The sequence below is a fragment of the Ixodes scapularis genome, unplaced genomic scaffold, assembly GCF_016920785.2.
Source record: "Ixodes scapularis isolate PalLabHiFi unplaced genomic scaffold, ASM1692078v2 PGA_scaffold3__209_contigs__length_174095766, whole genome shotgun sequence".
Classification (NCBI taxonomy): domain Eukaryota; kingdom Metazoa; phylum Arthropoda; class Arachnida; order Ixodida; family Ixodidae; genus Ixodes; species Ixodes scapularis.
This window is the reverse complement of record NW_024609868.1, coordinates 64,553,955-64,625,572: the sequence shown is the minus strand read 5'-3', so window position 1 is coordinate 64,625,572 and position 71,618 is coordinate 64,553,955. Positions and strand designations below refer to the sequence as shown.

General features: G+C 46.2%; 2 protein-coding genes across 2 annotated transcripts; one reads left to right on the top strand and one right to left on the bottom strand.

Annotated features, from left to right (window-relative positions):
* Positions 1-1,482: 1,482 nt before the first annotated feature.
* Positions 1,483-25,743, top strand: LOC120847788. The gene is made up of 11 exons (XM_040504284.2): positions 1,483-1,797; positions 1,877-1,973; positions 7,207-7,349; positions 9,276-9,433; positions 13,066-13,217; positions 15,107-15,262; positions 17,753-17,866; positions 20,671-20,849; positions 22,028-22,314; positions 24,175-24,268; positions 25,269-25,743. The coding sequence occupies exons 1-10, from the start codon at positions 1,783-1,785 to the stop codon at positions 24,215-24,217; spliced, it is 1,344 nt and encodes a 447-aa protein (XP_040360218.1). The 5' UTR covers positions 1,483-1,782; the 3' UTR covers positions 24,218-24,268; positions 25,269-25,743.
* A 31,719-nt stretch (positions 25,744-57,462) lies between these two features.
* On the bottom strand, positions 57,463-71,372 carry LOC120847798 (PH and SEC7 domain-containing protein-like). Its single transcript, XM_040219675.1, has 9 exons — positions 71,254-71,372; positions 69,740-69,839; positions 67,647-67,728; positions 67,194-67,264; positions 63,065-63,222; positions 59,290-59,434; positions 59,005-59,148; positions 57,991-58,117; positions 57,463-57,467 (listed from the first exon to the last, which is right to left on the bottom strand). Exons 1-9 carry the CDS (start codon positions 71,370-71,372, stop codon positions 57,463-57,465), a joined length of 951 nt encoding a protein of 316 aa, XP_040075609.1.
* Positions 71,373-71,618: the final 246 nt, after the last annotated feature.

Here is a 71,618-nt window from a genome sequence, read left to right as displayed (position 1 = left end):
ATGGACTTGAGAGTCACGTTACTGTAGGCATCGATGAAGGACCCCTAGATGATGTCCGAGTCTACTGAGGACTCGCTCCGGATGGTGGACCGAAGTCTTGAGCCGTTGGTGGCACTCAGGAGAAACACTACCCTGGTGGCCGGATGTCCTTGCCCGTGCAGGAACTCTTGACGTCACTGGCGCGATATGCATGGCTCTTCTCACCGGCCGACTTTGAAGCGAGAGCTGGAGGGTTCGGGGTCACGTAATTTCGTTTCCGTACCCCTTTAAAAGACTGAGCTCAAGAATGAACCAAATCGGCTTTCTCACAATTCATCTTTTTAGGAAATCGCCGGTTCAAGATGTGTGGGCAGAAAACGCCTGTGCTCAACACGGACGGTGGCACGAACTTCTCGCTTGAACGCCTCTCACTGTAGCTTGTGAATCTATAGAACGTGAACATGCGTTTTTATATCAAAAACGCTGGTACTATGATTTCAGAAAAGACGGATTACCTTGTGCCAGTTACGTAGCGCTGTTCAAGAAGCTTAGTAGGGGAATGGAGAAGATAATTAGAGGTTGAACGAGCAAGCTGAAAACAGATGTACTCAAAATATTATCGAGGGCGTGCGATTACCGGCTCGAATTGAATAAAGGCTCGTTCACACACTCGCAACCGAGTAGGACCGGCTGAGACGAGACCGGTTTTTAAGCCTCTTGCGACGGATTAGGAGCTGCCCCGCAGCAGCGCATCTGGTCCTGCGAGGCTTAAAAACCGGTCTTGTCTCACTCGGTCGTACTCGGTTGCAAGTGCGTCCTTCACAACCTTCTCAGTAGAAAGGAAAGCCACGACAAGTGCTTTTCTTAGCAGTGTTAAAGCTAGGGATGACACTGCGCTATTCAAATCGAGCTGTTATTCGCACACACCTAACTATCGATCACCAAAACTAGAATTTATAGAAGCGCACTCACATGCCCCTGTTTCCAGAAAACCGCACTGACCGCACAGTCCCTGACGGACTTCTTCAAGCATGCCTAAGTGAGTGAGAAGATGTTTACTAACCCTTCAAATTAAGAAAAAAAAAGAAAAACTGGAGTCAATTTGAATAATACCCCTGTCAGACGGGAAAGTAAATGTCATTTTGACCGAATGTCATTCACCGCTCGGAGAATCAGCTCGTGATCCTGGTTCTGCACGTGGCGCATGCACGCGCAGCGTGGCGTATGAAACACGCGGATTTGCCGAGCTGTAATGTCATTTTGCCTAAATGTCATTTAACGTGCCCGTCTGACAGGGGTATAAAAATACTTCGTCAACGTCCATGGCTTTATCTAATAGAAAAAGACGACGCAGTTTACACTTTTTCACGCCGGCACAGATACAGCATACGGCCAGAGCCATATAGTAGGGTTCGCCGTGACGGCACCACATTGTAAATCAATGAGATCAACAAAAAAAAAAACAAAAAAAAAACAACAACAAGAGATAAGTATTAAGAAAGTCTGGGTCATAGTCTTAGACAAGGGTATTTCATTTTCAATCCAGGTTTCACGTGACTTGGCTCTCTTTCGCGCGCATTCTGGCAACGTCCAATCATCTGCAACTTCTGATAAATTTTTGTTCGAACTGCGATAGTGCTGCCAAGCTGACTACTCTTTCGTTTTGTGACTTCGCAACGCTTCACCGGCTTGACCATCTCACGTGCTTTCGAACACGATCGCTATAACCCAGCAGGCACTCTTGGTCTGCAGTGTTCGCCCATTCTCTTTCAGCAGGTCGCCACGTCAGTGGAGCATTCAAAGATGCCACTACAAAAGGTAACTTTTGTTGGTATAAAAACACGGGGTTCTTTCAATAGCAACCTGCATTTTTGTTCCTCATTTACGGCATTTCTAGGTGACCCAAAGGAAAGGTCGGGCGGTTTTGAACACGAAAAAGGCAGTGTTCAACAAGAGTCACGGCAGTTCTTATCTCTCGCAGTCATTTATTCTGAGTAAGTACCTATTTTGTCGAATTCTTGAAGAATTGCGTGTTGATTAACGTTACATGGAAAGCGTCTCGCCAAATGCGCGTTTCTTGAGCAGTAACATCAGCTCAGGACGCTTTTTTGCTTAGTATCTGTCGAAATAGGACCCCCTTTCCGAATAGAACATGAACACTTTATTTTATATTATGGGTCGAGACGTCTGTAGGGGGTATTCCCTGGACGCCATATTCGAGGGCGAAATGTAGACCACATGCTCAGAACGAGGCTGCTAAGACCGGCAGTCTTGATGGTGCGGGATGCACGTAGCAAAAAGACTGTGGGAGCCCGCCGTCAGCACGCGCTCAGCAGCCGAGCTCACAGCTATGGTCGCAAGCTAATACTCGCCATATTGTTGGGCGTTGTCCACAGTGCATGCTCAGAACTAGCTCCTATTTATCGTCTTTCAAGAGCAACGATCATGATTTTGTGGAATAGACGTTCAACATGCATCCTGGTGCTTTCCTCGCAGGCAGCGAAGTCAAAGCTGTGGGTATACCGGTGCGCACGTAGACCTTGAGCACCGATCAACGCTGTGATTTCGCGGTGTTCGCTTTTTTTTTTTGTTATGCCAGAAAAAGTTGTTCTCGAGCATCGTTCTGAGCATGCGCTGCGAACAACTCCCAACAAAATGACGTCGCGCGAATACCCCCTATAGGCCGTTCCACCTACCGATGGACAGCAGCGGTTCAGCGTTAGGTTTGAGGCAGTGTGCGCGTGTGACCTTGCGCTTTAGTATCTGTGCCCTTGTTTGTATGTCTTCAATTCGCGCTATTATTTATGGTGAAACGAAGTACTAGAAAGCGCTTTTCGCGCATCCTAAGATTCGTAACTGCAATGCCACATTTTTTTTCCTTCTATGCCGACTGGCTCGACAGTGGATGTTTGCAAATTAAAATTTTGCGTAGCAGCAGTATAAACTGGAAGAGAGCGTGCTCTTTACACAAAATGCGCTCCCCTAGCTTACATGCTGGTTGCCGTTATCTATGAAAGCGTGGACACACCGTCGAGACTAATGGCGCGTTCACACTGGAAGCGGATCCGCGTTCGCGAAGCGGATCCGCGCGTTCTCAACCGCAAAGCGGCTAGGATCGAGCGGTTGGAGCGCGTTTTTGCCAACCGCTTCGGGACCGATTTCTCCCAACCGCTTTCACGAACCCCAAAGCGGCAACCAATCACAACGAGACGCTGACGTGACGTCAGTGACTTTCGAAACAAGATGGCACCTGTCGCTGGTGAGGCGTCCAAGGCGCTGTAGTCCTAGCGATGTAGTCTTAGCTTTCGACAAATCAACGGAGAAACTTCATATTCACGTCTGTCACTTGAATCCGCCGCGAAAAGAATTGACTCGTAAATTTAACGCGCTTCGCACCGGTGATTTGGTTCGGGTAAGAGTTTGTTTATTATTCCGGGTGCCAAAAGTCCAAGCTCGCTGCCTTGTTAATCTCTGCCCGTAGAACGTCGGAACCCGCCCCTGATCGACCGAAATGTCAGCTTTTCTACACACTAGTATAGTCGCATGAACTATTGAAAGCTTTCGACACCGTGCATGACTACCACGAAGGCCGATAGAGACGTCGTGAGCTTGATTGCGTAGCCAACGCACTACCGCGGAGGGGGCAGGGTACCTGCGCTAGCTCGACCTGTAACGTTTGCTACTAATAAAATAAATAAAGGGAACCTACTCAAGGAATAAAGTGTACGTACCAGACAATGCAAAGGTAATCCATACGGCGTTTATTTGAGCTTAATGTCGAACAAACAGTAGACTCGATCGACGAGCAAGTGACGAGAGGTGAGTCCGCCACCAACGAAGCCACGACCGGCTAGCACCGAACACATTAGCGAGTTTTAGTAGACCGTGTTTCCCGCTCCGCTCAGCCCCTCCGCTACCCGGAACTCTACAGTCAAGGCCATCGGCGCGCAGGCGCAGTGGTGGTTTCTTCGTAGCGGAGGGGGAAATACGGTCTACTAAAACTCCCTATTCCCCCGCACCACGGTCCAGCCCACCGCCCACAACTTCGAAAATGATAAGAGGGAACAACAACGAGGGGGAAAACTGGCCCTCCATCCCGAAAACAAGGTCAGCTATTCATGCGGGAAGGGTCCACTTCGAAGAAAAGGTCGGGGGCATCCTGTTCTGAGTCAGCAAGGCGCGCCTAGCTGGGCTTTGCTTGTGGGCGGAGTCGAGAGAATCACAGGCGAGTTTGGCGGGTCCATGCTTTTTTTTTTCGCTTCCTGAACTCGTGATGCGCGCGAACATCCCGGAGAAAAATACTCCGAGTGCCAAAATTAGGGGTGTCGCGAACCGGCCGAGGTTCGAGTTCGACCAGGTTCGATTTTTGCGAACCTTTTGTGAAAATTACGACGAACCTTGTATTGAGGTTCGACACGTGTGCGCATGCGCAACAGGCTGGCAATTTGGATTCAGATTGGATGGTAATGGCTAAAGGATGAATTAAGGGCACCGCTAATTGGTTATTTCAGTTAATACAGTACAAAAAAATTATGTTATTAACGTCTTCAGTGATTAGAATTGGTTTCTTCTAATTGCAAGTGTTCATAAAATAAAATAACCCTCTGCATAAAAATAAATTCTCCAAACCTAGACATGCGTGTATTAACGTCTGGCCACACTGTCCGCAAAGTCGAACCGGTCGAATCTGGTAAAAAGGTCGAAGGTTCGTCGAACCGGTTTGACTCAGTCGAACCCTTAAAGGTCGACCTAAAAATCCGGTTCGACAAAAGTTCGCGACACCCCTAGCCAAAATAGCAAAAGTTTGGCTTTGGATCTTGAATTAAAGTGGATTTTGGATTGTAAAACAGGGTTGCCAAACGCAAGTCTCAAAAGATCACGCGTGATCGCCGAGAAACCGCCAACCGCCTCTCGGTGTGTCTGAACGGGGTCGCTCGCGAACCGCATCCGCGACCGCTTCGCGAACGCGGATCCGCTTCCAGTGTGAATGCGCCATAAAGGCCCTTACGCACATTCCCGTTTGAGCGCGGTGCGTTCCGTAGCGGCAAGCGGACGCGTTGCGTTGCGAAGACCGCTTGCGCTAAACTTGTACGCACAGGTGCGTTGACACGCAGTCAACCGCAGTCAAGGGCCGGTAAGAACGCGCTATCGTCGCTAGTGGCTCACCAATAGTAAGCGAAATCCCAGGCAACATGGCGGCGCACGGTGACAGCGTCGAAATGTTCGATCTTGGGATAATCTCGCCGGCTTCCCCGACGTTTTGTCAAGCTTGAACCATCGCAGCCTTGGAAAATACAGTCCCCACCGCTCCCCAAAACGAAAAAAGCAAGCACTGCGACCGGCGAACCGGATACGTCTAGGGAGCCTTCATGTGCGCTTTGCTAGGGTGATGCCACCCTTTGTAATACCACTCGCCGACAAACCAGCAGCCATTTTCTTCCTCGGCGATAATCCGTGGGGCTTATAACCCTCCCGGAAACAAGCACCTTATCTCAGAAGTTCGGAGCAACGTTGTGGAACCCACGGAGGGAGGATTAACATTTTCTCCCTCCGATGAGATTACTGATGGACACAAAGGCCACTTTCCGGCGCACGGGGAAACAATGAGAGAAACAAAATGTCGGTGGAAGAGGGTGTGGGAAAGGGAAACAGGCAGTTGGCATCACTCTATGCGAAGCGCACATGAAGGCACTCTAGATACGTCTCGTCGAGTCGGCAGGGTGGGGCGAGCGAACACGTCACCCCCTCTCCTCTTTCGGCTCCTGATTGGTCGAACGCACCCGAACGCAACACAACGCTTCGGAAAGTTGAGCGAGTCTCTACTCGCTTGCGTCGCGCTACCGAGCGTTGCAGGAAGCAAGGACTCCGCAACGCACTCAAACGCGTTCAAACGCGAATGTGCGTATGGACCTTTACGCAAGGTTGCGAACTCATCACTCCATGTGGCAGTTTCTTTACTCAAGAAACTTTTTTTTTTTTTACTAACTCATATTTCGTCGGCTGTACTACATGCAGGGGCCACCTTCACTTCGTAAAAAGTGTTGAAACTTCTTTAAAGGGGTCATAAAGAGATATCGGGTTGGAATGTTCATGACTTTGCAGAGGCGTACTGTTCCTAGTCTGGCCCGACTAAACTTATACAGACCACCACTGATCCAGAAGCTTCTTTGTCGCGGTGAAATTGTGATGATGAAAAGGGACTATTTCCCTCAGTAATTGTTAGATCGACACCACCCGCCTGACGACAGTCGAGCGCCAGCTCATAGATTGAACACGAGAACGGCGTGAGCACTCGACTTCAGCTCGTAACGATCAATGCCCCGGTGGGCACTCGGGTAGGGGCTTGTGTTCAACCACTGCGGTGATAAAAATAGCCGAACTCTAATAACAATGCCTGGAGCTCAGCACGCGTTTTTTGCCAACCCCAGCGCGTGGGCATGATTAATGCCCCTCTTCCCGAGAATTCCTTTTGTGTGTCCCAGAAGTCGCTATTGCCGCTCTTTACGATTATAGAAGATTAACCAGTCAGTCAAAATTTGTACAAAAGCAGCCGCTTCGGTGGCTGGAACGACTAGGCCATCCTCTCGACGTCAGCCTCGCCTTAGCTTTGCTCGTCCCGAGACAAACTACGCGTCACTATTGCATTGAATGTCACGTGCTCTCCGCTGGCTATTCTCCGAGCGCTTGCTATAGTGGGCCGTTTATAACGAAAAATACAGCCACCAGGCTCAAAATACAAACGTGCGATTGTCATTTGCGGATTTGTGGATCATATTCAACCTATTTTTGAACACGACGGGTATATTTCAAATTTCGTTGAGGTATCCCTTTAAGAGGGCCAAGTCAGCGAAGCCCAAATCGTCCAAGCCCAAAAAATCCAAAGGCAGAGAAGGCCGCCGCACCCAAGAGCCCCCAAAAAGCCCAAGACGGCGAAAAAGGTTTCTGCTAAGAAGACTGCTGCAAATAAGGCTTCTTCCAAGAAGTAGATGTTCTCTCGAATATCCACTACAGAAAAAAAGTGCTTGTTTGTGTTTTTGTTTGTTGTGTGTTTGTTCTTTCTTGTTGTTGCTGACGTTACCAATGCGCTCGTTAAGTATTTATGCTTGTTCTGGTTTTTTTATCCTGCAACATCCTTCGTTTTTTTTTTTTGCTTGTCAAAAAAATTTTTTTTTGTGTGTGTGTGGTTTTTATGTTTTTTTGTGTGTGTGTTTTTTTACGTCTCCCCAGCCAAGCTGAAGAAGCGGTTGCGAACTGTGATCGAGCAGAACAAGGTGCTGGCCTTTGTCCTCGCTGAAGCCAAAAACCAGAATAGCAGGCTCAAGACTTCAGCAGTACGCCAAGGAAAGATCGAGCGTCTCTTACTTCCACAGGTACTCAGTTTATTTTCACTCTGCGTTCTTTGAAAACACACCATTCTGATGTCCACAAAGTGTAATGAAACCGTGCATACTGTTTTATTTTTTCTCGAGCCCCTAGTTATGTTGTGCCTTTCACGGCGTCAGTGAGAAATGAGAGCGAATCTTCGACACACTTGTTTCATGGCGATGTGATAAGGCGAGGGATGTTTTAACCTAAGCAGTGTGATCGTTAACATTGAGCTTTAACTTTGATTAAATGCACACCGTTACGATGCCAGTGTGTTGCATCCATTAGGATGACGTATAATCGTATCATTTACGATAGGGTACAAATGTTGGCGTCAGGGACAGAAGATACAAACTTGGGACAATGTATCTGGCATATGCGTTGTTTGCCGAGAAATGTTATATCGGGCGTACGTTCGGTATTTCACCCGAGAATAATTGTGCTTTTAATCTGGCTTAAAAAAATAAAAGACGTGTACAAATCTCTGTAATGCGAAATAAAAGCGCAGCTCAAGCGAAGGAAGAGGGGGGGGGGGGGGGGGGGGTACACGGAGGGGAGGATATGCCGCTCCGTACCCTCCCCTCTTGCTTCTTAATCCGCTAAAGTTAGCGGGTAATATTTCTCTGCAAAATATAAAGCGGGAAAATTTTCCCGCTATGTTTAGCGGGAAAATTTCTTTGCTAAATTTAGCGGGAAAATTACCCCTGCTAAATTTAGCAACAAATTTCCCGGCTAAATTTAGCGGGTTAAGTTTCTCCGCTAACTTTAGCGGGGAAATTGACGTCACGTGTCCTCAACATCAATTCAGATTCTCCGCTAAATTTAGCGGGGAAAATGACGTTACATGTTTTTGTGTCACGTTACCCATAAACACATTCAGTTTCTCCGTTAGATTCACCGGGAAAATTGACGTCACGTTACCTCAACAATTATATTTTCCGCTAAATTTAGCGGGGCGGTTACGCCGACGGCGACGCCGCGAAACGCGGAAACGGGCGCCTAAGAGCTGCGCTCTCAAAAATAAAAGACGTTTTCAAATCTCCCTAATGCGAAATTAGAGCGCAGCTCTTGAGGAGGAGGAGGGGAGGGTACGGAGGGGAGAGTATGCCCCTCCTACTTCTCCGTACCCTCCTGTCCTCCATTCTCTCCTCTCCCTCTTCCTCCAATTCAGTCTCCCTGCTAAATTTAGCGGGGAAAATGACGTCGTGTAACCTCAATACCAGTTCGATTCCCCGCTAACTTTAGCGGGGAATTAAATTGGTGTGGACGTCACGTGACGTCAATTTTCCCGCTAAATCTAGCGGAGAAACAAATTTTTCCGTTAAATTTAGCGGGGAATTGAAGTAGTGTGAGGTCACGTGACGTCAATTTTGCCGCTAAATTTAACGCAGTTACGACGACGCCGCAAAACACGGAAACGGGTGCCTAAAAGCTGCGCTCCTAAAAAAAAATATATGGTGTGTGTGCGTGTGTGCGTGCGTGCGTGCGTGTGTGCGTGTGTGCGTACGTGTGTGCGCGTGCGCGTGCGCGAGTGCGTGCGTGCGTGTGTGTGTGTGTGTGTGTGTGTGTGTGTGCGTGCGTGTGTGTGTGTGTTTGTGTGTTCCCCGCTGTTGCTTCTTTGCCGTCATGTGGGTGAGCGCAGTGTCTGTGGGGCCGTGTAACATCTCTGCTCCTTAGAGAATGGGAAATCGTAAAATCGTAAAAAATTAAATAAATTCGTTTTGAGCTTTTCTATGTTAGGTGAACTGGCCCTTTATATTTCAATTCACATTAAGGTTGACGACTTATTGACTTCTACTTCAAATAATCACTGGGCGATGGGGCGTTTTCCGATTTTAACCGATTCTTTGGTTTATGGGTGCCTTTGGGTTGTAACCATCAATCCTGCAGCCACCAGTTGTCGAGCGTCGTTGTGCCTGTGCCTGTTTCAGCTGAAAGTATGGATGGAGGAGAGCTTGAGTCACATGCAAGAGATCACCCGAGTCCACGGGCGAGCGATTCTGTCTATCCATAACATCCTCATGTACGGCCATGACGTCAGCCTGGCCCCTGATTGCGGAGATGTCTTCCAGGAGGCGCCGCCACCGAGGTAAGTTCAGGGTAAGATGCGAAATAAGCGGCCTGAGAAACGGTGCTTGAATCTGTATAGGAAACATATGGCAGCGGGTGCTTTACTTTCTAAAAAGAAATGATGCAGAAGGCAGAGTTCCGGGCCCCTTTCTGCTGATCTAGTTTTGCGAACGGTAGATACTCTTAGGCGCAAACGAAAAGAATAGAAACTGTCAAGTAGATGAATGGATAGATCAACAGTAGAGATATATCCATTCATTGCACCGCATTGGCTCAATTTTGCCATTGCAGGGCAAGGAAAAGATTCAAGATGATCGTTTGAAAAATGACGAACGATGCCATTTTGTTATCTTCCTTCGCAATAATAAAATCTACACAAAGGTCGTAGCCGCTAGTAGGAAGCAATAAAAAGTTTCTTAAAGGTCGTGGCGGCAACGTTTCGCTAAGAGATTTGCGAAACGTCGGCCGCCACTCTCAGGCCATCAGCAGACTTTCGTACCGGGCGGCATATTGCACAACCTAGTTTGGACCTCTGTCTCGGTTGCACCAGATGAGCCCCTTCTGGCTTTTCTGAACATTCTAAACAGTCATAGGCTTTGTGGCCTTTTTGAGCCTTTGGCCCCTTTGAAGAACTGCGCAACTCTCACGGTATAAACGGTGCACAACACCGAATCCGAGGTGCTTTATTGTAAGCTGTGTTGCGATTATCTCGATATCAAGAACATCTTACTCTCAGTACTGATTTAGACAGCATGCGCTGCATCACAGGGAATGAAATGTCGTTCAACAAACAGAACATATACCCCCAGGCAAAGAGTTAATACTCCACATCGAATGTGACCTTTTCTTGTTTCAGGGCTTTACCTCAACTCGTGAAAGTTGCAGAGCCTGAGCCATTGTTTTCAACGAGAGGCACATGAACGAGACATTGAATAGACCTAGTGCTTAAAGGTGCCCTCAGGAGGTTTTTGAGATCGCCTAAATATCGCGATAGTTCTTTCTGCGGGCTCTGAGCTAAGCATCCTAGAAATGCATAAATCATAACGATGCTTGGCCGATTTCCATATTAAACAAACAATCAAAGATCGAAATTATCTCCGGCGTTGGGAGGAACGACGTGCCGGCAGCCAGGACGGCATGTGACCAATGAAAACGCAACATTTCGTTGAGATTGCAAACACTGTTCTTACAAAATATGTATACTTTTGTAGATAATAAAAGCAAAGAGTGGTCGAAAAATGTTAATTTTTCGCGGAGAGGGAACATAATACAGCAATAATAGTCATAAAAATAGGAAACTATATTTATTTTTTTTTGTCTTTCGCGGGAGTGCAGTCCGGTCGTCAGCGCGCGAGAGCGCGACCGCTGGGTTCATTCCATTTAGCGATCTCTGGGCGGCACCATTTTGTTCGACAGCAGCGCCCTCTCCATACATCCGGGAAATTCAGCGGGTTCGGCGGGGTAAAACGAGAGAGAGGGCACGCGCCGACTCCGCTAGCAGACGACAAACCGGGAGGTTGCCATTCTCCATCTTTGGGCTGTATCGGCGGGCTGTACGGAACATCGAACTCTCGCTCGTGGCTGCCGTTGTAAAGTGGTTCGCGTTCTTAGAATAGTTATGGCTACTCCAAAATCAGCCTATAGCTCTCTGTTGTTCTATTTCGGTAAATGATCAACTAACATATCTTCTTTCCGTTACTTAAATAGCAGTTGAGTCGGCCGGCAGTACCCCCAACTACTGCGTGTATTGCGGCAGGAGAGCACGTTTTTAGTTATTATTTCAGATTTCCACTCATGGTCGCTAAAGGCCTACACCAGTACGAACTTTGTATAGTAAAAAAATATAGAGCAACCGGATTTACTTTTCGCCGGAGAGATCGGCCAATCTGACAGTTTTTCCTCTTTTTTTTTTTATTTGCACGCAGGTAACAGCGCAATTGGACCCTGTGAGTCTTTTTATCTAGCATAGTATTACATGATAACTGGCATACCAAAATATGCGCATCTGCGCTTGAAATTTCCAAAATGACGCGATTTTAAACAGTTTGTACGCCAGCCGAATGCTAGCTACAGCCCACTCGGCGGAGCAGACGAGATGCGGGTGAGAGGGGGAGGGCATTTTTTTTTCTCTTTTTACCCTCTCTGCTATGACCCTAATGGAACGGTCTATACTTGCCAGTGACAGGGACAGCCACATAATAGGCGTATCCGGTATGGGCGACGAAAAAATAATAAAACGCTTCAACCTGTAACTAGTAAACAAATATAGGGGATACAAAACGAGAATGAGTGACGGTTACACTTATCTCCTAAATGTCTTCAATTGGCGTAACTACGGCAAAACAATGTTTTCGCTCATACTGGAAGTGACGACAATTCAAGATGGCGGCGCGCTTGTGGAAAATGTCTATACTCAAAGCCTGGCAGTTCGACGGCGGAGCCATATGTGCCCGGTCGCAGATTTGGAACGCGAGAGTCTGGTAGCACAGAACACTTCTCGGGGAACCTGGACGTCAGCGCACAGCTTTTTGCAGCGGCGATTACCGGAAACATGGTTTTGAAACCCGACGAGAAAAGGAACGGGAGCGCGAGGAGCACGAGCGGACATTCCATCGCTCGGGAGAAGTGTGTTTTAGCGTCTCGCCGCAGCGGGGCGCCCGTCACGTGGCTCTCCTCTCATCCGTTGTCTGCCGCTCTACCTTTTCAGTTTCGGCGGCCGCTTCTCGTGGCGATCTGCCAGGCTTTGGCAGTATAGAGGAGGCTATGGTAGCGTCGTAGTCCGGGCTGTATGGGCAACGAGCCGCGCGCATTCGAGATATCACTCCTCGGTTCCACCGGTCAGAGACGCGAAGATCCTTCGCTTGCTATTTACTGACAGTGGTCCTGGTTTCGGAACATGCTCCACCAATCGCCGGAGATGACGTCGGTGTTTGGCGATCTTTTATTGCTTTTTAATGTGAAAATCGGCCGCGTATCGTCATGATATAGGCGTTTCTAGGATGCTAAGAGCAAGCAATGTGAGTTATCGCCTTTTTAGGTGATCTCAGAAACCTGCTCAAGGCACCTTTAAGGGCCAGCATAGTTTCTAAAATGAGTCAAAAAAGGAGATGAGACACTTTAAGGGCGCCGCCTCGGTGGCTCCGAAGCGAGAGCGCCATCCTACGGATCCCCATGTGGCGGGTTCGAATCCCGGCCGAGGTGCCCGCAATCTGACTGAGGCTTATTGCGGAGAAGGCGCCGTGTAACCAACCGAGCTTTCGGTTGCACATCAAAAGATTCCCAGGTGGTCGAAATTGATCCTCAGTCCTTCGCTGGGGCGTGCCAAATACCCGTCTTTGGTTTGGCACGTAAAACCCCCAAATTGGGTTTTGACACTTTAAGGGCGGAGTCAATAACTTCTTGCCTGACTGTGCCTATCAATGCATACATGCGGGGATTATAATATTTTATACTAGCAATTTCTTCCTGCTTTCTGAAGTTGTGACATCTGTGGGAGTGCCGATGGCCCGTAAAGTTGTCTATAAACATGTCTTTTTTTAGGTCTCCCTATCCGTAAAGTTAAAAATAAACAATGTCCCCATAAAAAAAAAAAACAAAAAAACGACGACTTGTGGGGACAAATTACACGCGCGATGCGTGCTTTTCCTGCAGACGGAGGTCCTTGCACCCCCCTGGCAGTCGCCTCACGGCAGATCTGACTGTGGTTGAGGAAGACCACACCGGAGAGCAGGAGTCTTTCTCTCCCGGCCAACAGAACCTACCGGCACAGAACGAGGACAAGCTGCTGCTGCCCGAGATCCTGGGTGTGTAGAGATCGAGGTCATTCCACATTCCCGAACTAATCCCGAACTACTTCACTGTCGGTTGCTCAGGGCGGTGCTTGAGCAGGCTTGCACTGCGTGTGCTTCCTCGCTTGAGTTCACTCGCCCCCCCACGAATGTCGCAAGGAATGGTAATTCCAAGGTCTAGAAGCACTCCAATGGCGACAGAGAGCTGAATCTAAACAGAGTTGATCTTTTTTTTATTTTATTTGATGCTTAATGTATATTGGGTGTTCCATTTTAATTCGAACAGACATCAGATAGCATCGGCTGCGTCTGGATTTCAGCTGAAACGAAGTATAGAAAAATGACGAATTCCAGGCTACCGCTTAGAAATTCGACTACCTTCAAAATTGTTGCACCAAAAAAAAAAAAAAAAAAAAAAAAAAAAAAAAAAAAACACGCACATTTTTTCAAGTATGAACTGCGAAAACAGAAACTCCTAGAACTTTAAGCAATTTGCATTCAACACCGCGTCGGAACTCATTCTGGTTCGATTAGTACTTTGATTTAGGCCCAGAAAACCCGCCGGACTTAAATCCAAAGTGCATAAGAACTTTGGCGCATTCAGACGGGGCGGAAGACTAATGAGAACGGTAGACCTGATGATGACAATGATACAAGACTCGAAGCACGATATACAAGATTACGCAAATAAATTTGAACGAAGTTACACAGCCGTGAAACGGGACTATAAATAGTAAAGTTGGTTTGCGATGAGCAATAAATATTATCACGAGAGAACCCGCCTTTCAACGCACTTTTCACTAGTTTTTTTTTATGGTATCTTCGTTCGCGTCAGTGTTGTACGGGACGGCGTTTCAAGGAACCACGTTCCTGGAAGGCGCTCTCTTTGAGCGCACCGGAGGAACGCCGTCGTTTCATTCTGCCCAAGTGGAACTGGAACGGGAACTCGTTACATCTTGAATAAAACGAAAAAAAAAAACGGCGTTTCTTTTTTTTCTGTTCAGTGTTTTTTTTTATTTATTTCTTTTAAATATTCCTAAGGGGAATTTGTATAAAATAGAACTATCTTTACGAAGAGCGCGATCTCGATAACTTTTTGTTACTTATTCTAGGATTTATTTTGTGGGGTCCTCACTCCGTAACATTGGGGTGCAGTCGAGCTGGTGGATATTGATCCTGTTTTTAATGCCCAAGACAGCTGTACAAAAAAAAAAAAAAAAAGCTTTTAGTCGAAGGAAAATACACAGAAAGAGGGACATCTCGAACTCTTTACTTTCTTTACTTCCGGGAATCCTCATACGCACAGAAATCTAAAGTCGAAGACGGTTCCATATATGACCAGGCGTCTAACTACCTCAAGACGGAGCTAGCTTCGGCGACCTCCACAGCCAGGGCAGATATTGCCGTCTCCTCAACACCAGAAAACTTCTCAATCGGGCAACGAACCCTTCAGTCCGAAGCACAGGACCAACTGTCTCGGAACCTGCTGGTGCCAGTCGACCACCCGCTGTCGCAGATGAACAGCTTCGAGGGATTGCACAGCCTTTTCCTCGAGTACAACACGGCAGTGACTTCGAGTGCTTCGGTGGAAAGTTTGTTTAGCCTTACCAACGAAGTGCTGACGAAAAGAAACGGGCTCGTCTTGCGGAGAGCAACATCGAGAAGCGACTGTTGTTAAGTTCGAACAAGGAACTGTGTTAGATTGAAACATGTGAGGTTGTTGTAAAGCTTCCGTAGAATGTGCCGCGCTTTTCCTTCCCGGCTCATAGTACATTTGGCTCGTCTGAATCGCCCTCCACAAACATGGATGTGGTCAAACGCTGGGAAGGAAAAGCCGATTTATAAGTTCTGCAGGCCTTTTTAGAGTTATCAACATTAACATTGTTGGGTCGTACGCATTACAGAAACTCCGAGCAACGACGACTGCCAGTCATTCCTACACGCTCCGAGTCCAGGGCGGTCCGACGAGCAGGCTTCGCTGGCTCCAGGCCAGGAGGACATGCGCCTGAGCACGTCGCCGTGCACCGAGGGATCGAGCTTTCTGCTTTACGAACGTCTGGGTGAGAACAGCGCTGTACAGTTGCCCCTCCCCGTTCGGCCTACCTTATGAGCTGCAGGTAAATCAAACAAATGCTGAGCGCAAGTTCGACTGCTTTTTGCACAGAGGTTGCGATGGTGTCAGAACGTCGAGCTCCAATTGGCTGATTGAAAAACATAGTGAGTAAACCTGAAGGCATCTAGCATTGAGGTCGACCCACTATTTTTTCAACCAAAGCCAATCGGTGCTCGGCATCATTCTGGCATCAGTGCAACTTCTGCGCAAAAGGCAGACGACTTGGTCTCTGCATACCACCTGGAAGACCAGGCCTTTTCTCCCAAATGTCATGACTAGTGGATTCAAGCAGCGCCGCCTACCCCCGTCAACGTCGCCGCCAGCGTGTCTTGCAACGTCTTACGAGCGCGACGCTAGCACGCGACGCCGCCAATATAGACGCGTCTGCCGCTTTGCGTGGCGTGCTCTCGCCCAGCTTAGGCGTGTTCGCCGCTTGAGGCGGGTTGGAGAACTGCTAACGATGGGCCGTAATGCCTTGTCTTCTCGGTGCTATCGCACCAACAGATGGACCCGCTCGAATAAGCACTACTGATCACGAACCTTTCAGAGCGAATTCCCAGGCTGAAGAAAACATCCTCATACTAATCCTTCTTATCGCTATCGTCCTCGTGTATCGCTGAAGTTTACAGAGCCTTGAAAAGACTGAATTCTTTCTCGCCTAAGACGAGTTCGGGGGAAATGTTGAGAGCGTGTCGACTTTCAGGCGCACCTGATCAAGTGTTCAGGCTTTGCACAGCCTAACGACTATATTTTAAATGTACACTGACTGCTTTCAACAAGTTAAAGATGAATGTCGGTGGGGGGTAAGGGTGCGAATCAACATTCAGTTTAAACAAGCAAATAGTTTTATTATTTCTTTTAATCTCATTTGTTTTCCAGGAATAATGGGACAAAATGCAGGATGGCGGACTTGTCTTGGCGGACTTGTCTTGGCAGTGCAGCGTTATGGTGGACATGGGAGCCAAAATCATCTGGCCAGAAGCACTTCTCTAAAGCGGAAAAAAACATTAAGAATCAGATTATTATCAACTCTATGAACGGCTGTTAAAAACTGTAGGGGTAGTCAGGCCCTGAAAAGGCATGTACCATACCGTAAAGGTCTGTCCAAACGGGACACTTCAGGAGTGCCTGAAAGGCGGTTGAAACAGGACACGTCAAGAACGCGTGAAGCGACACCCTCCGTCATATAAAATAAAAACACACCGCTTCCGTCCGCTTTTTTTTTTTTTTTTTTTTTTTTTTTATTTTTATTTTTAGGGGGGGTGGGGCTGGGAGGAGCTTCCTTCCGCCAAGGTTAAGAGTGTAGTGGAAGCTCCTGCCACCTCCCTCCCCTTTGGCAGAGCGAACGCAGAAGAGGAGGTCGCCTCCTCTCCAGTGAAGTAAAGAGAGGTGGTAGGAGTTTCCACTTCATACTCATCACGTGGGTGGACATTACACGCTCTGCTGACTGTCAGTCAATCGTCCAAGACCTCCGCTGCTCTTCAGGTCCCGAAAACAGGAAAGGAAAGGATACGAAAGTATGCGTGTGTTGGCGACGTAGTCGGAAAAGGAAGCAAAGCAATCGTCGTTGTGGGCTTTGTCACTGCCCCTAAAATACAAGGTCGCCGCAGAACACATGAACACGAAACAGGCACGCCATTGGCAGGTAGCGTGTGATGTCCAGTCTGACGAGCACCGACGTCAAGAAAAGCAAAGGAGGCGAGGAGGAAAGCAAAAGCCGTGATGTTTGGCTGGCGCATGTCCACACAGAAGATGGACAGCCGAACTTCCACTTCCACTTCATATGGCGGAGAAGTATCGCCCCAAGGGGTGTCCAAACAGGACACTTCGGAACGCGTGAAGAGACACTTCTCCACCAAATGAAGTTAAAAGTTGAGGTCCGGCCGTCCGTCTTCTGTTTGGCCGTTCACCCGGCAAACATAATCGCTCTCCTCTTCACCTCCTCTGCTTTTCTGTGATGTCGGTGCCTGTTCATCTGTTTCTACCGCGGCTTCGTATTCTTCCCTTTCCCGTTTTAGGGATTAGACTTGAATAACAGCGGAGGCCTTCAGCGTTTGACTGACAGCCAGCAGAGCGTGTGAGTGGCTGTCCGGATCCACGTGATAAGCATGCTCTAGGCCTTCGTGAACAATACAAGCGAACTTTAACAAACCCCCCCCCCCCCCAAAAAAAAAAAAAAAACAAAAAAAAAAACGGACGGAAGCGGAAAGTTGCACTTTATATGGCGAAGTGTGATTTCACGCGTTCTTGAAGTGTTTTGTTTCGACAGCCCTTCCCGCGTTCTGAAGTGTCCTGTTTGGACACCCCTCACGCGTTCTGAAGTATCCTGTTTGGACACCGATTAAGAGTGGATGTTGTAGAGAAGACTCCTTCACTGCCACGGCAACCTGCGTCGTCAGTGGGACTCAAAAGTGTCCGTCCCTATCGCGCGTTTCAGAGAGACATCGGAGGTTATCCGAAACTCTTAGTGCGAGCCTTCCGGCGTCTCCATCCTCTGCTGCCGGTTCTGATGTCCACTTCGCCTTCAGCCCTCAGACATCGCAGCTGCCAGGTAAGGACCATCAAGCAGCATGTAACAAAACCATCTGCCGAAGAACTGCAAACATCACAGGGCCTCTTATAATCTAAAATTATATGCTGAGTCATGAATCAACCCCCCGCAACTCGGCGCAAAAGACTGTGATCCGGGCTCGGCGAAAAGGGACAGGATAAGCGTGTTTGCGATGTGAAACACAAGCGTAAGCACGTTTCAGCCGTAATGGGTATTGGCTACCAAACCGTGTTGACCATTGGCAAAGTGCAAATTGACCAAACTGGGCGGTAATCAATAAAATAACATCAGATTATGTTTTTTTAGATCAACACGCCGGGGGGGGGGGGGGGGGTCTTTGAATTCTGGGATTGTTATAGTCGTCGTGACGACGAAAACATAATACAGCTGGGTCATTATAAGAATAAAGGTAAAACTTTTAAGATAATTTCCATACTTAATTCAGTGATGGAAGCGGCATTTGACCTTTTGTAGCAGGTTCAGTAGCAGGCAGAATATTGGTTTTGAGCAGCCACTAACATCTGTTAGCACATCATTTGGGAATAAAAAAGTGATTGCATCTGTAAACGAGTTCATTTATAATAGTGATCAAGGGTTAGTATTTGATACTTGAGCATATTACTTATTACCGTTTCTGATAAGAATATATCGGGCGTAGACGAACAGTCTTCTTAAATAGAGATCTGGTCAGAACAGGTTTTATTTACAATGGGTATTAAAAAAAAAATGGTTGGAAAGTGAATCATAGCGCAACATTCATTGGGATGAATTATTTTTCTCCACCCCATTTTACACTCGGTAGTTCGTTTAACCTGTAAATATAATTTCTGCTAAATTCCAGCAAGAACCAGCATATCCGCTAACGCGTCTGTCAATAAAAATGCGCCCCGTAAGTTTAATTAATGCACCTACCAAACTTAGGACTCTAATATCATAAACTAAAAAAAAACAAAAACACCCAAAAATATTATAAAAGCCTACACTTGCGCTTTAAAGGTGACGCGGCTCTTTAAGGGCGTAGGAACCAGAATTACGTCAAAGTTCGCTACTCTTTCGATCGACAATTGCACGGGAACTACCGTGACTATATCGCGGTAAGCCAGGCGCTCTCCCAGGTAAGCCGCTGCTCCTAACACTCCGGTGCCAAGCGGTGAAGCGCGACGCGCGCGCGCTGGTGAGAGGCGGCGAAGGTTGGCGGGAGCGGCGCAAGTGCCACGGTACGCCGCAGTCCCGGAACAAAGCCATGTGGCAGACATGGTAATCGAGTGATCTGATCAGGAGTTCAAACCCCTGGTTCTGTTTTATCATAATAGCCGCTATCGGCAATCCTACTATTTTGCAAAGCTTTCTTTAGACATCGTCTTTAGACAATGTCTGCGATAAACCAGCCAGCGCATCAACCGGCCAGAGCGGTTGATGCCCAGCATCAAAGCGTGACATCATGGCCTTCATCTCTTTATACGTGTTCTTCCATCCGCTAAACCAATCAAGTGCAGCGAATGTCCCGTGACTTGCGCTATTAGTATGTGTGTTTGTGGTTCTATGTGTTCGTGTCTTCGACCGTGCTCTGACCTAAAACGAAATAAACTATACGGTGAGTAGAGATGCTGTGAAATTCACATTTATACCATTTTTCTTTCCATCTATTTCTCTGAATATTAAGGTTGACCAATATTTTTTTTTTCTTGGCGCAGGTGTAGCGCAAGCCTTAGCAAAAATTGTAATTTTACGCCAGATGTAGCAGTGTTTCGTTCATGGCACAATGGCTCAGCAGTTCCACCACTGTTAACTTGAACTTAAGCAAGAGCTCCGTGGTACTATACAAGCCGTTGAGTTCAAGCAAGCAGCACTAACAACGCAACGTCACGGCACTCGTCGGTTTTCAGAGTGCACTTTTCATGTGCACCGGCTAAATCAATCAAGCGCAGGGCATGCACCTTGACCTTGTGAGTTTTAGCCTGCGGTTCCGTTTGTGTCTTCTGTCCTTCGACTCTGCAGTGACTTACGGTGGAACGCAGTATAGAAGGTTATGAAATTAGCGGGCAGAAATAACTCTTTCAATCATACCTGTACTGATATGCATGAGGCAGTTCATTGATAAGTAGGGAATCATGAGGTATGCGTGGAATCAGGGTGATTGGTGGCCGAGTGGGCTGAGGCGTCTCAGCTCGGGGCGTGGAACGAAAACTTTCGCTGTAGAACCTCCTGGGTTCTATCCCCACCCCCTGCCCTTTTCAATCTGGATGAGTTTCGCACCGGTACGCGTTCGGGTAATCACTGCTGAGTGGTGCAAGTTAGACTCCAAATTAGCGGTTGTACTGCACTGGCTAATTGCTCATTTACAGCCGAGAGACACTCACCCGTTAAGGCGCATTAGCAGCAAGGCTCTATAAACATACAGCAGAATTTGTACTAGGAGTCTTGATGTTTTCTATTTTTCTATTTTATTTGGTTCGTGATATTTTCTTTGGCTTTTTCTTTGTCTTCAAGAAAAGCTCAGTTGCAACTCAGCACTTGTCCAATCAATTTCTGCCGCCTTGTACGTTTTTCGCGCGCTGTTTCGACGGTTATTCTTAATGTTGTCTAGGGTTGCCAACCGAGTTTTTTTTTTTAATTTTCATTTATAAGTTGATTGGGTAGACTCACTGTCGGGTTCGCGTTAATTTTTTTTATATGATACCACATTTACGAGCTATTTTCTAAACTTTATGACGGTGTCAAAATCTACGACACAAAGGTAGTTGTGCACACTGGCCAACGAGCTTCACGAGGATTTGCTGACATGACTCGAGTTCATCTTTCAGAACCGGCTGTCTGGAAATCGCCTGCAAGCTCCAACACTACCCCCCTGGCTGACATTGCCTTTGTCTGCTATGAGGACCTGAGCAGTCCAGAGGAAGTGACGAGTCCTGGAGTGGTGGCCGTAGCCAAGGGTTCCCCATCCGGACAAGCATCACCGAAAGTCCCCAAGCATACACTCGTGGTATGACGTTTCCGTGTAGACACCTAAGGTCCGCAGCACGGGTTTTCAAACTGGGTTTTTGGGAACCTATATATCTTCCTTATTGTGACTACAAGGCTTGACAGGGCACCCAAAAGCTTCTGTACTGTTAATATGAAGTTTTTTTTTTAGTTCTGCCAGTGCTTAAACCTAGCTGAGTCATGCTTCTGTTCATCACAATTAACACTTCCGCCTTTCTTCCTAATGTATGTATGTATGTATGTGTGTGTGTATGTATGTGTATATATGTATGTGTGTGTATATGTGTGTGTATGTATATATAGTATCATTAAGTTTGTCAGCCTGTGAATTGTTAAATCATTAGTTCAACACCACTCATTTTCCCAAGCTTCGAATAGAGATTCGATTACGATTTTCTTATCTCAGTGCTGTGAGAAAATGAATGGGACATATATGATGTTATGGTGCTGTTTTATATACTGAAAAAACTGTCAGAATAAAATGCTACAACAATAATAATAGTAATAGTAATAACAGTAAGAGTATTTAATGCTTTATTTTTCGTTAGTGCCAACAAGCAGCTATGAAGCATTTTGTGTGGTGCACTGCCAGTTCGTGTTTAGAGCAACACTATTAAAAAATCCTTGCCAAAAGAAACAAGTGGGAAACTGAGACACCGCAGGACGTGCTGAACGTGCTTTTGTTTACAGCCGCGCCTGTCTTGAATAAGCATGTCTTCTGAAGAGACTAGCTCACATACGCGCCGATGACGTGAGCACAACCTATATGTGATCCGGTCCTAATACCAAGTCTCATGTTATTGTAAATATGTAAAAAAAAAAATTCATAGATCTTGGGTTATGCTACTTTGAAGAGATTAAATCAAGATGATTTTCCACATGTAATGTCAAGAAGGTATTCCAATTCCCATGCAGTATTTTGACGAAAAAGGTTGTTATTTATATTTTATATTGCTGCCTGCTTACATCTAGAACATGATGTTGAGTGTTATCATAACTGACGTTCTAATTCTCCCGTCGCTTTCATTGTATTAACTTTTGGTTTCCCTCCTCGAAATGCAAGTTTCATCTGGTATGCGCGTCAAAACGTAGATGTACAATGCATTCCAATCTGAGACTGAAAGTGCTGACTACCGTTGAGGTTCTTGCTCCAATTTATTCTTGAACACTTCCTTTTAGACTCCAACCAAGAACCCCCGATATAAATTCTTCACGTCGAAGAACGCGCGTGCCGATGAAACCCCAGGGGCGTCGAAACAAACAACGGTTTTACCGGGACAGCCCCTCATTGACAAAGCTGAGCCTGCCCCCGAAGGTTCGCGGAGTGGACGAGTCTCAACTTCCCGGACGGGCGAGCGCAGTAAAATGCCCTTCTGGCTGCAGAGTCGTGCAGCCACCTCCGACCAGGAGAAATCAGCAGAGAAGCCTGATGAAGGTGTGGTGCACACTGCTCTTAGTTTCCTCAGGTAATCACTCTTGGAAACCTGGAGTGACTGATTTCCAGCAAAGCACTTAAAAAGCGAACATGTTTAGACATAAAAAACAAAAACAAAATCACGAGCCATTTTATTTAGTGAAGGTGGATGACCAGCGAAGCTGTTTAGCACACGACACAGGTGACAGACCCGCCCCGAGGGGCCGGAGGAAAGTAGACAAGCGCGACGGCACCGCCACCCCGGGAGAGCGGAAGGAAAGAAAACTAGGCACGCAAGTGCTTGGAACGACGACAAAGAGAGGACGGTGCGGGCGTAGACAAGAGCGACGCGGTCGCGCAGCGGTAAATCTTTGAGAAACCTTTATTATCTACCCGAGTTTATACTGATCTTGAAAATGGTGCCTATTGATAACTTGTGTACTGGAAATGCATATCCAAGTGATGAGACGTGTAAGTTTTTGCATAGAATGAAGCGATTTTGCATCGAATTCGGGACTGAGTTTTTGTTGACGCACACGAAAAATCCACGGAACCCAGCCATAAACAGCTTCGCTGTAAAAAAAGAAAAACAGCATCCTGCGCTGCGACAGTGCAGCATGACGTTTCGCCATGCACACATCGCAAGCTGGCGTTCGCATAGCTACTTCCGCAGATAGCAGCGATTGACTTTCCCAAGTGCTTTGCGGAAAAGTATACACGCTGCAGATTTCTTAGAGTGGTACGGTTTTTAATCGGTGGTCAGGATTATCTCTAAATGATTAGTAAACAATTTTGCGTTTCTGGAGCGCCTTGGGAGGAGGTTGCCAATCTGGCACATGGCATTCCTGAAGCTTCTTCGTGTTCGATCTTGCATTAACTTCAGGACACTAATAGAAGATGCATTGCATTAGAGATGATTTTATCCTCCGGTCAAGAAACCCGGTGCGTACCGTAGGGTGTTTATGTTGTACTATGTCACAAATAGAGCGGACGCAAGCGTTAAGTATCAACTGCGTCTGCTAGTGACACGAACAACTCTTTCCGGCTCGAAATCTCGTCGGGTACCATATTAATACACTTAAGCCGCATGTCGTTCTACGCGCGGAAAGGCAGTGTTTTCCAAATCGGTCGAGGTTATTTTTTTATTTTTATTTTTTTTTTGCGTTATGAGCGATTGCGTTTGCCGGAGTAGTCAATGACAAAAGGAGCATCATCTGGTACTCGATTTTTATACGTACCAGTCTTTATTCAAGTTTAAGACAAGATGGGGAATGAGAAATCGACCCGTCGGCGGCCTAAAAGGCCGCGGTAGATGTCGCCTGGGCGGCTCGGAAAGCAAACAAATCTGCGTAAACTAAAATCCCGAGCCGCTCGACACGCTTCAGCGTCTCACCAACACCAAGAACGACGCCAATAACTAAGCGTCTGCGTGTAAACTAATGGCGAAAGTGGTGGACACCGAAAAGAAAAAAAGGCGTTTCGTGGAACCGTCTTATTGCCACAGCTAATAAGCACGTCACGTTTGTCCACGAAACGTGCATGGTAAAACCAACACTGAATGGGTTTTTCGGTGAAAAGATTTTTCGACGAAACAACCACTCTTATCGGGCTCACGCAGGTTCACACATCTGTCGGCATAACCGCTTGGTACCGCTTACAGCGAGAGGATGCGCTTCCTAAGCACGCTGGCGCATTAAAAAATCTGGTAGCAATCGGATTTAAAAATGGTCAAATGTACGCAAATTAAAAGTGTTACAGTGTTACCCAATAGATGGCACCAGTGTCTCCTCTCGTCACTCTCGTCATAAGCGGTCACAAGTGCTTACAGCTCAGCAGATCACACTCAAATGAGAGCGCCTAAATGAGCCCTTAGAAACCGTTGTGTGCGAGTCGTTGCCATCCTGTCTTGCAGCAACGGCCGACGAGCCCCCACCACCACCTACGAGAAGAAGTGAGCGACCTCGCAAACTCTCGGTACCCTCTTACAAAGAGCCCAATGTTAACAGGTGAGCCCGTTCATTCAATCTTTGTTCTGGTGGAAATGAGGGATTGCCGCAATATATGATTGCCGCAATATATAATTGCCAAAAACCAGCTGGAGTTAAAAAAACAAATAATGCGTTCCAAATGTTAAATATTGTACCGACCCGCGCAAGCATCTATGCATGTTTTCCTACATTTCGAGTTAATTTGAGAAACAAAATCGCGTCGAAAATATTTAGGTTCCATACCTGGAACGTTTTCGTCTTTGATCTGTTTCATTGTTAAGGTCTCTCGCAGACCAGTTTTGGGCTGTCGAAAGGGTCTCGGGCTAGGAAACTGTAGTGTTAACATGCTAAGATTTGTGAAATACGGTGATCTCTTTTCGCGCTATTCGGATCGCTACTATTTTATGATAGAACCTAGTGCGGTCAGTGTTTGCTAACACTTAGCTTCTTTAGGGCCCTGGAAAAGCTAGGTTTCTTAGCGACACGTCAGCTCGCACTTCGAAGGGTTCCCTTTTAAATTCTTTGTATACCAGCTTCGTTTTTTTTATTGTCCGTACTGAAAAAATTGAAAAACTTGCGTTAGCATTTTAACTACCGATTGCTTTAACGTGACTCACCACCGCATAACAGGTTTCAAAATTATAAAACGATTATAAAACGTAACATTTTTAATTATTTTTTATTAAAAAGAAAGGAATCCTTTTACCGTTATGTTGAACCAACGTAGAAGCCCGCTGAATAATTCAATGCACGATATTCACTTGAATAGGCATGTAAATAGAGAACCGCACCAACCACAGAACACCTTGTTTCTGGGCTTTTAAGCATGCCCGATGCCGCGAACACGGCCCTCTCCTCCAGGAAGTTGTTCAGGTGGTGTTTTTTTTTTTTTTTTTTTTTTTTTGGCATGAATAGTTATATTAATAGGCACTGTTTACATCTCAGCAAGTGGAGAAAGCCATTGCAACGCATATTGTCAGACAAATAAGTAAAAGCGAATACTTCTTCGACTTTTCAGGAAAATGCGACGCCAGTGATTGGCAGGACAGCACCTTCCAGAGTCCAGACGATCAGCTTGTGTGACAACACACAATCTGTTGATCAATTTTAGTTTCAAATATTTTATAGTTACTCCAACAGAGCGACTCCATTATAGTCTGTTGCAGGTTAAAAAAAGCAGCACCTGCTCCTCCCCCGAAGCTCTCCACTCTTTCCACTTCAGCAGCGCACACGCTGGAGAGGAGTCCATTCTCGCCTCCTCTCTGCAGCGTTCGCTTTGTTAAAATAAGTGAAGGGCATTGCGGGTGGAGCTTGTTCGGCTTTCTTAACCTGCGACAGGCTATAGTGCAGTAGCTCTATTGGAGTTAGTTTTAACTGTTTTATCTGACTGCATTCAATAAAATCGTACAGGGAAAACCTCCACAGGGGCTCTAACCTCTAACAGAGTGCTTCGTAAAAGAGTGCACATACTCTTGCCTCATGCGCAAGGCAGCCTGGGAATTTCGAGGGCTCTGCCAATAGACCGCTTGTTAAAACCAAGCGATCCTAGCGGCATAGTGCCGTGCAAAGCACCTTGGGAACCCAAGGGTCCGGGTTTAGGTTTGGATTTGCCAACCTTCATTCACGACATCCCGTCACAACCAACTACAGTGCATGCATTTTCGAACGCGACTTTCTTCAAATTTATAATACTGTAGGTGTTGCCTATCAATACGAATAGAATGCTGGGACACGTTGCTCCGCATGTTGTGATGAAGCTGCTTTAGAATCGCCGGTGTTAAAAAATCTGGCCATAGCAAACCCAGCACAGACTTTAGCTTCCAGACCGATGAAGTTCAGCAGGACTACAGCCCATCGCCTAATGTGGCATCGTTTTGTACGACAAAAGCATTCCATGGCTATCTGCGAAGGAAAGTCACCGAATTGTGGAAAGTTACCTTCAACTTCTGCTTTATCATCTGTGCCGCATACTTGGCTGCCCCACTGAAAGCGGAAGAGATGGGGGGGGTGGTACGGGAGGAACAAGCGCCCGTAGGATGCCATTTTTCCGCAGAATGTCTGCAATTGCTAACTCACAAAAGTTGACCCGTTCTCTTATAACCATGTCAAAAGCAACCGTTGTCGAAGAAGTGGTCATTTGAAATACCTCGATTCTCCGAGGCTAAGCGCTTTATCGTTAGTCTTGTTTGTCGAAATACCCAAGCTGTAAGAAATTGAAGTCGCTTTGGGTTAGTCGCTATGGGTTAGGGTGCGTCACAGAAACCACCAAAGTTTCCATCGTTGTTATATTTTATCATTTTACATCACGAAATACCAGCCGTTCACTGCTTGTGATGAAGTGGGGCTCATGTGCACTTTGATATGAAAGAGCTCGGTGTAAAGGTAGCGATGTGAACATGCAAAAACAATAAACTAATCCCTGATCAATGAGGTCTCATACTGGTTACGGTTGCTACTCAGAACTCAATGCAGTGGCTGTGTCAATTACCCGCAGGCTCACGATATATATAAAACTTTATAGCACTGAGCTGAACTGAGCCGATGGCTCAGTTCCACAGCGAATAGTAAGGGTGAGGAAAAACGACGCTGCTTAGACACTGACTTTGGACAGGGTCTAGTAGCTGTGTTATTGAGACCGGCTTTTCGCTCCATGTCCCAGATAAAAAATTGAAAACATAGACGTTTAAACTTCAACTGTAATGCGAAATTAGAGCGCAGTTCGGGAGGAATTTCGGCGTCAATTTTCGCGTAAATTTTTGTGCTAAATTTAGTGGGGAAATTGAGTTTGTGTATAGATCACGTAACATAAAATCATGACATCGTTTTCTCTGCTAAATTTAGCGTGAAAACTGAATTGGTGGCAGGGTCACGTGACGTCAATTTTCCCACTAAATCTAGAAGGGAAACTAAATTTGCGTAAAGGTCACGTGGCACGGTCATGTGACGTCATTTTTACCGCTAAATTTACCAAGGAACCTAAACTGGTGAAGCCATGGGAAGTCAATTTTATCGCTAACTCTAGCGGGGAAATTGAATTCGTTTATAGGTAACGGGGCACGAAGTCATATGACGTGATTTTCTCTCTAAATTTACCAAGGAACCTAATTTAGTGTTGAGACCACGTGACGGGTAGATTTTACCGCTAAATCAGCGGGGGGGGGGGGGAGGGGGGGGACTAGATTTGTGTGTAGGTGACGTAACACGAAGTCATGTGATGTTATTTTTCCCACTAAATTTAGCCAGAAACTGAATTGGTGGCGAGGTAAGGTGACGTCAATGTTCCCACTAAATCTTACGGGGAAACCGAATTTGTGTTTAGATTTTCACCCTCCGTTGCATGGGCGCTGCCATCTTGGAATCACGTAACGCGGCCGCCATAAGGTGGCTTTAACTCGTCGCTTCCTCTCCCCTCCGCGCCTTGGCGACGGCGTTGTATTCGTGTTTTTTTGTCGCGTTTTTGCGATTTTTCGCCTTACTTTGTGAGGTGCATGGTACTTATTTTTACTGCCTAACTGCATGCCATTATTGATTTTGGCACAATAAGAAGCGCAAGGTACATTTGTGATAACGCAGTTATGATCTTAAAGAAGGCAAATTCAACGGAAGCAGTCACTGTGTTCTTTTAAAGCATCGTGCTCTGCCATCATAACGAATCCAAAACAGCTGTGTCATTATATGGAAGAATAATTTTCGCGGTATAAACTTTCTTTTGATATCTGTTTATTTATGAATTTAGGGAACTATATATATTGTGATCGGTCTAATGTCTGCAGTCATTCAATTTTCCTAAGATGTCCAATTAAATTAAGTCATTTAGACATAAACGGTGGCCCACCGGGTGAAAAACGTGTCAAAGGCATCTTGTGAGCGCCTGACAAAAGCGCCTGAGGCACGCAATATGTGACGCCGAAAAAATGCCGTCTGGGTGGAAATCACTCGAGTGAAGCGTTGTCGATGTCCCGGATTCACTTTCGAAACCGCTCAAAGTAAAAAGCGTATCTGTTCAAACAAATAAATATCTGTCTACCAAAATCCATGAAGCGGTGCCTGGCATTTGACTTGAGCAAGCCAAGCTGCTTGCTAGAGGTCAAATTGCTTGCGCCTTTAATTTTATTTCGCAAATTATACAGAAGACAAACGTCAGACTACAAATGACGGGTTTTTCCCTTATCTCGTATTCTCAAGACGTTGTAAGGAAATGTCCGTAGAAAAATAGTTTCCTAAGACCAACCTTGTGATATGCTGCTAATGAATACTTTAGCGGTGCGCTGATAGCTAAAAAAAAAAATTGCTACTCGACCTAGGGTGAACCGTCGAAACATCTGTCGAGTACTTAATTTCTTTAAAGAAACCGATGGAGACATTATCGCTTCCTTTTTGCATTCCATGAGGTTGTGCCTGGCACCACTTCATAGAATGCTGATGAACAGATGAGCTTGCGAGTTCATCGGTTCTATGCGATCCAGCACATTGTTAGTCAAGTCGTCGACCTGGTTTTTCACTGTGCCTCCATGCATTAGCCTTTTCATTCGTTTATTTTTATGTAAACAAGTTTTAGCGAGTACCTCCTGTACGGCAGATCACATCCGTAATCCTCCCCCGGCATTATTTCAGTCGTTTCGCCACCGAACCTGACCGAACAAAGAACATGATCAGATGAAGGTGTTTGGAATACGTCCACAATTTAGGCTCGTAATTACGTCACACTTTTCAAGCTGTCCCATTACCACTGCATCGTTTCTTCTTTCACCAGATGGGATATATTTATATCGCATAACTAAGCGAAAACGACATAACGCATCAACACAGCCGCGAGCCCGTCGAGACCGAAACCAACCAGAGGCCACCTTACGGTGCTAGAGTTCCTCGATATGCTCCCCCGAAGGGGGGCAGAGTTGCGCATTTGCCTTCCCCGCGCCGCCACGCCGCTATTCGCCAAGATCGATCACGTGAGGAGAAAAGCATCCAGCGCCGTGCAAGAAAGCCACCTTTACGGTCGCTCCGCCGACGTTGCACGCGCCCCGGCGTATGTTCCGCTGTTTTCGCCTCCTTCTCTTTCTACTACCACTACTAAGCGTTGTGAATGAAGATGGGGAGAGGGGGAGAGGAGAGGGCTAATAGTGAATGCGCAGCGGGCGCGTTGGTCACTGCCTCTCAGGGGGAAGGGGTGTGGTGAGAAAAGTTGGGGGTAAAGGGGGGAGATAGGAATAGTTTTATAGAAGGGGAGGGGGTGGGCCATGTCGGAAAAAGCGCAAGGGGGATTAATTTAGTTGTATCGAATACCGGATGGCCGGGGTTTCCATGCGCGGCGGCGCAGCTATTCGCCAAATTTAGTCACGTGATGAGCAAAGCATCCAGCGCGTGCAGGAAAGCCGACGCTACGGCCCCCCGCCAAGGCTGAATGCGCAACTCTGCTACCGTAGGTATAGCAATATATAGGAACTCCACATGGGGGGGGGGGGGGGGGGGGGGGGGGCATATCGCCTCAAACGCTCAGTCATCGCGCCCACACGCCTGGCAGAAAGCCGCCGCCACGTGCCGACAGGATAACGTACCGAGCCGCCGCACAAAAAAACAACGCAGCATCAAATCGCGTGCATCACTAGACCGCCTGTTAAGGTTTACGGAGCTTGGCGGCGACAGTCTGCGCGGCTCATTACAAAAATGTTAGCCCACCTGGTCCACCCGTACACGCCGCTTCACGGCGGCCGAATTCGTTAAAAGGAGGCTCATCACCCTTTTCTCTAAACCGAGACTTTCTTTGAAGCGATTCGATAAACTGGGGTCGGTAAAACGGCGTTCGTTAAACCCGGCGCGCGCACGCCGGTGGGAAAGACCTGGTAAATTCTACGAGACTCCCGATCGGAGGCATTCAGTTTAGAGAATCTCGTTTTAGCGAACACCGTTTTACCGACCCCAGTTTATCGAATCCCGACGAGTATGAGGCCGGCCACCATCTGACGGCGAAAACGACAGCGAAGACGGGGCGAGCTCTCTGCAGCCAGTCGCAGCCACCAGACGGCGATCGTGGGACACGGAAAATTGACGTCTTGGAGCATTGCGGAGGCTAGGCGGCAGGGTGCTGAAGACACGTCTTCTGCTCGTTCGTCGTCATCTGCCGAAGAAGTGTTTTTTCAAGACATTGCATAAACGGTGAAAATTGTTGTTGAGAACATGTGAAAATATTTACGAAAGCGCAGCACCGCAGGAAAAAGACACAACTCGTCGAACGCAAGTCCTTCCTTGGCCTGCCGAAGCGCCGCGTCTCTGTACCTTGGCACGCTTGGATACTGATCAAGGATAAATACCGTGGCAAAGTTTTGAAGGTGTGTCGCGCGTAGATGCCTTCTGGATCGCCCAGAAGTTGCTATCAATAAAGGGGGGGGGGGGGAAATCAGTGGTTGCTATGATGCACGATTAACCGGCTATGTTCCCAATCTACTCGAAGGGATCACGTAACAGCACAAATAGAGTAACGCTGTGGAGGAATTAGTAGGTCTTCGAACGCAAACTATATGAAGCAACGAGGTCAATCTTTTCTTTAAACGAGGCCGACATGGTCGTGTGCAATCTGTCTTCATTCCTGTTTTTCCCTACCCCTCTTCCGTCGCCACTGGATCAAGCTCGTTCCTAGACCGCGAGTGCCGCAATTATTACAAATACAGACGCAAGAGTGAAGTAAAAAGCTCCTCCAGAAGTACATACTTCTACACGCACGTTGCACTCGCGAAAAAGAATTCCACACGGCGTCAGTTCATGATCGTCATCCAAGCGTCTTAAAAATTTGAATCTACAACAAAGGCGAGCTCGATATCCCCGTCTTGCCTGCACGTAACAAATGTAAGTGCATACACTAGGTAACACTGAGAAACTTGGCATGTTTTTTGTGCCTTCATATTGTGCCAGCGCGTTTTTGTGTGATTGCAGTCTCGCTTTGGGCATCTGGCGCCTGCCCTGTTTTTGACCGGGGTTCGTGAGTTCCTTGTTCAGATTTTCTGTTTGGTTCGTATATAACGAGGTTCGTATACAACTACTGAACGATCGGAAAGTTAAATAGAAAGTTGTCAATGCAAATAGTTTCTTGACCGGTGCGAACGAACAAAGGTGCGAACAATCAACTGCAAGTTTCATGACACGACATTCAGGTCCTTAGTCTATAAAAAAAAAAAAACACGTGGAATAAATCCTAAAAACTAACGGTGCTGCATTCTGTAATGTAGGGCACAACCAAGGAAACGTTATGTGCGGTCTGATAGCTGATGTACTTTGGGAAGTTTTGTTTTGCATTCTGCGTAACTCTAAAGGCCATAAAAACTGCGACGCCGCCTGCAAGCAAGATATTTGTTATATTTAATTTGTTATATTTAACTTTAATATTATAAACCGCCAAAACAACCACCCCCAAATATGATAAAAACTTACACTCGTGCAAGTGACACTGATCCTCAGCGGCGTTAAAACTAGAGTGAAGTCAAAGTTCGCCGTTTTTTTCGATCGACAGCTGCATAGGAACAGCCTTTACTACCCTTTATTCAAATATAAAACCGCATTTTTGTTTATCTCGGCGTAAATTTAGTAATTTAGGCGCTCACCAATGTCGCCCGCTGCACCTAGCACTTGGGTGACAAGCGCTCGGCGCACGCGCTCATGAGAGCCGGTGAGACGGCACGGAGGCATGCGGCAGACATGATAGTCAAGTGATGTCATTAAGAGTACAAAACCCTGGTTCCGTCTTATCACAGGAGCCGCCATCCTACAATTTGACAATGTTTTCTCGCAACTTTTAGCTCCACACATCGCCGACATCGTCTGGAATTTAGACGATGTCGGCGATCAATTTACCAGCCCCTCCATCAACCATGGTTGGTTCATGTGCTAAAGATTGCTCGTCAACCGCGCTGCAGCTCGGTTGATTAGCAATCTTATATGCTTCGTTTCACCGAATTTAAAGCGCAGCCGCTGCTGCGAGCCAATGGGACCTACCAGCGTCACAGCGCGACATCGTGGCATTCGCTCATCTTCCTGCGTGAGGTCTTTCATCGACGAAACGAATCAAGTGCAGCGACTGTCTCGTGACTTGCGCTTTTAGTGTATGTGTTTGTGGTTGTACGTGTTCGAGCCTTCGTCTGTACTCTGACCTGAATTAAAGGAATCTATACACTGAAAAGAGACGCTTCGAAATAAATGTGTACCATTTTTCTTTCCTCTATACATCTCTAAATATTAAAGTCAGCCAATAATATTTCTTGGCTCGTTTATCTCGGCGCAGGTGTGGCGCAATTCTTAGCACAAATGGCAATTCGGCGCAAGCTGTAGCAGACTTTCGTTTATGCCGCAATTTCGCGCAAATGGCGCAGCACTTCCATTACTGCAACATCTGCACTGATTAATGGAGAAGTTAGTGAATGAAGAAGGGAGAAAAAAGGTGCACCTGTGCACAATGACAAGAATGCGATTCAAAGCGGAAGGGAGACTAGTGACAAAATCACAGAATCCCAAAACTTTTGTATTATATCCCCATTTTCAAAACCCTTGACTGAAAGTGTTAAAGAAACAAACCCTTTCTTATTAATTTCTCAGGCGTTTAACCTCGAGTATCGTTAACGCGTGAGCGCCTCCGGTAAAGCATCTGACACCTGCATCGCTTCACTCATTGTTTGAATTTCTAGGTCACAGTGTTCAACATATCCCTTGCCTGACGCATGCGTTGCCGAGGTTACACTGATGGAAAAAGACAAGGAGTCGGTAAAATAGACCACCAAAACAGCCGAGCAGAGTCAAACACCTTGAAGGAGACCTGGTATGGGCACACGCGTAAAATCAAATTATTCATCAGCCTATGGTTGTGATCTTTCCGATTTGAACCGTTACCACACACGCGTAACAATTGTTCGAAATTGGAAAGCATCAAACTAACTCAGAATCACAATGGGGAGAATGGTGCGCCCGAGTACAAAACAAAACCTCAAGAGATCGAATTGGGCAAGGTGTGGCCTTTGGGACGGGGGAAATGCCAGCCAAGAAAACGAGAGGACAAAACGCAGGAGGCATACCACACTGGCGAGTCGGTTCGCATGAAATTGAGAACATGGAAAGAAGCATCCCAATATTAGCACAAAAATAGGGAATAGGCTCTTCGGAAATCCAAAATACGGCTTCGTGAAAAGCATATTTGCGATTCAAATCTCCACGCGAAATTGTTTTTTCTTCTTTTTTTATTTGAAGTTTCTACTTTCGTGCAGTTTTGAGTGTTTTTGGCACGTTTGTTCTTAAAAGAAGTGTAGAACCCAAAAAAGAAGGTTTTGTGTTTCGATCAACACTCGACATGCTTCAGTAGGGATTGCTTTTGAACGAAACGTGCGATCGTTTACCCATTACGGGTTTACGTCGTATTCTACAATTATTCTCCTTTGTCGCGTGAATAGCTCACACATTAAAGCAGCGCCTTTTCTCGTACTCACTTTATAAGGAATATGCAATGGGGCTCCGCAAAAAGATCAGAAAAAAAAAAAAAAAAAAAGATAGGTACCACATGGTATACGGCAGAGGAGCATGAACTGTGTTCACCCCCGATCTCCATCGGCCTGCAATATCTGCGCCTTCGATGTGTAGATTTCAATCAACTGTCACTGTACCGGGCCGATGGTGCGACTTATTTTAGACAGAAACAAAGAAAGAACAACACCTGAAATGCCGTTTGACGCCGAAGAGAAACAAAACTGACGCCGCTACGCGACCACTCGAACTCTGGCGTGCGCAGGAACGGGAAGCGCGGGAAGGCCCGGGCACTGATACAATAAAGGCAATTCGGCCAGCGGTCACATATAATAATAAAATAGTTTTAATAAATCAGAAATACTTATGATGTTCAGTTAAGATTAACATGCTGTTACACAACAGATCAGTGGATTCCTTTTGTGCGGATGACGCAGAAGAGCAGTGGCGGCGGTGTCTCTGAGTTGTCCGAGGCACAACGCACGACCAGGGGCCCTAATCTGGACACTTGGCGAAAAAGTCGGCGAGAAGTCCGGCGGCTATATGATTGGCCGGCGCCAAGGTTAAGCGCGGCGTTGGCCAATCACGCCCGCCAGATTTCTCGCCGACTTTTCCGCCACGTGTCTAGATAAAGGCCCAGGCACGACATTCATTTTTTTTTTTTTTTTTTGTGGTGCATTAGTTATGATGTTCGCCTTCTGTTTTTGGTCGCGGCGGCCGAATACCTCGATGTCTCGATCCGCAATAGGGTCGTGCCCTGGCCCCCTCATCGGGCTCACTTTCTGGGCGTTCGAAGTGCAGAAAAGTTCGGCGATGCTTTTCATCGAAACTTATGTTTTCAATTATCGTGATTCGTGAGACCCCGCACGTTAACGATACCTGAAAACTTTGTAGGTGTTGTCCTTATGAAACTACAAAAGCATAATGCACGTTTGTTTATTTATTGTCTAAATAAAGTTGCATCGATTTTTCTAGATTCAAGTAAAACACGGCACGTCCGAGTAATTCCAATTTTTAACCGAGTTTCATTTTGGTGCGTTTGTCACGGACAAAACACAAAGCCGAATCATCAACTTGAAATGACGAAGGGTTGGAAGTTCACTGGACCTCCGATCCTTGGACGTCCAGCGGACTTTCGAGCATTGGCCAACCATTGGACATTGGTCGCTGTCTGCTTGGGCGGCGGAGAAAAGCTCACCGCAAAACTGTCCGATGCCGAGAAAAGCTCACCGGCCTTTTGACGGACGCGGAGAAAAGTTCACCTACGAATCTAAAAATCGAGCGGTCACTCAAGTGAAATACGGTCACTCAACTAAAGTATGCTGGGATTCCTTGTGTACATGCGGTCATTCTGCACGTCACGGGCAGAATTTATTTTTAAAATATAGAAACGTCCTGGTAACACACCAGACGTTGCCCGACGAAACTAATAATTTTACTAAAACGCAAATTAAGCAAATAACGGGGGAAATATAACAAGTGAAGGGAGCTGCAGCTTGAGTATTTTCTGGATATTTATTTTTGAAGTGACATTTTATGTAGTATACCTAGACCGTAGCGCCAAATCGCCACACTTCACCATTTGTTTAAGAAGCAGTGGTTTGAACTCTTACCTCATTCGAACGAGGAAAAAAAAAAAAAAAGTCGTATTTCCTCTATCCTGGTTACGTCAGAATTAAATATGGTAACGCTCACGCGAAATGGGTTCACATAAAGGCGGAACGAGGGCTACAGCCAGGGTGGAGAATAAAAATCAAGATGATTTAAATTGTCATTTAAATCATACCAGTTTTACTAGGATGACTTAAATGAAACCTTTCCCATACTTTCATTTACTGTCAGTTTATCAATTGATGATTTCAGTATGCGTACAGTCGAGAGCGGTTATAACGAAGTCGGTTATAACGAAATAGCGGCTACAGCGAAGCGATCGCGATTTCCCATTTCCTTTTGCACTTCGTTATAACCGAGGTCGGTTATAACGAAATAGCGGGTATAGCGAAGTGATTTCCGATTCTCGTTGGCTTCGTTATAAGTTATAACCAGTCTCGACAGTATATGCTCTCTATTTAAATCAAAGGATCATCACACAATATTTATATCGGACTGAACACGCGCAAAAACCGATGATCGCTGGAGCAAATCAATGCATTGAGCTTTATTTCCACCCCCGACTTCGTTCGTCACTTACGTCACATCTTTTTGCAATCGAATCAGAACGCGAAATACTGAAACGAAAATTGGGAAAGTAATGTCGTATTGCAAGAAAATCAGACCGATATAATAAAAAGCCGAAAAAAAAAATCCATGTTGTTTTTGTTTTAGTATAAGCTTTCATGCACAAAAAGTTGTTAAACTTGCCGTAATTATTTTTTTTTTCGTATTGGTTTTATTGATCGGTCCATCTGCCGTGTTGAAAAATGCATATAGTGATAAATAATCAGTATTTTCTAGGTGCAGTGATATTAGCCGGATTTTAATAAAATAAATCCTACTTAACAATATTTTTTTTTCATTATTTTGCTTACAGCAGAGCGACCTGATATGAAGTGCGCACACTGCATGACACTAACAAATAAACGATGGGCTTTTTTTATTAAATAATATTTTAGTGGTCGAAATTAAAACTACTAGTCCGTTGCAACTCAACAAGGTAGGGCGAGGTAAAGGAAGCCCGGGGAGGAGGAAGCAGGCGGAACGCTGGAGAGGAGAGGGGAAACCACCTCTCTTTAGCGTCTGCTTCCTCCTCCCCAGCCTTCCTTTCCCTCACCCTACCTTCTTGAGTTGCAACGGACTATAGTGCGGTGGAAATTGCTCATTTCGGGGCACAAACTTATGCGATAAAAGTTTGACGCCGATCAACCCATTCTCTAATGGCGAATTCCACTGGTCGTTTTGGAGCGCGCCGGGATCGACTTTTCTGGAGCGAGCCTATTTCACTGGGCGATCGGGATCGAGACCGACGTGTTTCACTGGTCGTTTTGGATTGGCTCCCGCTCCAGATCTCGATCTGGATCCGAGAAATGTCGCTCCCACGATTTCGGCGGATTCAACCGGAAGCCAGCCGGGCCAGCCCTCGGCGCACACACGTGACTTCCTTTCTCGTGGGGCATCTCGCCTGATCTCGCCCATTTCGCCTCAGAAGAAGAAGCACGTCGCGGGCTGGGTTCCTAGATTGTCTCGACATCAGAAGAATTCGTAATGGCCGCTTGCTTGCCTCTTGGCTCGACAGCCCGTTCGTTTTCCAGAAAGGAGAAGAGAAGGTATTTGCCGCGCTACGGACATTCCGGCAATCTTTGCTAGAAGCGCCTGAGCCATTCCTGCCGCTCGTGCGTCGTACACGGCCGCGATTGCGAAAACGTCTTCGAAACGACCGCGGCGGCCGCGGAAAGGGGATTCCCGGGCAGTTGAATAACGGGAAGGCATCCGCCGATCCCGGAGCAGTGGTCATGTTCCACTGGGGATCCGTAGGCGGCGCGACCCCGTTCGGATCGTCTGCTCCAGTCCGGATCGGGTAAACTGATCCCGGCGCGCTCCAAAACGCCCAGTGGAATTCAGCATAAGTAAAATGCGAAAAATCGCTTTACACTAAAGTATACCCAGCCTATTTTTTTTTCGCCAGGCCGTTTATTATGGTGTTAGAAGACTACCCAATTAATATTTTGCTACAGCGTCACGTATATTTATAATAAAGTAAAAAAAAAAGAACAAAAACGCAACTGCTCGAAACCGAAACTGGACTGGGGAGGAGGGAGAAATATAGAGGAGAAAGTACTAAAAATAACGTAACTGTGCAACTTTTTTTTTTCAATCAACGTATTTGCAGTTTTTTTAAGAAGCCACAAATAATGAGTATCTTATTTTTTGTTCATTTCTGGTATAGAGTGTGTGCCATCGATGACCCACCATTTTGATTATCTTTGGTGGTTGTGTCTAAATAATAGAAACGGAGCGTGACCACGGAGAAGAGTGAGAGCGACACAAACCGGCCAGTTTTTGATCGGCGGTTTTCGGGCGGAAAGACGACAAATTTCGAGCCGCAAATGGTGTTCTGGGTAGTTGGGATCTCATATGTCATGTACAAATAAAAAAACTAACCAGTATAAATACCCTGTCAGCGTCTCTTTCAATCTGTTGTATGGTGCACCGCCTGCGTGAGAGGCGCTTAAAACCTTGGTAGCATTGCTATTGAATGGTAACGACCACTTCACATAATAATTTAATTTAAGGTGAGCTTTGCTCCGGGTTTGTCAAAATACTGGTGAGCTTTCCTCCGGGATTCGTCTGCTTAGGCACGTTCAAGAGAGAATGCAACTAAAAGATGACTGATTAACTAAAATTCACGAATAAACTTTAGATTAGATATTTATTCTCTATGTTCCAATTGCAATATTGAAGACAGCCGGCATGGATGGTTCAAGCAATTTACACAGGCAATAAAAGAAATGGGCTTGGAGACATTAGTCGACAATTTCTGGCTTCTCTTTTACGATTTCAGAAATGGGTGATTTCCGCGCTTTTTTGCGGCTAATTTTGAAATCGTAAAAAATCAATGTCGCATATTGCACGGAGATAACTTCTCTGCAATACACGGTTTGCAAATATCACCCTCGACGTGGCTTTGCCACACGACACCATTGGTCGTAATGAGCAATGTGAACTCGCTGCACAGGATTCGTCTCCTGGCTTCCGAGCTATCAAGACGTATCGCGATGAGCTCCGTCGGAGCGGTAACGGCCGCTGATAGCCGTGGAATTTCTGCTGAGTTAGGCTCCCAAGGATACAGGATCGTGCTGCCTCCCCTGCCGAAGGGCGTTCACGCCCTGAACTCTGTCTTTCTGCACGCCGACATTACGGCGCGGCCTTATCGCAATGAAGATTTTAAAGCCGGACTCGAGAAAGCGGGAGTACTAGGCGAAATCGCCGCATGTGGTTCATTTCAGATGAACCACGTGTGGATGGTGACTCTGAAAACACCGTCGGCCAAGAAGAAGCTGGTGGACGCCGCGTCCTTTAAGGCTAAAGGGAGACGCTGCATCGTCGTCGACCCGGAGAAGGCCGAGGTGAGGCTCAAGCTTCATTGGATTTCTTTTCACCTTCCGGACGAAACCGTGAAGAAGGCCCTAGAGCCGTATGGCAAGGTTGAAGACGTCGCCCGAGAGACCTGGCGTGTCGGAGGCTTCGAAGGTGTGCAGTCAACCACCCGAGTCGTGAGGCTGACCCTAAGGGAAGGCGTCACGCTCGAAAACCTGCCGCACCAACTACGACTCCCAGGTTGCACGGCCTTGGTGCTGGCCCCGGGTAGAGCTCCGCTCTGCCTCAGGTGCCGTCGAACCGGCCACATTCGTAGGGAGTGCCGAGTGCCGCGCTGCGAGAGCTGCAGGCGTTTCGGACACCTACGCGACGACTGCAAGAAAACCTACGCAGACGTGGCTAACGGCGGCCCTGAGGACGATGCCTCGGAGATACTCATGGACCAGGATGAAGCTGAGGACGCGGCAGGCGGAAACTCGGAGGGCAGCCAACCTCAGAGGCGGGACGAGACCACCGTGGTCGTCCCACCACCCGAGACGTCCACCACGGCCGAGCTCCCCGCAGATAACACGGACACCCCGAAACCGGTGGGCGACGACGTCGCACGCGTTTCGGCCCTCCAGGGGGACGAGCGCGGACACGACTACACCCGCCGGGAGTCGACCCTGGCTGCCGTTGAAAGGGAGAACGACCAGAAGGACGGCGAGATGGACGCCGTGAGCGGCTCTGCCAAGCGTTCCCTGGAACCGACACCAACCCAGGAGCCCGGTCAACCGCAGAACCTGCAGGAGAGGGTGCTCCAGAGGTGGCAGACGGTGACTTCCAAGAGGGGCCGACGCCACGCCCCCCCTCAAGGACCACCGGAGGGCCACGTGGCGAAAGCTCCATAGTGAAGGAACTGTACTGCGGCTGAATAATATTGCTTAGGCGGCCTAGTACAAGTAAGAGTGTTGTATTTTTTGTATGTGTTTACCTGTTTGACTTAAGCGGCTTTTTGTATCGTAGCCTAGCCTTCTCTCTATTTTAGCTCCGTGATAGTAATATGTCTCTTAGTTTCGCCACTTTAAACGTCCGTGGGTTGGCCTCGTCGAGGAAGCAGTACCAACTGCAGCGTCTGGTAGAGGACGAGCAGCCGGACTTTCTTGCGGTGCAAGAAACTAAATTGCAGACAGAAGATAACATTGAGAGAGCGCTGAGGCCTTATCTCCGGCGATATGAAGTTGCCGCTAGTCATGCTGCGGGTCGGTCGGGGGGCTGTTTTCTTTTTTTAAGAAAGTCCGTGAACTATGAAAACTTGCAAGTTGTTATCGATGAGTGCGGGCGGTTCATTTCTTGTGATTTCACGCTGTCAGATGTCCAGTGGCGAGTGATATGTATCTACGCTCCCAATAACGCGAAGGATAGAGAAGTCTTTTTTCAATTTCTACGTAATTATCTGGAGTGTGACAAAGTGATCGTGTGCATGGGTGATTTTAATTGTGTCTGTGACGAGCGGGATAGTACTGGAGCGGCCACGAGTGGTGACAGCAGTTCGAGACTTTTGAAAGAAATTGTAAATGTGTGTGGGCTCGAGGACGTCGGTGCCTTATGCACCATAAGAAGTGGCGTAAGGTATACGCATTTTCAAAATACGTCACACGCTCGTTTAGACCGTATTTATGTTACAGTTGACGTACTGCGCACTGTGCACGGCTACCGTGTCCAGCCCATTTTTTTTACTGACCACTGCCTCGTAAGCGTAAAAATTGGCAGGAAAGAAAGCAGAGCGTCTCGTTTTAACTGGCAGCTTTGGAAATTAAACAGAAAACTTTTAAATGATAAACTTTTCGCAACCACTGTCGCTGAGCTGTTGCGGGGTGTAGCCGAAAAAGGGACTTGTATCAGGGAGGCCTGGGAAGAATTCAAAGAGGAAGTTAAGTTGGCCGCGGTAGAAAGGGCCAGTAACATCACCTTCCAAGCCCGAGCTCGCGAAAGGCAGTTGAAGCAAGACCTTAACGCTTTCTGTCGAGTAGAGTGTGAGCGCCCTGGAACTTGCGGCGATGACATTCGGCACATCAAGATGGAGTTAGATCAAATATTCAATGAAAAGTATAAAGGGGCAGTTGTGCGGGCACGCTCGGAGAAATTTCTTTTGGGAGAACAGCCGACTAAGCGAGCTCTGGCTGAGGAAAAGAAGTATGCCCTGACTCGAGAAATAAGAGAAATAGAATATAAAGGGAAAATTAGCAGCGATAAAGATGTTATAGAAGAAGCTTTTGTAGAGTACTTTGGGAAACTTTTTGGGGAAAAACCGACTCCTGTAGGATTTCGTAAATTTAAAGATTTTTTGTCACTCATGCCCAAGTTGGATGAGGAGGTTACAACGTGGCTCGAGGGAGAAATCACGCTAGAAGAGGTTGAACGAGCAATAGATTCGCTAGCGAGACAGAAAACCCCGGGGCCTGATGGGCTTTGTGCAGAATTTTACCAAACCTTTAAAAATGCCCTTAGTTCCGTACTGTTGGCCGTATTTAATGAGTCATTCGAAAACTACTGTCTACCGCGTTCCTTTGTAGAGGCCCACACCATACTGATACCGAAGTCGGAGGACTTTACGAAAAGGCTCAGCGTGACGGGATATAAGCCGATTACATTATGTAACATAGACTACAAGATTTTCACTAAGATTATTACGCGTAGGCTGCAGTGTGTCATTCGGGACCTCATCGGGGATCACCAGACATGTGGCATCAAGGGAAGGTCCATTCAAACTAATATTCATATAGCGAGAAGCATTTTTGAAGCTGTTGGGAGGGATAAAGTGGCAATGATACAATTAGACTTGGAGAAAGCGTTTGATAGAGTTAGGCATGATGTTCTAAAGAGTATTTTATTGCATGTTAATGTAGGCAAAGTTATCCTAAAGGGCGTGGATATGGCGTACAAAGGTTGTACCACCAGGCTGGTGCTAAATAATAATGTTTCTAAGAAAATTGCAGTGCTTTCGTCAGTCAGGCAGGGATGTCCCCTTTCACCCTTACTATTTGCTCTGTACCTTGAACCTTTCTGTGTGAGCGTGATAGCTAGCAAGAATATCCGGGGGTTTCTTTTCAATAATGTTGAAGTTAAAGTGTCCGCATACGCTGACGATGTGGCTATTTTTTGTAAAGACGAAGAAAGCGTCATGGAAACTGTCGCCCTCACGAAAGAATATTGTAACGCCACAGGAGCGGCAGTGAACTGGGGGAAATGTTGTGGGGTGTGGCACGGGAGGTGGGCTTTAAAACCGCATTACTTTGCAGGCTTTAATTGGGAAGAGACGCCATGTACATATCTTGGGGTGCCCTTGGAATATTACAAAGTTAGCACGCCGTACTGGACGGAGCTCGCAAAAGATTTAAAGACGAAGGCGGACACTTGGGTCAGTCGGAACTTGTCAATTTTTGCGCGCGCCACAGTGTGTAATATTTTTTTGATTGCAAAGATCTGGTACATTATGCAAGTTTTGGCATGTACACGGATGAGTATCCAAAAGTTCCATAGGGTGTTCGCCACTCTCATCTGGAAGTCCGGGTGGGAAAGGATGAGAAGAGATAACCTTTTCCGGAGCGTCAAGTCGGGAGGCCTTGTTGTTGTTGTTGAAAACTTTATTCGTACATTCAGAAGGGAAAAATGATGGGATCAGGCGACCGGGAGCCCTTGGGCCCCGGCGGCCTCCGCAGCCCATTCACAGGCCGCCGCTTGAACGACCGGATCTGAGCTACACATAAGTGCGTCCCGCTGCTCCATAGTTTCGACGTTTCCATATCTCTTCGGGAGGTTGGGGCACCCCCACATCATGTGGGTGAGGTTGGCTGGCTGAGGACAGAATTTGCATATGCCCGTGTACCTATCGGGATAAATGTGCGAATATATTGTGGGATGAGGATATGTGTTTGTCTGCAATCGGCGCCAGGTATGTTCCTGGGCCTTGCTTAAGGATTTGTGGCCGGCGGGGTATCGTTTGCGAGCGAGACGGTATGCCTGCGTAATTTCCTGATACGTGGTCAGTACATCCTTGTGGAGGGTCAAACCACTTTCCCTATCTCCCGGTGCCCGGTAGGCAAGTTCTCGGGCGGTGTTGTGGGCAAAGTCGTTGCCTGGGAGAGAGGAGTGGGCGGGTGCCCAGACAATGCTGACCGTGTCAGTAGGGACGATGTCTCGGAGGATCCTGGCCGCGAACCTCGATATGCGGCCCCGGGCGTAATTTTGAACTGCGCGCTTGGAGTCCGAAATGATGGTGGTAGCGTTAGGTAGCGTGAGGGCTAGGGCTATGGCTGTCTCTTCCGCATCTTCAGTACTGGTGGTGGCGATGGATCCACCGCTGAGAAGTACCCCCTGGGAGTTCGTGACGACCATCGTCATTGCTGGATTCGTGGCATGGTCGGCCGCGTCCGTATAAACTGCACCGAGATCCTGACGGTATCGTTCGTGAAGATGCTTGCAGCGGTCTCGGCGACGTGCATCGTGGTATTCCGGGTGCATGTTTTTCGGCAGTGGGGAGACCAGAAGGTGCTTCCGGACTTCCCTTGGGAGGTTCATTTTGGGCTGCGTCGTTCCCTCGTGTTGAATGCCTAGCGCGGCAAGAATATGTCGGCCCGTCGCCGTGGTGGTGAGGCGAGTATATTGAGAGTGAAGGTGTCCTTCAATGAGTTCTTCCACGGTGTTATGAACTCCGAGCGCTCGTAGTTTGTCAGTGGATGTGCCAATAGGGAGCCCTAAGGCCGTCTTGTACGCTCCTCGGATGATCGTGTTTAATTTGTTGCGTTCCACTGCGTAGGGTTTGCGGATGCGACTAAGCACAAAAGTTTGTACGAGCCGAATTAAATCATTTTCCTTCATTCCGTGATGCTTGTTTGATATTCGCTTGATGAGGCGGGATGTTTGATGTGTGACACTATCCAGTTTGCGGATCATTTCGCTGTTATGACCGTTGTCCTGGAACAACATACCCAAAATGCGAATGGTGTCGACCTCATTTATTTCTGTGCCTTGTAGAGTCAGCTTCAGTCTGCAAGGTTCTTCACGCGTCGCTTTGCCTCTCCGTACTGGTCTGAGCACCATGTACTCCGACTTCTCTGTGGAGCAGGCCATGTCTCGGATGCCTGCGTACTTTTGTACAGCGTCAATGCCTTCTTGCAATATACCTTCGAGACTTGCAGCCGTGCCTGCCTCCGCCCAAAGTGTGACGTCATCGGCGTAGAGACTGTGTTTGAGCCCGGGTATTTGATTTAACTGCTCTGGCAATCGACAGAGAGCAACGTTAAACAGGAAGGGGGAGAGGACTGCCCCCTGTGGGGTGCCTCGGCCACCCATGAATATCGTCTGAGAGATGGTGTCTCCGACCCTTAGTGTGGCTGTACGACCTGTCAGAAACGCCTTCACGTAATTATAGGTCTTCGGTCCGACTTGGAGATATTCAAGATTTTCCATGATAGCCATATGGGACACGTTGTCGAAGGCTTTTTTAATGTCTAGGCCCACTATTGCTCGGTAGTTCTGTTGGTTGAGCGTGCAAATTGCTTGATGATGTATTTGAAGGAGGACGTCTTGAGTGGATAACCCCGGCCTGAATCCTATCATGGTGTGTGGGAGGAGGTCTTGATCATCGACATAGGCGTGCAGGCGAGCGAGTATGATATGTTCAAATAACTTTCCGATGCACGATGTGAGGGATATGGGCCTTAGATTTTCAAGTTGCAGAGGTTTCCCTGGCTTGGGTATGAACACCACTGTGCCATGCTTCCATTGCTCAGGAAGAGTGCCTTCCTCCCAACACTGGTTAAAGTATTGGGTTAACGCCTCTATCGAGTTGTCGTCGAGGTTCCGTAGAGTCTTGTTTCGCACTCCATCGGCTCCCGGTGCCGAGGTGGTTTTGAGCTTCTGAAGGGCGGCTCTTACCTCGTATTCTAGTATCGGGGAGTCGAGTTCTTCATTAGGTGATCCACAGTAATCGGGGACGGTGGTGGGTATCTGGTTCCCTATGTACCGGGTTTGCAGTTCTTGTAGGAATGCGTCCATGTCACCGCGATGGTGATGTATGAGACGGCTCATGTTGCGGCGATGTTCTGCCTTCGTATTTTCTTGGTCAAGCAGGTGTTTAAGAAGGTGCCAGGTCTTGGCCATTCCCAAGCTACCCTGCATGTTGTCGCATATCTGATGCCATTGTTGATGGGTGAGGTTTGTCGCGTACTCCGCGATATCTTGATCTAGTCTCGCTATTCTAAGTTTGAGCGTTCGGTTATGCTTTTGTAGTAGCCATCGGTTGTGGAGGCTCTGTCTTGCCTGCCACATATGTAGCAGTCGATTGTCAATTTCCGTAATACCCGCTTCCTCTGGGATATCCTGTGTATACGTTTCAACGTCGTCCTGCAGTTGCTGCGTCCATTCCTCGATATTATCGATGGTGGTGGGCGCTATTTCCTGTCGGATTTTACGCAAGCGATCCCATTCCGTGATCCGCACGCCTCTTTTCTTATGTTTGTATCCCGAGGTTGGGATTATCGTGCTTAATATATAATGGTCGCTGCCGAGACACGCCTGAGTGTTAAACCACTCGCAATTTGCCATGTTTTTAACAAGAGTGAGGTCTGGACATGTGTCAGCACTAATACTGTTACCTATTCTCGTGGGGTGTTGTGGATCCGTTAGGAGGGTAAGCCCTTCCTGTTGTATCGCCATCCATAGATGCCTTCCTTTGGGTGTTTCAGTGCGATACCCCCAGGCAGCATGGGCGGCGTTAAAATCTCCCACAATTAGCAAGGGGTTCTGCTTAGCCCGGAGTAGCGTATCATGGAAGAGTGAGTGAAACCGATGCTGTTTGAACTTGGGGCTACTGTATATATTAAGCACAAATAGGCTCGGCTCCGCTGGTCTGCGTGGGACAATTTCTAGTAAGACGTGATCGATTTCTGATTGTGCGATGTCATGTCGAAGAGCAATAGAGTTCCGGTGTACGAGGGTGGCCGTACAACTATCTGGCATTGCGCCCTGGTACGTTTTGTAACTGGCGAGTTTAGGTGTCCCCCCAGTTTCCTGTAGGCAGATGATGGCGGGTGGAGTTTGTTGGGAGATTAAGTGTTGTTGCAGGTTTCCTCTTTTCCGTTGGTAGCTTCGGCAATTCCACTGCCAGACCGTATATTTATCGTTGGTCATCTTGGTGGGATATACCTCTAGTGGAGTACATAGGTTCCGATAACCTCATGGGGTCCATGCCTTGTGGTGTTGTACTTCGGGAGGGCGACTCGAAACGAGACGGACGGCATTGCTGCTGCATCTGCTGCACAGTCCCTTCTAGTGGCGTGAGACGCGTTTCAAGTTTCTTCATGTTCTTTTCTAGGTCGAGATAGTTACCGGTAAGCGTTTGCAACTGCGCTGTCGTTTCTTGATGCCGGACAGTATTTTCTCGATGCTGAGTCTGGATGGCTGTCATTATGTTTTGTATCATAGTTTCCAGTCTCGCTATGTCCTGTGGTTTCACAGCGGGTGCAAGTTCTGTGTGTGGAGCAGTAGTGTTCGGGTTTTCATGTGGCCCTTCGGCTGTCTCTACCGCTTTGCGTTTAGGGGCTGACCTCGGAACGTCCATCTGTTCTGTATCTGCCGGTGCGTTAACTTGTACAGGATTTGGGGATGCCAATGGTTGACGTTCGCGTTGAAGTTGCTCGATTAGAGCATTTTGTCGCTGTAACATTTGTCGGAGCTGCATGATTTCTGCGCGTAGCATTTGATTTTCATTATCTCTATTAGCTCGTTGGTCAGTAGAGGGATCAGTTACCGATGCCCAGGTCACCTTAGTGGTTGTTGAGCCTCCGGAGGGTCTCTGGTTTTCCTCGCCGCCGTCGGAGTTACTGTCACCTCGATCAGTTTTCTGCCCGATCAGTCCTCGCCCACCGCCGGCACTGCGACTGCAGCCACGCGCACTCTGACTACGTCTTCGCGCACTGCGACTGCGAGAGGTCCCTTGACTTGCGTATGCTGATTCAGCGGCAGAGCGCCGGTCCTTGGAGCGGCTTTGCCTTCCGATGCTAGGTCTTGAAGTGGGTGCTGTAGCTTCTTCGTTTGCAGTTTGTTGCCTGCGTGCGGCCCTCTGTGGGGCGTGGAAGCGGTGTTGGCACGCTTTCGAACCAGACATATGCTCCCCACCGCATATTGCGCAGCGCAGCGTACATTCGTGGCTTCCCTCTGGGGCGAGGGTTCCGCATTTTGAGCAGCGTTTGTCGTCTGGTGTGGGGCAGATATCCTTCCTGTGTCCAACCTTGTAGCAGTTTTCACAGACTTCAATCTTTCTTCTATACAGCAAGCACCTGTATGTTGTGTTACGGTAGTTTACGTAGTAGGGCACCGATTTTCCTTCGAAGACGATGAGCACCGATGCCGTCTCTCCGAGACGTCGCGCTTGTAGTACCCTGGGCGTATTTCGTTCTAGGCTTCGTTCAATGTCCGCCGGGCTATCGTACGAGGGGATGTTGTGGATGACCCCTTTTGCCGAGTTGTCCGGCGCCGTAACGTAAGTAGTCGAGGAGTACGTTCTGGCACCGATCTTAACTTCCTTAAGGCTGCAGTAGGCGACCGCGTTATCTTCCTCAGGCGTACTGGCAATAACGATATTTTGTTCAGGCATGGTGCGGATGATATCTTTGTCCGCCCCATTTCGAAGCTGGGCGCAATGTTGGATGCTGTCGGAAATCTGTGCAGCGCTCCATGATTTGGCGTTGAATCCTCCTTGGAGACGAATGACAACTTTGTAGTCTTCCGCAGGTAGTTGAGGTAGCGGTGGTAACTTTCGGGGTCTGAACTTGCTGCTCGGCGTTGACTGTTGCCGCGTGGCGGGTGTAGTTTCGGCGTCGGGGCTCTTGTGCCTGTGCTTCCGGTGCGCCGGAAGCCAACCAGGTTCTCGGAGCGTCTCCGGAGTAATTTCAGTGCCCTCGACAGTCACTTCCATGTCGTGGAGCTTGGGTCTTCGCCTTTCGAGCGGCCTCGCCCAGTGTTAGGCCTAGCTCCACCGGCGTGGTCTAACACACGTCTCGTAAAGCGAAAAAATCCCCACACAGATGAAATAGAAAATTCACACTGCGCTGAAACACTTGCCCAACTTTTGGTAACGTTGGAAGGGGTGGATAGCGAGGATTATTAGTCAGCCGGGATGAATTGAGACGGAGCTCATACGGAGCACTGCTCTAACTTTGTCGCTTCTTCCAGGCCTTGGCCTCTCGCATCTTTTCGTCCGCAAGATTGTTTCGCGCTTCTTTTTCCTACGCGACCAGAATCATCCCTTCCTACGTGCAATTATCCAGGTGAGACTGGCGAACTCTTTGCCGGCAGTGTTGGTGACTAGTGAATGTACTGAACCCCCTTGTTTTTCTGGTTATTTAAAAGAAGTGAAAGACGCTGTATTGTTTTTGCGAGCGCGTTTTTCGATGGACTACCTGGGTAGTGTCACTAAAAAGAAGCTCAGTCGTGACGTGATTGAGCTCCTTTTCCCTGCGCCACTGTATCGATCGGTGTACAGCCAATGTCCGGGTCAAGATGTGCTCCAGCGTGTGAAAAGGATGTGTGTTCCACCAGGGGTAAAGTCCTTTTTCTTTAAATTGCACAGCGAGACATTGCCAGTCAAGCCATGGCTAAGAAATAAGGGAATCTTTGTTCCGTGGTCGGTGGATTGTCTCCTGTGTAAGACACCAGAAACCATCGAACACGTTTTTATTTATTGTTGGGATGCTGTGTTTTTTTGGGACATTCTTCAAAGGACCCTGAAAAAAGATTTTATGTTGTCCCCGGAGACCATTAGGTATTTACCTGTTGAAGAAAGTGACACTGTGCCCTATGACCTTTTTATGATACTCGGCCTGTTTAGTATTTGGAAAACAAGGATGGAATTTCGGCATGCTAACCCAAAAATTAAGTCTGTACAGAAGCATTTTATCGATATTGTAAACGAGGTCCAAACGGTGTATTGCAGAACACCAGAAACTACGCCTGAGTGGTCACACTTGTTCAGTAAAATTAAGAACATGAGAGAACTTTAGTTCGCCCACAAGTCGCTGGGCGTGAGCTCCTTGTAATGACATAGCACTCTGTGCTGCAATGTTGAGTTCAATAAAGAAAAAAAAAAAAAACTCGCTGCACATTGATATTAATGATATAACGGCGCACATTGGTGCTAATTAACCCCCTTAATTTTTTTTTTGACAGGCAATTTATTATGGAGTTAGAATACTATCCAATAGTCTTGTGCGAATAGTGGATTTTGAGTTCGAAGCGAATTCGAAGCGAATAGTCATTTTGGCCGAATATTTTCAATTCGAATACAGAATAGTATTTTTTTTCTCACTTTTTTCACTATCATAGCATAATGTTTAGACGAAAACACAGCTAAACTTGTGAAGGTTGTTCCACTTGTTCATTTAGAAGTTAATAATAATAATAATAATAATAATAATAATAATAATAATACATTTATTGTATGGAGCACAGCATTGTTTGCGTGACGGGCGCGTCAAAGGCAAAACAAGGCTTGTGGGATGCTACCCTAAAATTAACACTTTAAACATTGCTACCCGGTATACAAAAGGAAATAAGACAGATTGACATACACACGTCCTTAGAATGTCCCAAAGTCAAAATCAGCAGTTGGGTGCATGCAACACACAGAATCACGCCTCCAAATACTGATGCAGGTACATAGATAAGGTTTAAAAGAACTTAATATAAAAAAATAACGATAATCACGAAGACCAAAGTGTCGCGCCTGATGAGTAAAAGAAAACGAAAAAATAGTCAGGCGAAAAACGAAATTGCAGTACACGGCGTCCAACGAGCGATTGTCCAGAACGTCCGGGCTAAACAAGTGCAACCCACACTGGAAAACACTAAACAAAGTAAAACAGAGATCATCAAAAACTCATACTTCTAAGTGATTTCTTAAGTTTACGGAGCGAAGTAAGGCCTAGAAGCTCGGGCGGCAGCTGTGAGAAAAGCTTTGGAACGTAATATGCTCGCGTACTTTCACCATATCGGGTATGCACAAGAGGTATTTGGAAAGGCTGCACGTGTCGGAGGGTACGAGATGATGAGCTTAAAGTTTTGAATTCAGAGCTCCAGAAATGTCGCAAAATAACTGTGTGAACATAGAGGGTGTGAAAGTCAGGCAGTTGAAGAATGTCGAAAAGAGTGGTGTCCTCGGGTATTGGCATGTTATAGGAGACACTCTTTAGGATTGCTTTAAGGATGCTGTCAATTCTAGATCTCCAGAAAGCGGAACAATTACCAAAAACTGTTATGCCATACCAAAGGATACTGTACCCTAGAGTATGAGCAATAACCTTACGAACAGAAAGAGGCATAAGACATTTGGATCTATATAAGATGCAGCTGGCGCTCCATAATTTTTTGCAAATATATGCTAAATGGGCATGGCCATTTTAGGCCACTATCGAAAAAAATACCAAGGTACTTAACACTACTAGCGTACTCTAAGGGGACACAGGCGCACTGATTACAAGCAGATGTGTAAAATAAAAGGAATGCAGAGATTGATTGTTTTATGTGGATTGTAGAAACACATTAGTTTTGTTTTCTTTACATTTATAGCGATTAGGTTTTTCTCAAACCAGTCCATGACCACAGTCGCATGGTGCTGTAACTGGCGAATCGAGTCTACGTAATTAATATGTTGCGACATGATTACAGTGTCATCTGTATACTGATAGATCTTGCATCCTGGTACATAGCTGGCGACGTCATTGACAAAGATGTTAAACAAATGGGGTGACAAAATTGAACCTTGTGGTACACCTGTTTTTAGTTTGGTTCGTGAGCTTTGAAAACCTCCAGCAGGTTTTCGAAGTTTAAGTTTAATCTATCTATATTTATGAACTGTAACCTCAGAAGGTCTGATATATTGGGATAGCAAGTAAACGACGGATTTTACATAAAATTCATCCTATATATATGGCCAACTATACCCAATTGAGAGAATTAACAAATCTTGCTATAAAAAATATGCTTTCTTTAATCTCGATTTAAAAAGTATGAATCGCGCATGATGAACGCAGGTTGTAAGGGCACCTCTGCCAGTTTAGTTTTGAAACTTTTACTACAATGTAGGTATACACATTCACAAATTTATTCAATTTATTCATTCAATTTATTTGAAAATACATCCGGCACGAGTGCACCCTCCCGCTTTGAATGTATGCTTTACTTCATAGCACACGATTGCGATACTTGTACTTTTCCAGGAGTTTATCGCGGCGGGTTACCCTGTTGAGTGTGCTTCTTACCTAGCACCGATGCAATGCAGAGAAGCAACAGCTGCAGAGCTCGCGTCCGCGGGTATTGCTTCTCCGCAGTGCACCGGTGCTCGGTAAGAAGCGCACTCAACGGAGCTATCCCGCCGCAATGAAGACTTCGAAAAACGCGAATAGTGCAGTTCTTCTCGAAGCGAATACCGAATAGTGTATTATTCGAAACTATTTTTCGAATTTCCGAATATTCGCACCATAGAGTTATTATAATGTACGCTAGAGGTTCAACTGGCGCTAGTGTCTATGCGACTTCCGTGACGCAAATTGAAGCAGACAGCAACCAGTCTACTTTTGCGGTGCTCCTGTGCATTCCTATGGGAAAACGCGCGTGCATTTTGTCTCTTCGCCGGAAAATAACACGAAACACTTAGGTTATTTGGGTCGTACCGAATAGCATGTACCTTGATTAACACTGTAAAAGTGTAATTGCTTTAGTTAGCGCATTTTTCTTCATCAGTGAACGATATTTAACATCGGTACATTTCAGTCCCAAACGTGTGTTCCGCAGCAGGTGTGTAAAAACGAGCGACGATTCAAAGCAAAATTACAATCCAAACGAATAGAGAGTGTGTTCAAGGCTCGCCAGCATTCCGGTGACGCTTGTATATTGATAATATGCCAGTCCTGTCACCATATGAAAATGATCCCGTTGTGCATGAGCGGATAAAAACCTTCAAAACATAAAGAATAAAGTTCGTGGGCTATGAAAGGTGTTTCTTCGTATTGTTTTCTACCGGGCAGCTTTTATCGCGCACTTGTTCTCAAAGATATCGAGCGCGCGGGTGATATTTTGAACGTAGAACAAGCAGCTTCGCTCAGGGCAGAAAGAATAAAGCAGTATACTTACTTACTTAAAATCGGAATAGATTACGTGGCATTCAATTTATTTTGATCGTACATGCACTGCGAGTTACTGATCCAGTGTTACTGCGTAGTTCTTGCCGCCGCTCTTCACTTTCAGGTGTCCTTCGTTCGTCTGGCATGCATATCCCCCATGCTGGAAATCGCCGACGCCGCGTTCGCGCTAACAGTGTCCGACAGTGCACATAAATACACGTACGTAGCCGTTTTAGCACCGTTTTTAATGCGATGAATTCGAAAGAAAACGCCATAACTGACCAATTGTTTCGTCGGCCTGACTGAGAAATGTTCCAAGCTACGTAGTACGTACGAATTATTTGGGATATTTGCTCTTATGATCGAGCGCAGAAAGAAAATTCACTCACTTTTTCCCCATAGAAATGCATTACCGGAAGTCAATTTTCGACTGGTTGCTGTCTGCTTCAATTTGCGTCAGCACACTAGCGCCACTTGAACCTCTAGCGTACATTATAATAACTCTATGATTCGCACAACCCTACTACCCAATTAATATTTTGCTACAATGCCACGTATGCTTTAAAAAAAAAAGAAAAAACGGAACGGCTTGAGACTGAAACTGGACTGGAGAGAACGAAATAAAGTAAGGGAGAAAGATAACGCAAGTCACCGACTGTGCACTTTTTTTTTTTAATCAACGTATTTGCGTTTTTCTAGAAGTCACGAAATATGGGTGTCATATTTTTTGTCAATTTCGAGTATTGAGTGTGTTGACGACCGACTACTTTATCTTTAATGGCTGTGTCTCAAATTCAGACACAGCCACTGAAGATAAAGTAGTCGGTCGTCGAAGGCACACACTCAATACTAGAAATGGTTTACTCTAAACCATAGAAAACGGCACGTGACCACGGAGAAGAGGATGAGCGAGACTCAAATCGGCCAGTCCTTGATCGGCGGTTTTCGGATGGAAAGAAAATTAATTTAGAGCTGCGAATCGTGTTTTGTGTACTTGGGCTCTCACATGTCATGTACAAATAGAAACATTTGCGAGCATAAATACCCTGTCAATGTCACCTCCCCCCGCTCCCCTCCCTCCCCTCCCCCCTTAAAGTTGACTTCTCTAGACTTTTGTGTATCTCCCCCCCTAGCGTGACTTCTCTGCAGCATTTCCAATAGCGCGAATGAGTGAGGTGGCAGTTTTGGTCATTGGTGCTACTTACACATTCACGCTCATTGGGTTTGGCTCGGGATTTCCATTGGAAGAGGCCTCCCATTTCCAACAGGGAAGGCTAGCTATCGTAATTCGGTCTATTGGTTAAACAACAAAGAGAGAAGTCGACCAACCCGGAGATGTTTTCCCATCGTAAGCCGACCGAGACCCCTGCTGCCGCATCCCCCATCGTGTTTTTGCCCGCCGCATGTCGTACGTCGATGTCCTTCCACGGCGAAGTTTACAAAGACGTCGGACGACTCTATACAGCGGAACGAACGTGTGGCACGACACAACCGATGGACATCAGAGCAGAGCACCCAGAACGCCTGCTTCTCACTAAATGGAACGGTTCGGCCCTGGTTGTAAAACCACGAAGCACCAGTCAGGGAAACGTGCAAAGAGCAGCTACGGCACATGTTTGCGAGTCAACAGCGTTGGGAACGCGCCGAAGGGCTGCTCCAGGCAAGAATTCAAGGACCAAATGAGAGCGTCGTCAGCTTCGTCGAAGACGTCTTCCGACCATTCAACCGTGCGGATCTTCAAACGCGGGAAGCGAAGCTCAAGATCTATTGCAAGGAGTAAAGCATCTTCGGGGACCTCGTGCGAAACCCGCCCGTAACCGTCGAGCGAGCCCTTTAAGCGCGAGCCACCCAGCCTCCAGCAATCGCGGCGTACGCTACCGATGGCGTTGATGGAAGCCTCCAGTTGGTCGACCCGCTGGGCTTCCTCTTGCACTGCTTCGGCGATGGGGAGCCAAGTCGGACGATCGGCAGCAATTTCCTAAAATCCTCCCTCATGACGTCGCGGGTCATTTCTCGAATGCCCGGAAAGAGGCGGTGCCGGCGTCGAGGAGCCAACGCGGGGACAGCGACATTGGGCGGTCAATGCTGGTGGCTCGCGCTTGGAGGCGCTCGCTCACACGCTGTACAAGCGTATGACGCAAAAGCAAAAGCCGGACCAGTGCATGCCTTTTGTATCCAACTTTTATTGTTTTTCCAGCGTCGCTCCAGAAGTTCAACGAGAGCCATGCCCACGGTTCGGCACGCCATTGGCCGCTGCTGAGAGAGCAGATCGGCGTCAGCGCCCAAACAAGAGTGTTCACGTCGACCCAAGTCCGGTCCGGCGATATCCCCTTCAACCGCGGCGCCAATTTCAAAAGTCGCGCACAGTCGCCGAAAAACGAAAACCTCGGAGCGCACGGCGCTGCTACCACCGTCGCCGCCGGGGGCGGGGGGAGCTATTGTCGGGAGAGTTCACGGGAGAACGGACGTAAGTAGAACCGCTAAGATATGCAGAAGCAACATTTGCTACCCACTCTAAGGCACACACTATAGAAGCACTTTCCGGGGTGCGGGAAATATCGGGAAGGTGGAGGAGAGCGCGACACGAAGACGAAAACAACTGATTGAAGAGTGCCAAACCCGCCAGGGGCTCCCTCGGTAGGCCTTAATCACCGACGCACCTTGCGCGTAGTCTCTCCACACGCACACTATTATTGGAGCATGGCCACACCGTTCCCACGACTCGCGACGCTTCTTTGGCTTCCATAGTACAAACACGCTTTCCTCATTGACTTCCGGCAACATTCGTTACAAAAAAAAAAAAAAAAATCAAATGAACTGCGTGTTTCCAACGCTACCCCAGAAAAAAAACAAAAACTCATGGTATTTGAGTCATTGCAATAAACCGTCGCAATAAACACCATTCGCGTCTCTGTGTTCAAACACTGTGTCTCATTCATCGATTCTCAGGCTCCGCATAAGCCCATGAACACATCCAAAAGCAGAGAAAGGTCGTAGTTATAGTATTGGCACGGTAGTTTCCTTCGACACAAGCGAGTTGAATGCTTCCTTTCAATAATAAGACATTTCTTCGCTCTGACAATAAATTTTGCAGCACTGTAATTCTTCGACTGACAAGGAACACTTTGAGACTACAGCTTTTCAAGGTTGTCCACGGAACATGGCGATTCTCTTGTTCCTATGAGCCACTCTGGGCACTGCCTGTGTGGGTACGCACTTTGGTAAAAACATATTTGCATCGATCCTCATTGGAGTATCGTTTCAAATGGAGATGGTACAACATACAGATCTCGGGGACAGCAAGCACAACTGTAAATGTGCTATTTGAAAAGCAAGCAAGCTTTAAGAAGTGAAAAAAGAAAATAAATCAGAGTATTAGAACAGCACATTCGACCATGGCTATACCTCTATGCTGAAAACTAAATGAGGATATGTGTTGGTAGTACTACGCACAAGACTTCACATACAGTGCCAAAGTGTCCTAGCAACTTTTCCAAAACACCTTTTCAGTGACAACACTCGAGAGAGCAGAATCAAATGTCTACTACTGGTGAGTGTACCATTCTCTTCTTGGCAGAAAGCTAACACATAGCTAGCAAGTTTCTTCTAGCTTAAGAACAGCACCACATGTGCACTCCCAAAACTAAAAAGCTTGTGACATTCAACTGAGGCTTCCAATGAGTAATTACAGACGATTCTGATGGAACAGTCATGAGGTTAAATCTCACCGAGACAGGTTAGAAAAAAAGAAGGCTTAAACGTAAATAATCTATTTTTATAAGCAGTTTCCATGCAATTTTTCCTCGTGATTCAGACTCCATCAGAGAAAGATAGCACTCAGATACTCGCAAGCCAAATATATATTGCTCCATCACAATGGGTAGGTAAAATCTTTAACTTTAATATTGATATCTGGAGAGAATAGAACACAAGTAATACTTGCATAAGAACTGTTGTATGTATCCAATACTTTTCTTGACTAGCACTTAAAAATCATTCAGCAGTATTTACCACAGCAGGACAGTGACAGTGGTACTTCAACAATGTCCACAGCCTGTTTCACTTATGATAATACAACAATTACAAACACAATCACAATTAAGTGAAGTTAAACCAAATCAATAAAAGCTTGGATAGAAGCCTCATTTCATGTGCGACACTGCTCTGTTATTGCATCCTGCTGTAGTAAAACAAGACTGCAACTTACATATGGCACAGTAAATGCTAAAGATGAGTTGCAATTTGTTGAAAACGAGCAAACGGAAAACATGCGAGATATCAAAAGTGACCCATGCCATACAAAGCACACTGGTACAGATGTTATCATTGTTAGTTACCACATTTGTAGACTGCAGCAATAGGTCACAGTCAAAGACATATCGACCTGTGGGAATCGAGATTGTGCACCAAAATGTCCAGCAAAGGTTGTGCATTTTATGAATATCAAGTATACCAAGCGAACAAGTAAGATTACGAATTTGGAGAGAAAAGCTGCATGTCTCGATGCTCCGTCTGTGGAGCAGCCAGAATATAGTGCTTACTCACAAGTTGGTCCCAACATTCAGTTTTAAATGCAACTCCAGAGCTGTTTCGAGATGAGATTGCCTGCTATCTCTGATTCAAGGCAAAGGAGAGAAAAAAAAAAAAAGTTCAAAATTTAAAATTGTTGAAAAACACAGGTTGTTAGACAGAAAGAATCAATTAGCTCCTCTTATATCATTCCGCCCGACACCGGAGAAGTCAAGCCCTAGCAATGCCCCATTTTGCATTTTCAGCCACCACGGCACCAAAGAAAAAGCATGTGTGAGCTCACCTCAATTATAGGTCTGAGAATTGTCGCTGAAAAAACCCGGCAAGTTATTATTATTTTTTTTTGGCATGGTTCTTAAATATAGCATTCACTATAAACAGCTCTATGTATAAAATGCTATTTACAGATATCGACATTAGTAGAAGCTCAAAAACATCTCTGAAAATGAATCAAAAGAAGGTCTGTATCGTGTGCGCATGCATAAAAAAAGTGGAAAAAAAACAACAACAAAAAAAAAACATGAAAAAATTTCTATTTAAATAAGACAAAGTAAATGAGAAAGGTCTCAATTCCTCCGAAGGTCTCAAGTGGGGCAACATGAAAACCCTATTATGAACAATTTTGTTCCACACCTTCGCTTGAAGGCTTCAAGCTAGTCAAACAAAGCACACTCGCTGCATTCTTCTCAGTTCAGTTTCGATGGCTGGAGGTTCGCACGAAATAGCATCCAAAATCCCCCTCTCCACTTGGGCACCCTCCCTCCAAAAGAACCACTCTAGCACGTTCCTTCCCTTTTGTTCAATTTAACATTTTTCAGCCATCCGTAGGCTTTGAGTTTGTCGTCGCCACACGATTCTCATCACCACAGATACATCTAGCATAATGGGTGCACTCGCAACGGCAGACGGTCAACCTCGACGCATCGCCACGAGCTGACTCGGAAACCTAAAAAATTACCGTCTCCGTCGTCCGTTCACACCCTCGATTAAATCTCAACCTAGAAAGATAAATATTGCGGGAATTTCAGCGCTTTCCCGTGGTCTAGCTTCTGCAGTTCCAAGTCTCAACATTTCAAGAACTGCGCTTGACAGACGCGTCGTGCACAACGAGCTTCGCAAGTCAGATTCTGATTTCCCGACCTCGGCTCGAGACCGAAGGAACGCCTCGAAGCTCTCTTTCGATACAAACCTCCGCTAGGGGTTGCCGGCCTCGAAGGACGACGTTAGGTAATGCCACGAGAAGGGGCTTCTAGCTCTGTCGCAGTGGGGAAACGACGATGACGACGACGACGACGAGCTATGCAATAAAGTCGTTTCCTTTCTGGACCGCCGTTCGGTAGCTGAGGCGGTCTTGTGTGGGCCTCTTGGTTCGGGTGGGGGAACTGCGAGGGGAGCTCGAAGTGGGTCCTGGCATCCCCGTTAGCACCGTGCCCTTGTGGACACCCGCATGGTGCTTAGTCCGTGGGGGAGAGGAGGAGAGGGAGGAGGGTGGGCCCAGAACGCAAGCACCGCCGCCGTTACCGCTGCTGTGGTTCTGGTCAGGTTCGTCCACCTCGCCGATGCTCGTTTCGACGAGGGCTGGTACCAGCTCGGGGTACTGGGTTATCTTGGAGCGTAGCAGGTAGGCGTAAGTGCGGTATCTCCTCAACTGCAGAAGAGAAAGTAAGGTGTACGTCGTCTAAGTCTGCTGCACACATAAAGCTTACGAGTGTGGGTTGCATGAGCTTGGAAGATGGGAGTGCTCCGACAAGAACGGTGTGACGTTCAAACAATCCATGGTGATGTAAATATTATAGTCCCACAAAACTGAAGGGATCAGGGCTAGACAGCTATGAAAGACCTTTCAATATCATTGCATATCATAAAAAAAGACGTACGGCGTGGCCACCGATTCGTTGATAAACAATAAGCTGCATCTAGAACTAAAGCAAGTGTTCAGTCACGGAAGAAGAGTTGCTTGCAGCAAGGATGGGCAAAGCAATATTAAAAAGCAGATAAAAGCTAACTACTAACTGCCTTCTGGTGCCCCACACGAGGGAAGGTGTTTTAAACCAATGGAGACGGTTTGATGAGCATATAACAACAAGTTAATGAAATAGTCTCCGATTCAGTCATGATTTGCGAAATATCAAGTCTGTGAAAAAGAATGAACCTTGTTTGTTAAGCAAAATATAAATTGAACAAAGAAAAAGCTGAATTCGTGCTCCAGTTATCATAGTATACCCCGAATGCTTCTCGAGAACATTCAGACCTACAGGTGAGGGGGGGGGGGGGGGGGGGCAGCTTTCCCCTTTCTCAATAGCCACAGACAAGTTGCAAGCCAAATGACCCTCCCTCAAGTCCCCTTGAAAAGCACTTTTATGTTCCTTGGAGACTGTCTCAAGCCCCCAGTTCGCACAAAACGGATATATCACCCGCTCTAGTTGACACGCACAAAAGACAAAGGCAACAGGTTATAGCCCCGCTGAAAGGCATCTTGCAGATTAGCCTGCAACAAAACAGAAAAATCACCGCCAAGCTTCATCGAAGCCCTACCTCACACTGGAGGAAATTTTCTTTTTCGACGAACTCCGCCACTGCACGAGACTTGGCTCCTTTCTCGGGAGCGTTTGCCACATGCTCCTCCAGTTCCTTCTCCAGCCACACAATACGATTCTCGTGATCTGTCAGCTGTTCTCTCTGTGAGGAACAGAAACATCACTATTATGGGCCTTGGTCATAAAAAGGTAAACTTTCATTCTTGGAAATATTTCTACGCTGCCTCTTGCACTTCTAATCTATAGTGTCGGTTTGAAGAAACAAACAATCGGAAAGACTGACCAGGTTTAGCTTGGTGTGGCTGACAGGAAGCAAGGGCCGCTGGAACCTTTTCTGGCTGCCTACTGCACCGGCAAGGGGTGGCGCTGACAGGCTGGCAGTCACAAAGTTGAGTGTGTCTACCCAGCTCTGCAGTTCCTTGGCATCGCTGCAACAGCATGAAAAAACAGTTCCTCCCTTGAAATCCTTGTTATCCTGTTACACGTTGGGCACTCCTGACACTTCCGCTTAACTCTTCTGCTCCCACGCAAAGAGACTCGTGTGGAGAGTTCCTCAAGTTTTAGAAAGGGCGTTTAGTCACCAAGAATAGCTGTGAAGGTCATAAGGGTTATCCCCAGAAATTAGTTAAAAGTATCGTAAAAAGGAATAAAGAAAATTGGTGATCAATGGCATTTTTGGTAGGTCGTAAACCATGTGACACACAAAACTTTTTTGACTACCAATCTCATCACCCAGCTCAACACAAAAGCTCCGTTGCAAGATCGTTACTTCATCGTTCAGAAACAGTCCCATCTAACTCATCGCTTAGCAATCAAGAACTTAGCCACGTGCGGGAGGCTTTAAAGGAACGTAACTACCCCGACCGATTTATAAACCGCATTAACAAACAAATGTCCCATCAGCGTGCGGATCAAGCCGAACAAACACGTGACATTGTGTGCATCCCATACATTAAAGGGGAACTCCGCCGATTTTTCGAGCTGCCTAATCCAAAGGCATAATCTGAATGCGGATGGCTTCCTGATTCCAAAATGCTATCTCGTTCTCCCAGATTCACTCTCGTTAATTAAAAAGGTGATATTTTGTCTGCTACCGAAACCGAAACATCGTTCTCCCTAGTTTTTCCCCAGTTTTCCCCTCCACTCAAGCGTGATGTCACAGGTGGGCAGCGAGGTGCGCGGCCGACAATCAGGTATGCTCACGCCCGCCTTTTTCGCGTCTAACAGCGAGAAAACTTGGGCGTTCTTTCTATTTGAAGTTGACAATAATCTATGTTTGCACAAGGTATGGTCTTGGCCTACGTGCTAAACTATAAGAAAGTGGAAAAAAAGAAAACGGGAGCAATTGGAATTTTGTAAAACCCGTTATTGCAATTCGGTACGCTCAAGCCACGGCTCGCTAGTTTCATGATATCGCTAGTAAATCCGTTATCTTTTTATTAGAAGCTCCCTGGCGAAGAAAGGTCAAAGAGTCAAGCAATATATTTTTTGACAAATTGCCAAATCACCACGGAAAATGCTTGGAATGTGGGTGCAGATGCCCCAAACGCTCGTATAACCTGAAGGAACGTACCATTTGTTCGAGATTTTCTTTAGAAAAGTTACTGTTGCAGGTGCCAGCACTTGTCCTCTTGTGGCATGAATATGCTCCCTAGTGCTTAAGCAATTTAGCTACAGATCTATAGACCATTTCTGAAAAGCACTTCTGGTCGATGCCATTTTCAGCGTTCGTGCGTGTGGCACATACATTGCTTGCCTTCCAAAGCGACGAACATGTGCAAGCTGGGCTGGAACCCTACACATGTAGACTGTGATTCCCGTAAACAATGAAATGTATGGAATGGAATGAACTTTATTTGTGTAGATCAGATGGCAGGTTACTGGCCATGAAGATCGTGTTAAAATGAGAATTAAAAGAACTCTGCAACCACCAAGCCAAACATCAAGGTGCAATGGAATGCGTATAAAATACAAAAATACACTGTTCATCTTCTAAGAAAAACATATTTGCTTGAATATACAATAGTGTGTTAGGTACAGAAAGACATCATAAAACTTTTAATTCAGAATATGTTAAAAAAAGTTACTAAAAAAATGTGTACCCATGTTTTTTTTTACTTTTGGAGTAGAATACAATGCGTTTAAACACCCATCAATGAGAGCACATGGGAAGGAGGTAACTCTATGGAAGATTTTTTTTTTTTTAATTAAATTTTAGTTTAGCACAGTTTTCATCAGCCGTAAATTTGCATGCCTCTTCTCAACAACATTAATATCCTTCATGGTTTAAAAAAAAAAAATTTTTTTCAGCCCTATATAAAATTTTTTTGCAAAAGAATAAATTAAAGACGTTTTCATCACTTCTTCTGCAGAGAATATTGCACGCCAACCATTTGTCAAACCAGGCAAAGGCTCTATCGTATGTATATTAATGGAGCTCTACACCTGCTCCATAAACCTCTGTAATAGCAGACAGGAATAGCAATATGTCGAAAGTCATGTCTAAATTCAGACTTGAACTTTGTTTAGACGTTTCACTTCTCGTCTTCAACATATCGGCCGCGTGAGTGGAACTCCGAGAGTAGCCCGAGCTAGATTTAACGTTCGAAACAAAAATAGTGTTTATAAAAAATTTTAAAAAAATATCACTGAACCAGTTGTGAATAACAAATGTGACTGTGCAAAATGTTGACTATAGTGCTATAGTGTGTACTATTTTTGTCGATTTTATTGGCGCTCCTCTTTGGACGGATGTCGTAGTGGTCACAGCCGGCTTGAGTTTGCGCTTACCGTTCTTGAAGCTGTTCCAGCTGCTGAAGGATACTCAACTCGCAGCACACGGCTATAAAGTATTCCGAGCAAAAGTGAAAATGTTTCACGTTTTCACTTTTCTGGGCACACAGCACCTTGACATGGCTGACATCCACTGCTGACAGGGAACACTTTTTTTTTTTGTCCCACGAAAACAAGGGTAAAAAAGAAGCTTTTTCCCGGCACTGTTTCTACTATCTATCGTGGAGCACAGGTTGCTACCCATTGCAAAGGAACTTTCAACCTTAAGCTGCAAAAAAATAATCTCGATCGCTGGCGCCCAGAAAGCTACTTCGCGGCTGCCCGAGTCGCTCGTCCGCCTGCCCACCCATGACGTACGCGGGTACGGAAAAATAGAAACCCTTGCGGCCGACGTAGCTTGAAAATTCGATAACTTCACGGAAAAATTTAATTTTTATAAAATATTTTGGTTATCAGTTTAAATAAAGCTATTGATGCGGTCTGCAAATTTCCAGCCAGATCGAAGTCTACCAAAAAATTGGCATTGGGACGCGTGCTTAGGCTGTTGGGAGTACGAACTGTATACAAAGCCTACAGAACAATAGCCAACGTTATCTCCAAGCCAAAAGACCCGATCCCCTCAGAGACAGAAAGGGGCGGGATCTACCTGGTGCAGTGCAAGGAATGCGACGCTTCCTACATTGGAGAGACGGGACGAAAAAGACAAACAAGACTAAAAGAACACGCACGGGACGTCGCCAATTCCACGGACGCCACCCGCTTCACATTCAAACTCGTCGACCACGCATGAACGTCAGGTCCCCAATTTGACTTTGACAAGGCATCGACCTTGTCAAAGAGGGAGAAAAGGTGGGGACCGAGAGGATCGAGAATGCTGCTGGAATCTTAGTTCATCCAGGAAGACAAACGCAGAAGTGACTCATTGCTGGTTAACAAGAACCGTGGCCCCCTGCCGGATATGTACAGAAACTTCATGCCTAAATAATCAAACTTTTTGCGCAACTCTCATTTGCTCTGTGCGTGACTGAAAATTCCTCCCGTATGGTAGGCAAAACGTTTAATTAAATTGTTATTTTTGTTGTGTCAAGTTGTTTTTGTATTACAGTTATCAAGCGGAACAAAAAGAAATTTCCTTGAACTACAAGCATGCCTCATATTACTGAGGCCAAGAAAACCTGAGGATACGAGGGATGCAGGGAGGACACAAGCGGACTCTTTGGTGCAGGCATAAACAAAAATGGCGTTTCTGCTGCCTGGAGACCTACCCTGTTTGAAAGAGGTATTCTGCCTGGTCTGCTGTCTGTAGTCGGAACACATGCTGCTTCTTGGTGTAGTCTGTTGCCTTGGTGGCCAATGAATGGTGGATTCGAATAGAGTTATGCAGGCTTTCATACAGCTGATTCTTGCGAAATCCTTGTTCATCCTGAAATGAAGTTCATGAAGGCATGCACCTTCATCATGAAAGTTACAAGACAAGGTAAAACTGTTCTTCTAGACAAAATCATATATTTCTTGGAGTTGAGTGAAAAATAACAGAGAGGACATTATATACTTAACATAATATGCTTGGGAAGCAAACACCCCACAAACACTGAAAACTGTGTCTATCTAGACATGGGCACTTGTACGATCAAATCAGTAAATACCAAGATGGTGGCCAATAAAAAACTCTTCACTAACAAATCAAAATACTTTTCTTTTTTTTATTATTCGATACACTAAAAACAATGCCTGGACATTACCCTCAAAATTCGGAACTTGGGAGCTCAGTATTTGTGAAGTAAAACAACGATTTCCCAAAGCTGAAGCCAGTGCGGTGACGTCAGAGATTGTGTCGTCCCGCAACTCGAGTTTCTCTCACGCCTCCGAACCATCCCGACCCGAAGTGTCGTGTTTGCTCGCGTTCCACGATCAAACGCTATTCTCTGGGCCTGCCGCCTATCATTGTGAGCAGACGACGCTTCACTTTCGAGTTTGAAGTTCTTTTAGGGCCCTTTCAGCGATCTCAAATTCTTTGAAACAGTTTGAGGTCGAAGAGAATGCCAAACTTTTGTGAACAATGTGGCACTAATTTTGCATGAAAGGCTGCCCTGGCAGAGTCACAACCGAAACTACGGTACACAGACACCAAACCCAATTGTTTTCACTGTTTGTTGATTTCCTTTTCTAAGTCTGAGAGGTCGTTGGGCACCTAAGAAAGAGAACTTCGTCTGATTCCCCGACTCACCGATCATCTTCAGTGCTACATGTGCTGAGCGCCACCAGCACCGCCATGTTTTACAAGGGAGGAATAAAAGCTAGGAGGCGACATCACTCCGGACTTCGATTTTTGGTATATCAAAAAGAAGGGTTGTAGTGCGTTCACAATTGCGTTAAAATCATGTTTTACAAATGCCGTTATTAAATATTATAGAAATGTCGCTTACAAAGCTTTTAAATTTCATAATTTTTGACGTCCCAAATTAAAAGAAGCGAGGATGTAAAAAAAGGAAAAAAAAAACGCCAAAAAAAAAAAGCTGTGCGCACACATATTTTTTTTTGTTTTTGTGGTATTTTTGTGTTTATGACAACAACTTGCACCGTTATAGACAACAAAAAAATACAACCTTTGGGGTGTCAGTGCACCTTTAAGGTAAGGTGAACAGAATTGGAGAAAGCACATTTATTTTCACATGATATTCCCGTCATGACAGCCGACAGTCTTGTGGCCACCGCAACGGGGTGAATATTTTCGGTTGATACCGGCGCTTTAAAGGGGCGGTGTAACGATATTCAATTAGAATGTTTTTCACTTTACACGAGCTTACTGACACTAGTGGGACTCAAGGATACTCGCACGCAACACCACTGACCAAGAAACTCCTTTGTTGCGCTGTAATTTCGAGGACAAAACCGAATGTTTTCATTCAATCTCTCCTTCGCAGAACCTGATGACGTAGCTGGGCGGTAGCAGTACCGCCCAGTGACGATATTTGAATGCGGCTTATAGATTGGACCCGAGCACGGCGTGGACACTCGATTTGGGCTCGTGATAATCGATAGCTCGAGAAGCATTCGGGTAGTGTCCTGTGTCCAATCGCTGCAATGACGACAAAAGCCGAACCATAACAATGTCTGGAACTGAGCGCGTGTCCTGTGCCTTGCCAACACCAGCGCATGGCTATGATCAACATTGGCGGCATATAATCGGCTCCAGATCACGTGGCCGCTTGTTCTGGCTGCGAGTTGAGGGGGTGAACTCTGCTCGTTTTTCTTTATTTTTTTTCTGGGACTTCGATTGCGTGTGGTGAAAAACGAACGGCTATTTCACAGGTCATTAACGTCAGGGGTTCGTTCTAAGCGGTATTTGCGCAAAATACAAAAATCGTTGCATCGCCCCTTTAAAGGCTGTGGGTGCTTAACGTATAATTTGCCGAATTCCCAAGTTCGAGAAATGTTAATAGTGGCCGCTTGTTCGGAGTGGGCGCTTCCGCAGTATTTTCCGATAGGCATTAGTAAAAAAAAAAAAGTAATGCAAAGCAAGTAGGGAAGATAAAAACCTTTTTTGGACTGAACCTCAAGACATCCCAAAGTTTTGACAAATGCTTTCCTATACAATGTAAAGTGACCATATTCCTAGGGCCCCAAAGGGGGATGCATATCAGGGGGGGGGGGGGGGGGGAAGGGGGGGGTATTGTGTTGAGAGATTAGAATTTAGGTAACAACTCACAGCTTTGATATTATTTCGTATGCCTGTGCATATTTCTTTTCATTGCAGTTTGTATACTGCTTGGCATGCATATATAACATGTTTGGTTGGAATATTTATTTTTGTAAAAACCCTTTACAGACTGTAATACACTGAGATGCCCTACCGCCGAAAGATAAATGCTTCGGCGCTTGAGGGTATGTACAATAAATAAATAAATAAATAAATGTATTTGGCAGGATTTGCTATTTTTCACATAAACACCGAAAGATAGCCCACTTCTAGTAATTGCAGGGGCCTGGCCGACGGTGACCTCGGTAGAAATGGTGTTACTTAGCCACGGCGGGATATAAGCGAACATTGCTGACTAGGAAGGACAGTCGACTTTGGTTCATCACCCCTCCCTGGAATCGCAAGTTTCGCAGGTCACAGACTCTAAAAGTAGCAGTTTTTCAACTTCTTTTGATTGTACATTGAAAGTTCACCTACTCCATATTTTCACCCTATTTGCTTTCGCTTTTAGGTGGGCTATCTCTCAGGGTATTATGGTAGTTTTATTTACATGTGATACACAAAGTAATTTTCAGTATCAGTATCCCTTTAAAGCATATTTTGTTCATTGATCAGAGGAAGCACCCTCTCTACTGATGCATCCCTTTGTTTAACCAGATCTTTTATCTATTTGGGGTTCGGGGTAGCCAAAACAGGAAAAAAAAGACCGTCCCGCAAGCACGCTGGCGAGACATGCGGCCACTTTCATTCTAATACAAGGAAACATGATCTTATGATCAATTCAGTTTTAATAACACAGTGCACAGCAGATGCCATACATGCATGTGCATAGATGTGACAACCACATTAATGAAATAATCACTGCCAAAAGAAATTTCTTTTGGAGATTCCATTCTATGTAGCAATGCTTGAGTGGAATATGGCAACTAAAGTTAGCATTGATCTTTTCTGAAATTGCTAAGTCCTCTATAGTAATTGTAATGTCATTTCAACATGAAAGGAATAATTAAGGGAATCAATTAGATTCTGATTTGCACGAGTTACGAAGATGAAGATCAAATAGCCGTGGTGTGCCTAGACGTGCAAGGCATCCACAAAATACATTCTATCTTTCATTATCTTCAGTCATCTGTTCCTCACTGTTGGCAGCACATCATTCTAACATTTAGTGGAGGTGCGGTATTCATCACCCCTGTGCTTTGTGGTTGGTATTGCCTCAAACATTTGCTGCAGCAGTCCCTGCTCGATGACACTGAAACAACAATGAAATTCATGATGGGTACCAGGGGACATATTGTGGGATAGTCTTGGGTGCAACTGCTGTCTTTGCCATATTCCTAACCCAGCATTGCAGTTTGTTCAATTAGATTCCCAAACAATAAAAAATAAAAAAGGTCAGACAGGAGACTATATTTCTCAAGGCATACTTGTCCCGTGAAGCACACACCGTGTAGCAAAGCTTCCTGTTTGCTTTTGATGGCATTGATAGTGTAACACCAAACTAAGTAAAGACATTTCAATTAATAATAAGTCTCTCAGAAAAAACGTTGACTGCCACTCTGAAACTTCCAGAAGGTTCCTTTTCAAGCACAGTAAAAGTGTGAAATTTGGTAACGAAGGAAGAATGTCGGTTTTAGTTGCCACACCCTCCGTTTCCTCCAGAGTGCTCCCTACAAGAAGGGGACACCACTCACCTTGTGCAGATAGAGTACAAGATCCCGTAGCGTTGCGCAGAACATCTTCCAGCCACGCTTTCCCAGGGGAGCTGTTGCGTACAAATTGCTTCATGAGTTGCAAGTCCCGTAAAAATGATAGTCGTTACACTGAAGTGTCTCAAGCTCGAGCCGAGCAGGATCAAAGCCTTTTACGAGTCGGGACGTTAAAAAATATGTCGATACATCCCTCGTCGCCTTCAAGTTTGGGAATCCTGTAAACACACTTCCTTTTTAGGGAAATGACATTGTGTCATCTTGTTCCCCAACCTTAGTCTGTTTGCTTCCTCTCGAACACGCGTGAGCAAGCATCTCTGCGTGCAGGTCTTAAACATTTGCCGGTGCTTCGCCAAACCCCTCCAAGAAAAGGTTTGTCTCTGTCCTTGGCGAGGCCAGAGCACTTTGACGACGCGCGAAATAGCAAAGGGCTCTTACTTCTTTTGCCTCCCGGATCCAAGCAGCACTTGCGCATCACGTAACCTTTCTTGTACTCCGTAGCACAGTTCGGGTTGGGGACCTGGGTCCGGAAATTACCAACCGAGTCTTACGAAGGAACGAGTGCCACAAATGTGACGACACTATGGTCACCGACAAGGTGAGAACTGCAGGGCGCTGCCTTTTGCCATGCCTTGGCCGCGTGTGCACGCTCGAGGCCCACGAGACACACAAGCTTCATTGAAGGTAAGGAGCTCGTGCTGGAGGCTGGACAACTGGAGCTCCTCCCCGCCGTTCTCATTCTGTCGACACGCCAACCCAAGTGGGTAAGTCATTGTTGCCATTGCTAGCCAAAACCACATGCAAGTATTTAATATTATTGTAAAAAAATATATTACCAAAATTTGTTTTATGCAATTTCATACCTGCCAGCCCACCAACATAAAAATTTGGGAGACTGCCACAAAAAAAAAAAATGGTAAAAAAACTTTTCTTTTTTTTATGTTTGACACAAATGTTTTGTGAAGAGGCACTCTGCGCGGATTACACTGTCTTTGCAGTTGTTTTGGAAAAAACTGCGGATGGTGCCCTGCCCTTCTGTGGCACGACGATAGTTCTGATGTTTTTGTGAGGCGATGTGCATCTTGATGTCGGCCTTGCCGCCGTGCGAAACGCTCACATCACAGGTGCACGTGGTATAGAATCTATGCTTGTCACCCTCCCACGAACTGACAATCGTGGTCAGTCGTGTACAATCTCAGAAATACTAGCAAGTACCTCCTCTTGGCTTTTGAAAGTGCCATTGATCGTTTCAACTAAACCCGGGGAAACACAAAGAGTAGCTCGGCGTTCCGCGCTTCACTCGACGACCTGACAAAGCCAACTGAAGCCCAGCACCTTGCCTAGAGCTGCGCACCCATGATCATAAAAGCCGTGTTCCAAAATTAGCTCGAACTTATTCCAGAGCAGAGGTTTCGTACATTGGCGTTTGAAAATCTACTTTCGTTTTACGCTGCTGCTGCGAGTTGTCATGTGGTAACCCGCCGGAGTAACCTAAACCTACTCTCAAGTAACTCGTACTGACACGCGCAATGATTATAACAATAAAGCGTAAAAAAAAAAAAAGAAGAAGAAAAAACTTATGGCAATCATTTTTTGCGAGATTTGAGGTCGTGTTTGTACAATTGGGAGATGTGATCAAAATTCGGGAGAGTTGGCAGGTATGCAAGTTTGACATACTAAACTACAAAAAATGCCCAGTCACTCCCCCAGCTATACGCTCTAATTCAGGTATCTAAAATGACAAAAAGAACTCAATCCAAATGGTAGTACAACGCGGCCTTGGCGTAAGAACTGCTTTGGAGGGATTGAAAAAGTTAAAGCCCGCATAATAACTGTGCCGGGATTAACTGCGATGGTTGGGTCGCATCTTTCAGTCGAAGTTATGACGGCAATTAAGATTCGCATGCTTTGGCAGCCACAATTTTTAGGAGGATTTAACAAACTATATGATTACTAGCAATCGAGCAGAAGGGGTAATGATGATTAACAGTTTAATAGCGCAACAGCAACAAAGCCCATCCTGTCCCAAGCTGAACTTATTTGGAAGAGCTGAATATAGCATTGCTCAAACGTTTTCATTCTCTAATCCTAGTGACTACTGGCACTGTAAAAAAATGTTTAAGCTCAAAGATTTCCCACCTAGAGCCACTAAACAAGCTATGTTTAAAGTATCGGCATTCCATACCTCGATTATCTTGTGAGTGCCGCCATTCTAGCGCTTAGTGCAGAGCAAGCAACATTGGCAACAGCTACGATTAAAAAATGTCCCATCCTGAGCTCTAGAAATGGTGTCAGGAGTCCAACTTGATATTGTTTTTCTCTGTTGCAGACTGGTTTAACATTTCTAAAAGATGGAAAAACGTTTCCAGCGATTTAAGATGAAGCTCCACATAACTGGCAACAACAACACAACTGGCAACAATGACTTTGAGCACCGAGATGGCAGAAGTGCCGATACTCTAAAGCGAAGCTTCCATAGCAGTTCCAAAGGCAACCAGACAACAGACAGAGGAGAGAGGCAGTGTGCGCACCTCCAAGAATGGGTTGTGGCCAATGAATCCCGCAGGCCTGGCTTCAGACGCATTGGACTGATTATCTTGAGAGGAAGTACCGTCTTGTTCAGAGTCGTCCCTGGACAGTGAGCAGCAGAGCATGAAGCACGTCCTCTGGTTGACGGTTTCGTTTTACTTTCGCAATGTGGCGTGGCAGCACCTTTACAGTTTGTTCTCGACACTGTTGGCAGAAAACTGATCAAAAGCGGTTAAGCCGAACTTAGCGAGTCTATTTCAAATATTATATTTTTGCACGATTCTAATGCAGACTTTTTTCAACAACTAACATGTTTGAAATTACGCGCAAATTACAACTGGACTCTAAAAGCAGCGCTGAAGGAAAGCCTCGGAAAACTCGGGGTAAGGAGGACAGCCCCCTCAACATAGACGTAACATGTTTTGGAGCTGGCACTAGTGATGCAAGCAACTCCACAAAACAATGGGTACCACCCATCCACCACATGTTTTTCTGTTTGCCATTTTCCATTATCATTTCCACGGGTTTACCTTGTTAGCACAATCTCGCGCGACGCTGTAGCATTATCGGAGATAGGAAGTTCGCGCTGGAGGCAGGGCAATTGAAAGGCCTCCCTGCTGTTCAACATTTGTAAGATGAAAAAACAAAGTAATTATATTGCAAAACTTCTCTATATAAAAAGTAATCGTTCTGGTAGAAAAAAAAAATTAATCGAGCATCTTCACGTTTTGGTGACAAACCCTTGTCAAACTCCGGCAACTTTTGTGCATATGTGCATTCAATGAGGTGGTCAGCGATCATTATTTTATCCACACAGTGGGAATTGGCACCAAGTTAGTTTTCAGATATCAACAATTTAGATATACCAGTGCATTAGAATCGGAGAAACATAACTAGAGTAACTTATAAAATTACCTGGCTATGAGAACGACAGTGCAAAACATGTAAAGGTTTTGCACACTCTTTCAAAACTTCAAAGTTCACTAAGTCTCGAGTCACTTAAGCTGCCTTAAATAACTCATTATAAAAAGAAAAAAAATTAATTCAACAGCAATTTTCTACACTGCTTCCACTCCCTCAGTGACTTAGTGCAACAAGCCTTTTTGTCAAAGGCTGAGCAGTTGAGGTTCAAAAATTAAGAAATAGCTAAGGCAACAATGGGAAACAGTAATGCAGAAATGCTTATTCTCGAATAACAGATAAAGTAAATGTTCACTCTATTTTAACTACACCAAAAAATAATTAAATCAAAATTATGACCAATCGGTGTACAAATCTCATGTTTCCGATGTCATGCAGAGGCAGCCACACTGGCTCCAGAGCAGAATGTGCACCAACGCTTTGCTCTTCAGAAATTAGGTTCCAGCACATGCACAGGGGGTCACACAGTGTCTGTAGCCATGCTTGTCTATAGGTAATGAGTAGTGCATGCACCTGTCAAGTGATGGAGGTACTATCACTGCAATTTCACTTTGTGTAGATCGAGAAGATAAGGAAACCACTAGGGTCATCTTACACAGCCCACTCAAGAGGTGCCGTCTTGATGGACATGTACAAGGCCTTGAGCACGTCTTTGGGGAAGTTCTCGCCTTCGTTGAGCTCCGCCAAGTTCTCTACAAACTCCAGGCAGGTCATCTTATGGCCAATATTCTGCACATGACCAACCACAGCAGGACCACCACTGTCACTACATTAGAGGCAACAAACTGGGATAAATGGGCCAGGGTGCCCTTAACCCCAATACATTTCATAAAAGTGCTTTCACATGGCACGAAGCACCTGGTCTTCCTGAATGTCAAATGCAAACAACATACATTACGTGGCAACTTAATCGTGATTCTAGAAATATGTAGGCAAAGGCATGGCATCTGTGAAAAGTTA

Excerpts from the sequence above, each read along its gene's own strand:
- LOC120847788 (XM_040504284.2), top strand. Across the intron at positions 15,263-17,752 it reads TCTGCTTTACGAACGTCTGG|AGAGACATCGGAGGTTATCC; the intron begins GTGAGAACAGCG and ends CGCGCGTTTCAG. Across the intron at positions 20,850-22,027 it reads TCCCCAAGCATACACTCGTG|ACTCCAACCAAGAACCCCCG; the intron begins GTATGACGTTTC and ends ACTTCCTTTTAG.
- LOC120847798 (XM_040219675.1), bottom strand. The coding sequence starts at position 71,372 with ATGACCTGCCTGGAGTTTGTAGAGAACTTGGCGGAGCTCAACGAAGGC. Across the intron at positions 69,840-71,253 it reads GCACCTCTTGAGTGGGCTGT|GGACGACTCTGAACAAGACG; the intron begins GTAAGATGACCC and ends CTCACTGTCCAG. Across the intron at positions 63,223-67,193 it reads TTGTACTCTATCTGCACAAG|GATGAACAAGGATTTCGCAA; the intron begins GTGAGTGGTGTC and ends ACTTCATTTCAG.